The sequence below is a fragment of the Heloderma suspectum genome, chromosome 2 (genome assembly GCF_057233095.1).
Source record: "Heloderma suspectum isolate Gila_16-S chromosome 2, 16-S_ref, whole genome shotgun sequence".
Lineage (NCBI taxonomy): Eukaryota > Metazoa > Chordata > Lepidosauria > Squamata > Helodermatidae > Heloderma > Heloderma suspectum.
In genome coordinates, this window is record NC_139459.1 from 248,588,398 (window position 1) to 248,660,486 (window position 72,089).

Sequence of the window (72,089 nt, forward strand, 5' to 3'; positions counted from 1 at the left end):
TCATAATGGGACTTAAACAGGTTCAGCACCCACCGGTACTGGCACCTGTCTCGGGCCCTCCATGTTAGGCACCAGAGTCTGCATGCCTCCATTTAAATTCCTGATGCGCTCACCACACCAAATACCTGATGTCACTGCATAGTGCTGGCACAAGATATTTTGCTACCTGCAGCAGAACTCAGATGCTTCTCCCTCCTACTAGGACCTGTTTCATTAGCATTAAGCACTTGCAGGTTTCAGATTATTGGAAAGGTCTCTATTCAATTGTAGGTGTGCTCAACCCATCTGCTCTTGGCAAGCTACAGTAAGTGAGGGGCCCCCTCAGACATCCTGTCTCAGTACTTCCTGTTCCCTTACTAGACCCTGAGTCTCTCCACTTAGCTCCATTACTTATGATACAGGGCCAAACACTTTAAAAAGTCTTGCTGCACCAGACATCAGTTTCTGCCTTCACCTATCCCAGCCCCATGACACTGCCTAAAGCAAGTCAATCAGGGCTGGCCCTGACCCTGCAGAGTGTGGGATGAACTGGGGGCTTTAACCAATTGGTGCCCTTGAGTCCCTCTCTGTCTCCCAGCCTAAATTATCTCACAGGATTGCTGTGAGGATAAAGTGGGCCAGCCCCACGTATGCCACTCTGAGCTCCTTGGGGAAGGCCGTAGATTAACACCAAGTATGCAGTTCCCACCAAGAGAACTATAAATGGACCACAAGAGGGTGCTGTGGCTTTTCAGTTGATCAATGGGGAACGAGGGAAGGAAGGAAGGAAGAGGACGTAGGCTTGCTCTGTCGTTGGGAAGGGGTTGAAAAAAATATTTAAATGCACCTACTTACGTTATCTTGCATCCTTAATCTCATGTAAGCAGCGAGTAGGGGCACTTTTCAGGGTGGTTTTTTTTTTTTGCGGAGGGGGGGGGATGTAGCTAGCAACACACAGCCAATTTGCTTCTGGCAGCCTTTGGGGCAATTTGCATGTATAATAATGTGCAAATTATCACAGGGGAAACCCAAATGATCACGAGTCATGTGAGTGTACACTTGTTGCATGGCAACTAATCTTTGCATGAGAAGAAATCCTCCAAATCTGTCACAGGAACATGATGAGCAAAATGGAAACAGGCTGCCAGCAGCACAACGCAGCAGCAGCCCATTGGTCTCTGACTTCCCTTGACACTGAGGAATGCTTCCAACCGGGATCTGGTAATTACATAGTTGATCAAAAGCCTGCGGGGGGGGGGGGGCGCAAGTGGAAGGCTACCCCACTAACACCATTCTGAAGCTGGCTTCCAGGGTGCTTCCTGACATGGCTTTTATGTGCAATTGCACTGCCTCTCATTCACCGAATTTTACAGGTGCTCCAGATGACATCATCTTCCATTTGTAGCCCTTGGGTGTTTCCCCACCATTTTTGAGGGAGAAACCAGTTAAAGAAGAAAAAACATGGAATAGCTGCACAATGCCTTTTGAATGTTACTCTCCATCTGGAAGCACCCCCAGTTTAACACCGAAGGACACAATACTGACTGACAGTCCAGCAAAATGATAACTGGAAAGTGGGTTGGGGGGTTTCTTGCCAATGAAGACACCCTTGAAATGTTATGCCTCGGTTAGAGGTTGCAATGTACAAAACCAACACGTCCATACTGTAAAACCTATTGAAGCTAAGTTTTCTTCCAAAGTACAAACCTGACACCTCTCAGCCCTCATACAAACCTGACACCAAAGCACAAACCTGACACCTCAGATTGGGCACCACCAATCCCTAATTCCTGCTGAAATGAGTCAAGAGTGGATAGTGGAAGAACAGGGCCAAGGGTGCTTCCAGACAAGGCACTTATTGTGAAGTTGCCCTGCCTCATCCACAGAATTTTAGAGGAGGTCCGGACAACACCATCTTCCATTAGTAACTCTCCTGTGTTTCTCCAGCACTTCTTCCATCTTTCTTTCTTACCACAGAAAATCCATTGAAACAGAAAGGTGGAATAGCTGTGCAAGATATTTTGATTGGTAACGCTAGAGGAGCCACCTGTCTGGAAGCACACTAAAACTATGTCACCGTACGAAAGGGCATTTTGCCAATATTTATATCACCACACACACCATAACCAGCACCTCCCTTGCTTGCCAAGTTTGTCTTGTGCTTTTTTTTAAGCATAGTATTCACAGAGTTTCATCAAGAATTCGTGAAGGCCAAACCCGCACACACATTTAAGGAATAGTCCCATGTAAAACATACCTCAGTTTGGCTGTTGATTCCATGAGCATAGCCACAGGAGGAATTGGACAGGGGTAGGAAAGCGGTCCTGTCCTTAATTGGGAAGGGGTTGAATTAGTCAGATCCAGTCTTGACATCCTAGCCTTCAGCTCTTCTTCCATTGCAACTTCTGTGTGGGATTTTTTGTGGACTCAACTGAAATTCATTGCCATGTGCTCTTTATGGTACATGAAGCCAGCTCTGGCCACTGCTTCTTTTTTTATTATTATTACATAATAAATAAATTATCCATGGAGCTCAGGCTATGTACCTCCACCCCCTTCCCAGTTTATCCTCGCAATAGCCCTGGGAGAGAGGGAGGGAGCAGCGGCACCTGAAAGGTGAATGCAGCCAGTTCCAGAGGTTGCTATTTAAGCCCAAAAGTGCTTCCATATGAAAACGTTTCCAAATATTATGTTCACTGTACCTGGTGCTTGCAAGCAACATGGGAGCTGGGACAATTCCTATGTGGATCCCATTCTCTGCTAGGCCAATCAGGAGACTAAGGAACTGGACCAGCAGTTTCAGATTTCTGTGGTAGCTCTTTTTTTATATCTCTAATTTGCTACAGGACAACAATCATAGGGTACACTGCCCTGTAGTCATGGCTGCTGTCTCTGCTACTGCTATGCCTGACGTTCGCAAGACATCCTTGTTGTCACAGAGGGTAAATCTAGAAGAATGGTTGGCTTGTTTGACTCATGTCACCTCTATTTGGGGCCAGCTCAGATGTTCAAAGCAGTTTCCTGAATGATACACTCCACCTGAGGCTCATTCATGTGGATAATGCTGCAGAGTCTGTCCACAGGCACAGATGCAGCTTCCCGAGGGCCATTTCTGCTATCACGCCAGCACATTTGTCCTGCTATAATGGGAGGAGGAACTTCGGAGTATATATTGGCTCATGGTGCTTGCAGCTGATATGAACCGTTACCTCAAATGTGTACATTTACGTATAGGAGCAGCATCTCTTCTGAGGATTGAAGCAGGTGGCAAGAGGCACAATTCTGCATGCAAGCACTGTCCTCTGTGCCTGATTAAAATTCAGCTGCCCTTAGAAGCAGCGCAAGCTACCCAATACCATCTGGCAGCGATGAGGGGGAAAGTAATATACCCACATTTAAAGGCATAATCAGCATATGCACTGAAAAAGGCAGATGAATCTGAATGCAAGGTTTGATCTGTGCGACAAGGAATGAGTACACTTCATATTACTTCTTTGGAGAAGGCAAATCCCCCTTTGAACGTGGCACGCTACCAAGGGTCTAGTGACTGGGATCTACTGGTAGATCTCTGGGTGATATGCAGTAGATCAGCGGGGGGGTTGGGGGGTTGGCTACCAATTGTCTAAGACGGCCTTCCCCATCCTGGTGGCCTGCAGATGAATGTTGGACTGCAACTCCAGACTGGGAATGATAGGAGTTGCAGTCCAAGGTTGGGAAAGGCGGCTCACAATAGCAAAAACAGCTCCTGCCCACCCCCAACTTATGTTGATGAAAAAGAAGGGGGAAAGCCAGGAGTGGAGATTCTGTGTGCGAAAGCACTTGTGAGTTTGGTTGGTACTGATCACAAATTCCTGGGCTGAGCATGTGTTCAGAGGTTCCTTAATTCTTGGCCTACCTGAGACACTCTTTTTCACCTGGCTCTGGTTGGCAGATCTCAGGGTCTAGTAAAACAGGGGGATAAAGATCTCAAAAGCCTGAAATCTGGGCACTCCTGCTTTAGACATCCACACAGAAGACAGAAGAAATGACGAGTTCAGCACAGAGGGGGCACCGTCCACACAACAGAAAGATCACAAACCCGACCCTGAATTGGGAGTGATATGTGTGTGTGAGAGCTGCTGTGCTGACCTGCCTTAGGCTGTGGCCAAAACCTGATGCGCCACTGACCACAGGTATCACCATCAAACCCAGCCACCCCATGCCAGGTTCGCCTTTTCTTATTCAGACAGTGGTGTGATGGGAAAACCTGGGAACAGCTTCAGAGGTGGAGAAGTGAGAGTGGCAGGGATGGATGTTCATACTACATAGGTCAGCCTTCCTCAATCTGATGCCTCCTAGATATTTTCGACTACAACTCCCAGCATTCCTGACCATTGGCCATGCTGGTTTGGGCTGATGGGAGTTGAAGTCCAAAACGCCTGGAGGGCACCAGGTTGGGGAAGGCTGACAAGTTCTAGGAATGGGAGTCACTCTACAACCCACCACCAATCATTTCAGCAACAATTCTCCCAGCAATGGAAAGAGGGATTATGACTTTCCTGGTGGTGTTAGCCTGTGTGGCTGAGGGGGAATGACACTTTGGGGATCATCCTCCTGTAATCATTTCCCACGGGCAGGATCAGTGTCTACTAGCTCATCAACTATGCTATTACTCCAGGGTATGGTAATGTGTTTGTTCTTTTTACCGGGATTCTAGGAAATAAAAGGGCTTGACGATTGGAACTGCATGGAAGAAACTTTCTTGTTAAATATGTGATTTATTTATTTATTTGAGGAAGAAGAAGTGGGGGGACCTTTTTGAACTACTGCTCCTCATGGTGCTGGTAAAATTCCTTGCCCGGAAGAAATAATTGGCAGGTTTTCCTAAACTGTCTTGACAACCTCTGGCCATGAAATTGAAAAGTCAGTTACTGACTTTCAAAAGGCTTTGTCCTTGCCAGTGATTAGACAGAGAAATCCGGAGTAGGTGGCTTGAGGATCAGCTGAAATGCAAGCTGCATGTCAATAGGAAATCGTTGCGGAAGAGGGAGGTTGTGTCTGCATCTCTGCCCATAATGCACCCACACAAACACACTCAGTCACATACAATTATCGGACTCCAGTCATTTCAATCGACACATTCCTCTGGTGCTGTAGCAGGGAGGATGATTGCGCTGACAGGTGAGGCTGTGAAGCTTTCAAGACAAGCTGCAATCTTAACATGTCCTCGTTGGGCTATTGGCATCATTTATTTACTATTTATTATTTTTATTTATTTCATTTCTATACCGCCCAACAGCCGAAGCTCTCTGGGCGGTTCACAAAAATTAAAACCAAACAACACACAATAAAACAATTTAAAATATATAGAACATTAAAACCACAATATAACAATACAACCACAATAAAACCTAGCAGCAGTGCAGGAGTTTAAAATACAGATTTAAAACAACAAAGATAAAAATTTAGAAAGCTAAAATGCCTGGGAAAATAAAAAGGTCTTCACCTGGTGCCAAAAGGAATACAATGTACACGCCAGGCGAACCTCACTAGGGAGCTCATTCCAGAGCCGGGGTGCCATAACAGAAAAAGCCCTCCTCCTAGTAGCCACCCGCCTCACTTCCTTTGGCAGGGGCTCACGGAGAAGGGCCGCTGATGATGATCTTAAGGTCCGGGCAGGCACATATGGGAGGAGGCGATCCTTCAGGTAACCTGGCCCCAAGCCGTTAAGGGCTTTGAATGTTAACACCAGCACTTTGAATCGGGCCCGGAAATGGACTGGCAGCCAGTGCAGCTGGAAAAGTACTGGCGTAATATGAGCTCGCAGGCCAGTCCCTGTTAACAATCTTGCTGCCCTATTTTGGACCAGCTGAAGTTTCTGGACCGTTTTCAAAGGCAGCCCCACGTATAACGCATTGCAGTAATCCAGACGAGAAGTTATCAGAGCATGGATAACTGTAGCTAGGCGATCTCTGTCCAGATAAGGGCATAGTTGGTATACCAGCCTAAGCTGATAAAAAATGCTCCGTGCCACTGAGTTCACCTGTGCCTCAAATGACAGTTCTGGATCCAAGAGCACCCCCAAACTACGAACCTGATCCTTTAGGGGGAGTGCAACCCCCTCCAGAACAGGTTGAATATCACCTAGCCGGGCAGACGAACCACCCGCTAACAGTACCTCCGTCTTGTCTGGATTGAGTTTCAGTTTATTGGCCCTCATCCAGTCCATTACCGTGCCCAGGCACTGATTCAGAACAGCCACTGCCTCACCTGGTTTTGATGAGAAAGAGAAGTAGAGCTGGGTGTCATCTGCATATTGATGGCACCTCAGCCCACACCTCCGGATAACCTCCCCCAGCGGTTTCATGTAGATGTTAAACAGCATGGGGGATAAAATAGAGCCCTGTGGAACCCCATGGCACAATTGCCATGGCACAGAGCAATAATCCCCCAGCACCACCTTCTGGAATCGGCCATCCAAGTAGGAGCGGAACCACTGTAGCGCAGTGCCTCCAACTCCTAACCCAGACAACCTATCCAGAAGGATACCATGGTCGATGGTATCGAAAGCCGCTGAGAGGTCCAGGGGAATCAACAGGGTCGCACTCCCCCTGTCCCTCTCCTGGCAGAGGTCATCCCACAGGGCGACCAAGGCAGTTTCCATTCCAAAACCAGGCCTGAAGCCCGATTGAAATGGATCTAGATAATCCGTTTCATTCAACAGTGCCTGGAGCTGTCCTACAACCACCCGCTCAAGCACCTTGCCCAGGAAGGGGACGTTGGCCACTGGCCTATAATTGTTAACATCCTCTGGGTCCAGGTTAGGCTTTTTTAGGAGTGGTCTAATTACCGCCTCCTTTAAAGCGGCAGGCACCACTCCCTCTCTCAAGGAGGAATTTACAACCTCCTGGACCCAGCCGGACATCCCCTCCTTGTTTGATTTAATAAGCCATGAAGGGCAAGGGTCAAGCACACAAGTGGTCTATCGGACTTGGCCAAGCACCTTGTCCGCATCCTCAGGCCTCAGTAACTGAAACTCATCCAATAAAACTGGACCAGACGGTGCTCTGGACGCCTCTACCAATGGAACTGCATGAATGGTGGTGTCCAATTCATGACGAATCTGAGCGACTTTATCCTCAAAGTGCCTTGCAAACTTGTCACAGCATGCCGCCGAGGGTTCCACCGTCTCTCTCCCTAGCCCAGAATGTAACAGGCCGCGAACCACTCGGAAAAGCTCCGCTGGACGACACTGAGAAGATGCAATGCTGGTGGAAAAGAACTGTCTCTTTGCCACCCTCATCGCCACAGAATAGGTTCGATAATGGGCTCTTACCTGTGTTTGGTCAGACTCAGCACGAGTTTTCCTCCACCTGTGTTCTACCCGCCTCCCCTCTTGCTTCATTGCCCTCAGCTCAGGTGTATACCAAGGAGCTGGCCGGGCTCTGCTCAGAGGGAGAGGGCGCTTGGGCGCAATCGTGTCAACCGCCCGAGTCATCTCTGCATTCCACAGAGCGACCTGGGCTTCGACAGGAGCACCAGCCATACCAGCAGGAAAATCCCCCAGAGCTCTCTGGAATCCATTAATCTCCGGGGGCGGACCATTTTAATAGGTCCCCCACCCTTGCAGAGAGGAAAGGCACCCAGGAGTCTAACCCTCAGCAGGAAGTGATCTGACCATGACAAAGAGACAGAAGTTAAGTCCTCCACTTTCAGATCACCATCCTCCTGCCCAGTCGAGAAAACCAGATCAAGCATGTGTCCTTTTATATGCATTGGGCTGATGACATGTTGGGACAGCCCCATGGTTGTCATGGCGGCCATGAAGTCCTGAGCCACCCCGGATACAGCGGCCTCGGCATGGAAGTTGAGATCCCACAGGACCATCATCCTGGGGGTCCTCAACACCAAGTCCGAGACCACCTCCGTCAGCTCAGGCAGGGAGTCTGATGGGCAGCGGGGTGGGCGGTACACTAACAGAATCCCTAATCTGTCCCAGGTACCCAACACAAGGTACAAACACTCAAGATCTGCACTCGAATGAGCAGGAAGCCTGGGGAGGGAGATTGAATTCCTATAGACCACGGCAACCCCTCCTCCCCGACCCTCAAGTCGGTGTTGGTGCTGCACCAAGTACCCAGGAGGGCACAACTGGGAGAGAGTGACCCCTCCCAGTTCCCCCACCCAGGTCTCAGTAATACATGCCAGGTCAGCCCCCTCATCCACAATCAAATCATGGATGAGGGAGGTCTTATTTTGGGCCGACCTGGCATTCAGCAGCAGCACCACCAGACCCGAGGGCAGACTGGTAAGGCTGCCAGGAACCATCAGGTTGGGGGAAGAACCAGAAGAGGGGACAGCTATAAGGTATCTAGCCCCTCTTCTCCTCAGCTGGCCTGTTAATCCCCCAACGCCATACCTCCCCCTGCCCGTGACCACAGTTATGGTGGCACCTCCCCCACCCCCTGAGTTGCCCAATAGTCCTCCCAGGCACATATTAAAATGTTAGGATATAAAATGTACAACAGTTTAAAAGAATATAAAAGATAAAAGAGATAAAAGAGAACAGCAGCTAAGAAGGAGCAGATAGTCCACGTTTGCCCCTTTCCCCTTGTCTTTAAAGCTGCTGCCCTCCGCTGCTGCTATTTGCTGCTGGTATTGTGGCTGCTGGTGTCTCTGGAGAGGCAGGTGGGTAGGTCTTCAGATCTTACGCGACTCCAAGTGTGACGCTAAGTGCACACTTAGCGTCACACTTGGCGCGACGCCGAGGCGCACACTGAGGCGCTGCCTCTGGCAGCCCCGCCTTAAGTACCTGTGGGCAGGGGCAGAAGCAGGCTCAGGCTCAGGATCCACCTGGTGCAGCTGCTGGCTGGTCCTCCTTCCCCAGGCTCCTTCCCGAGCAGCCTCTGGCAGCCCCGCCTTAAGTACCTGTGGGCGGGGGCAGAAGCAGGCTCAGATAAAAATTTATAAATAAATAAAAATTTATTTGTTTTGCGGATCTCACATTTGCCTTCTCTAGCAAACAAGACTGGAAGAGACATAAAAACAGAACATCAAAGGCAGGGTTTTTGGAGAAAAGATGTTACGTTATGCAACTGGGGGTGGTGGTGCTGAAGCGGGTGTGGGGGACGGTCAGCAAATCCTAAACTTGACCAGAGATTTGTGAGGTGTTCTTCCTGATCTGCCACTGCTTGGAGCAGTTCTGGAATTATGCCTGGGTTCACTCAATATGGATTGGGGGTGGGGGGAGAGGAAACAGCAACAGAGGAAAGTGCATTAGCAGCATTAGGCCAGGTGCCTGCCACTGGTGTGCTGGCACTGTGTCCCATATAATACGAACATGATAGCGCTCTTCAAGTATTTGAAAGGTTGCCACAGAGAGGAAGGCCAGGATCTCTTCTCGATCATCCCAGAATGCAGGACACGGAATAATGGGCTCAAGTGACAGGAAGCCAGATTGAACATCAGGAAAAACCTCCTTCCTGTTAGAGCAATATGACAATGGAACCAATGACCTAGGGAGGTGGTGGGCTCTCCCACACTGGGGGCATTCAAGACGAGGCTGGACAGCCATCTGTCAAGGATGCTCTGACCTGGATTCCTGCATTGAGCAGGGGGTTGGACTCGATGGCCTTGTAGGCCCCTTCCAACCCCACTATTATATGATTCTATGAACATAGCAAGTTGCTGCATACTGAGTCAGATGATTGGTCCATCCAGCCTAGTATTGTCGGCCCTGACTGGCACCAGGGTTTCAGGCAGGAATCTTTCCTGGAGGTGCTGGCGATTGAACCTGGGACGTTCTGCATGCCATGTACTCCACCACTAAGCTGCAGCTCAACCGTCGCACTGTGTTCACTACTGCCCTGAATAGCTGAGAGGCAAAGATCAGCCCCACGTGGTCCCAGGCAGCCATTGCAGGCTCTATCCATTGACTGTCATGCCCAGGACAGTTCCAAATACACCCATCATCCATCTGTCCATACCTGCCAAGTGTCTGGAGACACTGTGACGCCTCCCTCCCCCCAGTGGTGTACATTTTGTAAATGAAATTGGCCTAAATTACCCTATCAAGACCACATTTCCCCAGAATACTTTGCATCACAACAGGGATAGCTGACAACAATGTATTGCTACTGGGGAAATCTAGCTACTGGGAGGATTGCGGCTAAGCTCAGAGGGAACAGGGAAGTCTGACGGGGTGGCAGACGATGCCATAGTCCCTGCTAATGAAAAAGTCCCCGGGGCTTCAGCCCAGTGAGCCCTTGCTCCACTACACCACTGAGCATCCAGTGCGGTTTCCCACCTTGCCCTAAACTGCCTCAGTGTCTGGCTACCTCTATCAATGAAGAAGGACCGTAGAGGTAGCGGAGATGCTTTCCACACAGAAGGCCTTGAGTTCGTAACATCTACGTGTTTTGTTATGCATGTTTTTATGTTGCTAAATTTAACCAGTAAGATAGGGGGAATGGTATGCCAGAGAGTGAGTGAATGGTGGGGGGGAGGGGGGGCTGAGTGTGTGTGAGGATCCTGAGGTTGTCTAAGGAATGAGCTGACAGTCAGCCAGCGCCTTAGGGATCATGAAAGCAACATCTAGTTAGTGGGGTTTGTGTATAGGATTTTAGAAGGGGCAGAGTAGGTAGAAAAGTTAGGACCAAGTCTTAATGAATAACAACAACATTTAACTCTTTGTGTTTTAAATACATCTTCATTTGATTTTAAAAATCCAAATTCCCATGTGTTGATTGATTTTTATGCTACCTTTATTATATCTGTTTCCTGGTTACTTCTCCTGTAGTGGGTAGAGAACCAATTGAGCATATCGAGTTTCTCTGGAACCCAGAGAGAGTAAAAGGGCTGAAGCTTGTGGGACAGCGGGTACAGCTGTCCCCAAGTGAAAGCAGCTGTTTCCTGAGCGGTTTGGTTCTCAGTTTCTGAGGAGGAGGCTGGAGAAAGGGGGAACCTGCGGCGGGATCGTCACAGGGTTCAACCCCCAGCATTTCCAGATAGGGCTGGGAAAGGCTCCCATTGGAAATCCTGGAGAGCCACAGCCTGTCAGTGGACAACACTGCACCAGGATGGACCAGCGGTCACACTCGGTCCCACCCCTGCTGTCGCTTTGAGGGCTTCGTGAAGCAGGCACCTTCTTCTCTGTCCTTTGCTAACGCTCTCCCAACTTTGGGTGAGCTCACGCCTTCATTTCATACCAAGAAATTTCACTGCAAGATGAGAAATCTGTGTAATTCTTCTGATGATTTGCTCATTTACATGCCAGTGGCAAAGGCAGAGACAACCACCAAGTTCTGTCATTGAAAATGGGATATTTTCAAATACCACTTAATGCAGATGGGTTTTAATTAGTCATAGGATCACACTTCTGTTCATACAATCAGAGTGGATAAGTAGTTGTGTGTCGGTGTTTTGAATGGCTAGAGAGTTTTCACTGTTCCTGATGTGGAGTGGCAATTCTAATCTGTATTCATGATTGCAAGCACACTCCAGGTTAATTAAACCTGAATAAAAGACACTGGATTACCAAAATGCTACTGCAAGCATGCATTAAAAGAGGCAAGGAATTTCATCTTTTATTCACACAGATTGATTGAATAAAAGGTTGCTCCAGAAAATGTGTCTACTACATTGTGTTAAATGATTGCTGAAAATCTACCATCAAATGCAGTGTAGTAGCTCTAAACCAGCGATGGGGAAGATGAGGCCCTCCAGAAGTTGTTCGACGTCAACTCCCATCATCCCTCACCTTTGGCTATGCTGGCTAGGGCTGATGGGAGTTGTAGTCCAAAGACATCTGGAGGGCCACACATTCCTCACTCCTGCTCTACATCCTATTAGTGATTGGGAAACAGTGCCTGGGACCAATTAATCTAGAACAGGGATGCATAACATTTCGTGGACCGCATGTGATACTGGATCAGGGGCTGCTGCGCACACCCACACCAGCAGTCCTAATACAGATTGCTCTTCCCACATGGGAGCCAGTTCTGCAGACAGCCCTGACAGGCTGGAGAACACATGGGAGTTAGGCTTCTGGTCTCTAGCATACGGAGAACTCACACTAGATACCAGGGAGAGGGAATGATGTACTCATGTATGATTAATAGGTATATACAAGTGAGGCCTGCAAGAAAATGTTGCAGCCTGGAGTGCTTCTGTTCAGTGTTTCAGCCACCCAGTCAAACCTTCTTTCAGGATACTCCATTCCTGGTTTTCCATCCCCCCAGAACAGATACTCAGCATTCTGTGGCCACTGAGCATGCCCAGTCCCTATTGGGCTATTTTTGTGGGGTTGCCCCGAGTTTCTTTCCCCCCAACACTTTTTCCTACATCTGTGAACCTTGGGGTTCCCCTGAGCATGCTGATACTTCCCTCTTATTTCTCAGTAGCCCTGTTTTGGCTATATAGTCATCATAACTCAGCACTTAAGTTTGTCATTAGTGTGTACCAGTGGTGTAGTGGAGGCAGGGCTTGCAGGGATGCAGCCCCAGCACTTTTTCATTAGCAGGGACTCTGATGTCATCTGCCACCCCCCTCAGAATTCCCTGTTCCCTCTGAGCTTAGCTGCGATCCTCTCTGTAGCTGTGGGGGGAATGAATCTTCCAAGCAACAATATATTGTTCCATGTTGGAATGCAAAGTATTCGGGATGACTTGGTCTGGAATGGGGAATTAAGACCTATGCGCTTTACCAAAGACATGCTCCTGGTGGAGGTGAAAACTCCTAGAACTGGTTTGTTGATATGGATCGACACAGCTGCCTGAAATTTTTGGACTGCCCTTGAGGACTGTCACAATGAGCTCCTGCATTTCCAAATTTACCACTACACCAGTGTGTGTGTGTGTTTCAATCCAGCTGGGTGTGTGGACGTTTCTGTTGGAGTGGGAGGGGGGAGATATAATGAAGGACCTTAGGGAAGGCTAATGGGTAATGTTGGGACACTAAGAGAGTGTGCAGGGGGCTGTTTAAATGAGAAGGGATCTGTCCATGAGGGCTGAGTTGAGAGGGTGAAGCTTCGATAGAGTATCATAGTTTGAAAACCTAAAATGTTTGTGTTTGAGTGAGTGAAAAAGATTTTAACACCCCTGCATTTTTCTCAGATGTCCAACTGAAATATCACTGCCTTACTCTCAGCTGCACTGTTTTTGGATCCCAGTTGAAGGCTGTATATCTTACAAGGTTGTATAATCTCAGAAGGGGGCGTGGCTGTGAGGGGGTGTGGCTGTGACTGTCATGAAGGGACCCTGCGCTTCTGAATTTCCCACTACACTACTGGTATGTACTAGTGGGACCTGCAACATTTTGTTGCAGTGTGGAATGCTCTGGTTCATGTTTCTAGCTAGCCATGCCCTTTTCCAGGGGACTCCATTCCACCCTCATCCCCTATTTTTTTTCTCTTGACAATCAGCCAGCATTCTCTGTACACTGAGTATGCTCAGTACTCATTGGGCTGTTTTGATTTCCCCCCCATTGGGTACTTTTCCCAAATATATATATATATATATATATGTATGTGTGTGTGTGTGTGTGTGTGTGTGTGTGTGTGTAGTTCTGAAAGCCTCTGGGCTCCCCCAAGCCCATGCTGATACTTCCCTCTGCTGCATGGATTGTGATATTTTTGCTACATAAAGATCTGTACTCAGAGAAAGAGCTCGTATTAGTATATAGGATGATTGTAGGATATGATAATGCCATACTGCCATGTCTGGCTAATCAGGCAGACAGAACCATAAGGAGCTTAAACAAAGGGAACTCAATTAACCTGTGTGGTGTAGTGATTAGTGTATCCGATTAGGATCAGGGAGACCAGATTAATCCCCACTCAACCACAGAGCTCACTCGGTGACTTCGCACCAGCCACAATCGTACAGCTTCACCTACTTCACAGGATTGTTGAGAGGATAATAAGGTTGTGGTTGTGGGGAGAACCGCATACACTGTCCTGAGGTCTTGGAGGAAGGGTGAGATATAAACGTAATAAATAGTTAAAGAAGCCAATAGGACATCAATCAGTCTTTCTGTTTTGCAAAACATAAAAGAGATTGTTGTGGAGGGAGGACCTAGGGAAATGATGGTTGGCATCAGCCCTGCCCCATGGAGGAAATTCTTAGGAGTTTCTGCAGAGCTGCTGCAACAACATATGAAACAGCCCTTAAACAACTATGGTGTGTATGCATTAGCAGCTCTTAAGGAAAACACATCCATGTAGTACTCCCAGGCTGACTCCGTTTTGTAAATGAACCCCCCCCAACACACACACACACACACACACACACACCACTGCTATCTTCACAACCACATTAAATTCTTCTATTGAAAACAAGCTGTGCCTTTCCTGCTGTGCAACTTCAGTTCCAGCACGAGGGGTGCATTTATAAGAATGAATAATGAAAATTAATTATAAATCGATCTGGAAAGTTTACCTCAAATTGCTCACAAATTTAGATTTTTTAAGGCCAATATCATATGTACTTGTGGATGACTTATTGATTACTCAAAACAGTGAATGCCAGTTTTGAAAGAAAAAGCATGCAATGTTCAAAAGCAACAAAAATCATTTAAAAAACAAAGGAATCGCCCCCACCCCCAACAAAAACTGTTTGGGAATTTATATTTAGGGCTTGTTCACATGGAGCTTTTATCTTGCTATTGAGATGGGTTACTCGCAGAAGTTTGCAAACCCGTTAGATGACGTTGTCAACCTCCAGGGCGTCTCCCACACTAAATGACTTTTATCCCGTTTTTTAAAAGTTCAGAAATAATGAGCTATCAAATTACCACACTTGATTTCTGCTCGAGTTCCCTCTCTGAAAAGATGAAAAGCTGTAATAAGAGGAGCTAGACCACAGTGCCATCTAGTGGCTGTATAATGAAAGCTATGGAAGACTCAGATAAGGGGGGAAAGGAGGGAGGAAAGGGAGTCCTTCATGATCCAGCATTTAAAATGGAAGCAGAAAGCCCCGTTTTAAATGTGGAATTTGAGACTGGTGTAGAGGTGCTCTTAGTGTTATAATGGGGGCAGCAGCTTCTATATGGCACACAGCTCCAGAGTTTTTGACTGTGATGGAGAACTGCTACACCAATGATGCGGAAAGCCAAATCTTCTGAAATTCTCCCTGCTACACATTAAAGGCAGAGAGCCCTGTGCCATAGCAAATCTGGTAATCCTACAGAAGAATTACAGATGAGATAAAGGGCATTCCTTCAGTAAGGGAAACCCCTTAAAGAAACTTCTTGCAGTTGCAACTTCTTAGTTGTATTTCAGAGGAAGAGGAGAAGAAGGAGGGAGAGACGATGACCGGGGTGTTTGTATTCCTTGGATGTAATACATCCCTGCACAGCTTCACAGAAGCTAGGAAAGGAGGGGTGCAAATGAGGTCATCCCAGAGAGCTCTTTGTTGCTGACAAATGAACAGTGTTTGCAAGCCAAGCATTGCCTTGGGCTGCTGCATGGGAACTTGAAATTGCAATTTTGTAAAAGCTGACTCCTAACAAAGGTGAATTGAGTCACAGTGTGGATGAGACCAAGCCATGCTATGAACCATACTGTATCCTTTGACTTTGGTTTCCCAGTTATGGGATGCAACAGTTACCTTCTTTGGCTTAAGGCTACTATAGCATGACAAATCAGGTTTGGCATGGTTAGGTGATTTCACATATCTGTAGTGTAACAAAGCATGCCCTCCAACTGCACCTATTTCCAACCTGTCCTCCTTATTTAACAGATACATCCCTTATTTTCTCCCTTTCCGTGTCTGGGGTTGTTGGTGGACACCTAAATTGTACCTGTTTTTGGAATGTACTGTTCCAGCTGTTCGGCTACTGGATTTTTGTTTTGCTTTTCCATTATGCTCTGAGGATTAAAGTTCTAAAAGGTATAATATTTGAAAGCTAAATTTCTGTGCCAGTCTCTATCCCCTTCAGCTTTATGTCAAGAAATGCACATCTACAAGTTATAATGGTGTCTGCCAAACAATCTTCACTTGAAATTCATCACCCAGCCAACGTAGACTCTGTAGAATTCTGCAACCTCAAGAAATTAGCAGACCATGAATTGTTGCACAACTTATTCTGCATTTCTTATTATTTTGCATAATTTATTCTGGTCTTGCTAGCCCTGAAGAAAGGCGAGGTGCTATGTGGGACAATGAGGCCCCCAGCCAGTGGGAATCTTATTTAGCCACCCTTCTGCCTTTTGACATGTGAGCAGTTATTGCCCACAAACTTTCAAACACAGCTTATGCAACCATAAAGGCTAGAAACATGTGTGGTTGTTTTTAAATGAAGTCTGAGATTCTCAGGAAGCTGAATTCCATGCCTACTATTTCCCGCCCTGCCTTTCTTCTCCTGACAATAGGTTGTATCCAACAGGCTTCCATGAGTGGGTTGACCTTCTCTTCCCCCTTGCAGCCTATTGCAGCCCTTCCCTGAAATCTGCTTGGGGGGGGTCAGGGACTCTCTGGAGCAGACTTGGGCAGCAGGGACAGGGGGTGGGCTATAGTGAAGAGGTGAGGAAGGGAAAGTTCCACTGCAGACTTTCATTGGAGAACCTCTTGGTGGATTGTGATCTAAACTGACTGCAGTTTTTTTGGCTTTAATTATAAGCAGAAAAAGTCAAGTGAATGGCTGCTTTAAAGCCAGGGATTGCTGCCACCAACATGCTTCAACCTAGTAAGGCCCCTAAACTGATCAGAGAAACACCCTCCTGGCCTGTTCCTAGCCTTTAAGACCAGCTTGATATGCAAAACTTAGCAGGTAAAGCTTTCCATAGGAAAATATAACATCTACTGATGGGCAGAGAGTAACAAAAAGTTGGCAGCCATAGAACATTGGTGCCCAGTTAACTACTACAGCAGACAAGAAGGCTTTTGCCCATAAATTAGAAATCATGTTGTCCATGGTGTGTGAACACATTTTAATCTTCAACCCATCTCTTTCTCTCTCTGCTTAAAGTAACATGTGCTTCATGTTCTGAGAGGCTGGGGTCAAAGCCCAACTCGGCTTTTCTTTGGCAGCCAGAGAAAGCAACAGAGCTTGTAAGAACTGGGAGAGATTTACAGAGTGGGACAGCCTGGTGATAAAGAGGTGGCAAATCTCTATATTTGAGAAGCCTAAGGAATGTTAGCCCACCCAGCTCAGCACTCGCTCCCAAAGAATGTAGAGCTTCAGTTGACCCTGCTTGGCCTTTATAGAGAACCAGAGCTGAAGGAGACAAACAGTGCTATGCTCTCCCCCTGGTGCATTGTCATTCATGTTGTAGAACATGCTCTCTGCACACCTTATGCAGTATATACAATACCAGGCACTTCCACAGCATTCAAAATTCTTCCTCAAAGCTTAGGCATGTGTTTAGCTTTCCTGATTTGAGTCCTTCCATCTGCTGGAGTAGTAGATGAATTAAAATCTCTCTCTCCCCATGAATAAAGAACTTAAATAAGCGTTTACTTGCTCCAGTGTTTGTAGGGTGAGGCCTGCTGTGTTATTTGAAAGGCTATGGATGGTCAATAAGGACCCTAATTTTCCTCTTTTCAGCAATAAAACTCAAGCAATATATTAAGGCAGCCTTTCCCACCTTGGCACCCTCCAGATGTGTTGAACTATAACTCTCAGCATGCCCCCACTAGCCATGCTGGGAATTGTCCAACACATCTGGAGGGTGGCAAGTTGGGAATGGTTCTACTAAGGGTTAATTCACATGCCCAGGCTGGTTGCTTGAGAATGGGAGGTTCAGTGGATACAAATCTGCAGTGACTACAATGCACACTTACTAGGAAGTAAGGCCCATTTAACTTGGTGGGACTTACTTTTGGATATATATGTGAGGGATTTGGCTGTACAGGTGTCATTCCAGTTCAAGAAAATGAATGGGAGGTTTGCTGTTTAGTTCCATCTGGGTGGGATTACATCCTCACAAGCTTGATCCTAACCTGCTTGTTTTCCTCTTCCCTGTTTCCTTTTCTGTCATGTCTTTTAGACTGTAAACTTGGGGGCAGAGATGGTCTTGTCGTTTCTGATCTTACATAAGTTGCTCTGGGAACTTCTTTGGCTGAAGGGTGGGATAAAAATGCTTTAAATAAATGAATAGCCATGTTTACTCAGAAGTAAATCTAATTGATTTCAGTAAGTGGATTGACTTCCAAGTCAGGTGACCAAACACAAAGAAATTCAGAGCTTCTGGACCATACATAGTTGTGTAGAAGATTATCAGCTTTGGCACCATGCCTTACAACTTGCCAGGTTGGGGGTGGGTGGGGAGTGAGGAACCAGCAGCTGCCAAATTTCTCTCTTCTAAAAAAAGTATCAGGGGGCAGGAGCTCTACCCTCTTCTCCATCTAGTCAGCCTCCTGCTTAGTGAGTGTGCATACAGTTGTAGTCTTCGGACACAAGCTGGGAGCGGTTGTACAATGGCTTCACGAGGCCCCCATCTCATGACTCAGTCCAGAGTTACTGTCCCACTGCTCCACCATTTTTCTGGTGTTTCAGTAAATATCGGTTGAAGTGCATGCTGGGCACATGAGGGCTGTGAAGTCCCCCTTACTTAACCAGTGATAATTTCCCCGATATTTGTTGGGAGACAAATTCTGCAAAACATGGCCCCTCCAGGAAATTCCTGACTTATGTGGTGGATATCTTCCTCCTACAGAAAGTAGAGGAAGGAACTGGAGGATCGGCTATCCTTGACTTGATTCTAACCAACAGAGATGACTTAGTGGGTAAAGTAGCAGTTACGGGAACTCTGGGGGAAAGCGACCATGCTATACTTGAGTTCTTGGTTCTGAAGGAACCATAAGCCGAGTGTAGCCAAACGCATACCCTGGATTTTAGGAAAGCCAATTTTAATAAACTCAGAACAATGATCACTAAGGTCCCATGGCAAGCGACTCTAACAAGAAAAGGAGTCCAAGATGGGTGGGAGTTTTTAAAAAAGGAAATTCTAAAGGCACAATTACAAACAATTCCAACAAGAAAAAAAGGCAGAAGACAACAGAAGAAGCCAATGTGGCTTCACAAAAAGCTTAGAGATGACCTGAAAACAAAAAAGGACACATATAGGAAGTGGAAAGAAGGCCAAGCAACAAAGGAAGAGTACAGGCAGGTAGCACAGAATTGCAGGGCTGGTGTCAGGAAGGCTAAAGCTGAGAACGAGCTGAGGTTAGTGAGGGATGCTAAAAGCAACAAAAACACTTTCTTCAGCTATGTGCATAGTAAAAGACAGAGGAAAGAAATGGTGGTTGAGCTATTAAATAAGGATGGCAAAATGATAACAGATGACAAAGAAAAGGCCGAAGTGCTCAATTCCTACTTTGGCTCAGTCTTCTCCCAAAAGAGGGTCTATGACCCCCCTGGCAAAGGCGAAGTACAGGCTGAAGGGGCAGGATTGCAGCTTGAGATCGATAGGCATATGGTCAAGGAACACCTCACTACTTTGAATGAGTTCAAATCTCCAGGGCCAGATGAACTGCATCCTAGAGTAATAAAGGAACTGGCAGAAGAACTCTCAGAACCACTGTCTATTCTTTTTGAGAAATCATGGAGGATGGGTGAAGCGCCAGGTGACTGGAGGAGGGCTAATGTTGTCCCTATCTTCAGAAAGGGTAAAAAGGAGGAACCTGGGAACTACAGACCAGTCAGTCTGACATCAATCCCTGGAAAATTCTGGAGCAGATTATAAAGTGATCAATCTGTAAGCACCTTGAAAACAATGCAGTGATTACTCGAAGCCAACATGGATTTGTCAAGAACAAATCCTGCCAGACGAATCTGATCTCATTTTTTGATCAAGTAACCTCCCTTGTGGACTGTGGGAATGCTGTGGACATAATATATCTCGACTTCAGCAAAGCTTTCAACAAAGTGCCCCATGACATCCTGATGAGCAAACTAGTTCAAAGTGGGCTAGATGAAACAACTATCAAGTGGATCCACAGTTGGCTACAAAATTGGACTCAAGGAGTGCTTATCAATGGGATCTTCTCAAACTGGGGAGAGGTAACGAGCGGGGTACTGCAGGGCTCAGTCCTGGGCCCAGTGCTCTTCAACATTTGTATTAATGACTTGGATGAGGAGGTGCAGGGAATGCTGATCAAATTTGCAGATGACACAAAATTGGGCGGGATAGCTAATACCTTGGAAGACAGAAACAAAATTCAGAGTGATCTTGATAGACTGGAGCGCTGGGCAGAAAACAACAGAATGACATTTAATAGGGATAAATGCCAAGTTCTGCACCTAGGAAAAAGAAACCAAATGCACAGTTACAAGATGGGGATGCGTGGCTCAACAACACTACAAGCGAGAAGGATCTTGGAATTGTTGTAGATCACAAGCTGAATATGAGCCAACAATGTGATGTGGCTGCAAAAAAGGCCAATGCTATTTTGGGCTGCATTAATAGAAGCATAGCTTCCAAATCCTGGGAAGTACTAGTTCCCCTCTAGTCAGCACTGGTTATGGCTCATCTGAAGTACTGTATCCGGTTCTGGGCACTGCACTTGAAGAAGGATGCAGACAAGCTGGAGAGGGTTCAGAGGAGGGCAACAAAGTTGATCAGGGGACTGGAAACAAAGCCCTATGAAGAGGGACTGAAAGAACTGGGAATGTTTAGCCTTGAGAAGAGAAGACTGAGGGGAGATAGGATAGCGCTCTTCAAGTACTTGAAAGGCTGTCACAGAGAGGAAGGCCACGATCTCTTCTCGATCATCCCAGAGTGCAGGACACAGAATAATGGGCTCAAGTTACAGGAAGCCAGATTCCGGCTGAACATCAGGAAAAACTTCCTGACTGTTAGAGCAATATGGCAATGGAACCAATTACCCAGGGAGGTGGTGCGCTCTCCCACACTGGAGGCATTCAATATGAGTCTGGACAGCCATCTGTCAGGGATGCTCTGACTTGGATTCCTGCACTGAGCAGGAGGTTCGACTTGATGGTCTTGTAGGCCCCTTCCAACCCTACTATTCTATGATTCTAAGTAATGCCCAGAAAATAAGGGTATATGTTGTTTTATTTTGCTTGGCAGAGCCCCTGAACTCAGCTGTGTGAGAACTAGAAATTCGGGATTTCTGCATGCTGGCAAAATGTCACCTGCTTGTCACACAGTTGTTAAAGGCACTAGGGTCCTGGCGGGGTGGGGACAGTGGTACTTTGTTATTCATATTCATTTACATCATGTTCTAAATAGCAATGTTCTAAACGCAATGAATAAGAGGCTTCAGAGTGGGGTTGTCAACTGACCAGAAGAATCCTGGCCTGGCCAGCTGTTATGCTTTTAGCAACAGCCTGATAGACAGGAAACAGTGAAGCTTTTCATAGCATACAAATATGAACACAATTGCCTGCTGCTGCTTGCACAAGAAGCTGCTTGTAAGGGCAAAGCTGCAGTGTCCATTTGAAAAAGTTGGCAACTCTACTCTGGAACTCTCCCAAGTTCACCTTCCAATACCTTAGCTAACATTAGGACATGAGGTTTAGCAAAGGTTTATCTTAATTTCGGAAGCAGCTGGATCCTGGCAATCAGTATTGCTTTGTATTAGCAACTCAGCTTTTTAAGGGATTCTCTTCATTTAATATGAAGGCTAGTAAACTATATTCGTTTTGATCCAACCACCTAAAAAGCATACTTTCTTGGTTAAACTAAAGCCAAAGCTTATTGGAAGGTGAAGTGGACTAGAACAAAGAAGAGGAGGAAGATCAAATTAGCCTTAACATTAGATAGTCTTTGCAAGTAATGTCTACTATATCTTGAAGAATGACACTTCCATCACTTGCACCTTCTCCCTTTACTGCTGTATTGTGATGTGAAAAGCCTCATTCGGTGGCTTTTACTCTTGATGCAACTCATGCATAAAATTGCAGCCTTGAGGCACATTCCCTTTGTGCACTTACCTGGGAGTAAGTGCCACTGAACTGTGGGACACACTTTACAGTAAACATGCATAGGATCGGGCTGCACACAGTACAGTGGCAATCTTGACCCAGCAACCCTGTGAGTTGCCCAAGAGTCCGCAGAACTAATTCTCAGTTTTTCCCTTATTTATAGCTCCCAATTTTCCTCTGTTCCTGCAGGTTTGCAGTTCTTAACCTTTTAGGAACATAAATTATTTACACCTCAAGCTCTGAACATGGAAGATGAATTGTGGGAAGAAGCTATTGGTTATGCTGCCTTGCCTTCCTCAGTGTGGCTTTTAATTTGAGGCTAATATCTATGCTGGGGTGCTTCCAGATGAAGATTTTATGGTGCGATTGCCCTGCCTCAAACAAGGAATTTTACAAGGTATCCAGATGACATTGTCTTCTGTTTATAACCCTCTTGTGTTTTCCCACCACTTCTTCTGGGTTTTTTGTTTTTGTTTTTCTTACAACAAAAAAACTGTTAAGGAGGGAAAGATGGAGGAGTTGCACAATGCCTTTTGATTGCTATTCTGCCTGGGACATCTTTCACCTCCTCTCCCTTGTCTCTATCAAGCAGAACAGTTCCTTATGGTTATAGGGCTCCTTCACACTGAGCTTTTATCCTGAGATTGAGATTGCTCCTTCACGGACGTTTGTGGGCATTTTACGTGACGCCGTGATCTTTCAAGGCGTCTTCTGCTCTAAATGCCCTTTGTTCTGTTTTTAAACTGATCGCAGATAATGAGTATCAAATTACCCTATTGTGTTCCACTTCAGTTTCCTCCATGAAAAGAGTAAAAATGGCAAGTAGAGGAGCGAGATCAATGAAAGAAAATGGAAGACTCAGATACAAAGAAGGGAGAAGGGGGGTGGGAAGGAAGCACGTGAAAAAGGGAGTCGTCGTGATCCTGCATTTAAAATGGAAGCAGAAAGCCCCGTTTTAAATGCAGGATTGTAGGCTGGTGTGGAGATGCCCATAGTGATGTGTTTTCCTTAATCCACATTTCTAATTTTGCTTAACTTCCTAACAAGAGCCCCACACACACCACATCACCACCACCTTGTTTTAAATTTCAGGGAGAACAAAAAAGAAAGGAGGAAAGAAAAGGAGGCAAATTACGGAACTGTTACACCAGAATTGGAGGATCTAACGAAGGATGATTGTAGCACATAAACACACAACAGTGATTATGGCCTAACTTAGACAGACAAGGCAGGAGGGGATGGTTATGAGCTGAACAACTGAATAGCAGAGATCAGTAGGAGAGTCATGCACTAGTGGAGAAGGAGGGCTTGGCAAGTCTTGGCTGAAGAAGTGGATCTTGAGACAGCACCAAGAACTAATTCAGGTGACCCGTTGGATCGCCTGGTGCACTCCTCACAAGCCACTGCAGCACTGCAAAATGCATGGGGGCAGGGAGAACTGAAAGCCTAATGTCAGGGGGGAAGCATGCAGGTCACTTTTGAGAAAAGACTGCATCAGCATGTTTGAACTGGTGTTTAAGGGCACAATCCTATGCATGTTTAGACAGAGAGACAGTTGTAGGTCTTTTCGCCGTCTAAACATACATAGGATTGCGCCTGAAAGGAGACAGAAGCAATTTGATACGTAGAGGGAAGAAGGGTGTAAATAACAGTTACATACTAGTAGAAAGGGGGAGCTCCTGTTATGTGGCTTGCCCTCCCCGCACTGCAGTGAGGTTTGTTCAGCAGAGGTAATCAGGTAAAGCTTTTCATGGCACAGGGATAAACATGGCCATCTTATCATTGCAGGGCTGGCCCGAGGCATTTTGCTGCCTGAGGCAACGTACAAGGTGATACCTCCTCCCCATCCCAGATGGAGAAGGTGGCTAGACTGACAGAGGAAATTTACGTCAACACTTGTGAGGTAGCAGCCTGATTTAGGGGACCCACGACAGGTTCTGTGGCAAATACAGCTCTGTCCTTCAACAGAAAGAAACAGCTGGGGGGTTCAGGGAGAACAGCCAGGAGGCTGCCACCACTACATGTGCACATACATGCGCAGACACACCCAGCATCTGCTGCCTGAAGCAATCACCTCACTCTGCCTAATTGTGGGGCTGGACGCCATTCATTGCTGCAGATCAAACTATTCTTAAAGGGGCTAGTTCAAAGATTAGCAGCTGATGTCAAACCTGCTTTAGAAGCAAGATAACTTCCTTCTGGGCCCTATTTTTGTTCCTCCAACAACCACAAAAATTCAGCAGCAGCAACTTCTCCTGTCCTGGAGATGCAAAGTGATTGCCTGGTCCCCACCACCCAGATATGGTACCTATGCCTTTAAATTAGGCTTGCCAGCTTTTTAATAGGCTCTGCTCCTGGGCAGGCAAAACTTTCCCCAAGCCTTTGACTGTCTGTTAAGGAATGCCTTCACCTGCTAAATATCTACATGCCAGGCTACTCTCAAGGGCATGGGAGCCCTGCCAAGGGGCCATTTTAAAAGGTCTAAAAGACTTGCAGCTGCTTTACTTCCTGACATGTTTTGCCATTGTTCTTCTTGCCCATACTCCTTCCATAGTTGTTGGCACAAAATGGGAGTCCTGTCTGCCGCAGTGGGAGAAGGAGATTGTTAAGACTGATATCCAGCAAGACCTGGGACCTGTTTCCAGAAGCAATTTACTCCGAACTGGCTGTGTTTAGAGGTCATTAGGGATACATGACATCCTGGCCATCCAGTTTATCAGGGAAAAACCAGGGCCGTGGTTCCACGACAATGGAAAGGTGAAGCCAACAGAGGAATACCAGATTTTTCATGGCACTGGCATGGCTCCACATAGGACTCCACTAGTGAGTTCCCCACACCATTATAAGTCACTGACGGAAACATACTTCCGGATGGGGTGGGGGGATTGGAAGTGAACGTCATCAGACTGGCAGGGGCTGCTCAACCAATTAGAGATGTTTCCCCCCACAGGCTCCCCCCCTTTCTCTTGCTCCCTCAAGCTCCAGTTAGATGATGATGCAAAGGATTGAAACTGGCATTAATTACTCCCGAAAAGCCTTGAACCAAATATCAGAGACATGCAGTTTTCAAAATAGTGCTTCACAGCCATTAGAGGAGCTAGTTTGCCTTTTGCCCAATGAATACTTGATCTACCCTGGGTCTACTTAGTGCTCTACTTCCTCAACCTATCCCCAGTTCCACCCTTTTTTTTTCTTTTCCTCTACACCCACACCAATGCATTAGCAGGAACCTCAGAATAAATGTGCTATCACGCGATAGCGTAAATACGTGTTAGTGCAATTTTGAGAACAAGCTTCATTGAGCACAACAGGAGTTAGTGGGAACCCCTGAACTAATGTGCTATCCCACGACAGTGCAAATGCGTGTTTGCACTATTTCGCAATAGGGTGATAGAGTGCTAGCGAAATACTGAGATAGGAGGAATGAGTATTGATGGCAAAAATGCACAATACTGCTGTAATGAGATAGCGGAAGTGGGAGAAGACATACTGCTGGAGAATGGGGGCTTTTTCACTGTGAAGTGATAGTGATGTCTTCTAAATGTGCAACTGAGGATTCAGCAGTAACTACTTCTAGCTGTAGAACTGCGATCTGGCCAGGAACTTCGATATGTACACCTCACCCCATGGCTCTTTTAGTAGGGTAAGCCTTAGCCTCTGATAGAGTAATGACTTTCAATGTCCAACATGGATACAGTTGTTGGCTGGTGAATGGGGAGTGCTCCTTTTGGTTCAGTTAAATCCTTTACTGATTAAAGAAAGAACTCTGGTGGCCAGCAGGGAAATGGCAGAAACATCAGGGAAATGTGGGGTGCAGGGGAACACTGGGGAAACACCCCTTGACTGGGGTTACGGTGAAAGGCACACCCCTGGGAGGGTTAGCATACCCAAGGTCAATGCAGGGGGTGGGGTGCACAACAACTATACTGGGGAGAACCCGATTTGAGGAAAAGAATCAGACTTTAAGCAGTCTTAGGAAATCTGGTTTTTCTGCAATAAACTCTGGGGTGGCTGCTGGATGGGGGGGAGGGGGGGCTTCTCTTATTGGTTGAGCAGTCCCTGCCACTTAGATGACGTTCACTCCAACCCCCCACCCTACCCAAAATTAAGTTATGTGAAGCCACTTAGAATGGTGCGATGTACACCCTCGTGGAGCCCTGCTCGGACCAAAAGAGGCTCCTACAAAAATGCGGGTGAGCCACTCCTCCCTTCTCCTCCCATTGTCGTAGAAACAGGGCCCTGGAGCCACTGGTAGCAACCCTAATAATAGGGGTAGAAGAAAATAAAAGCTTGTCCAGGAGGAATGGCGTATGTGGAGGATTCCCTGCATTTTAAAAGAGTTGTTTTTACTTTCCCGATATGCTTCTAAATGGCATTGCATTGCTCATGAAGTTTACATTGGTAGCTTCAAAATCAGGTTTGATCATTAAGTACTCAGGGTGCAAAATATCCACTCCCCCCATCCTTTCCCTCAAGACCGCTGAAAGCTGCTGCCTTTTAAGCTTTGTATGTTGCTCATCGGTTATATTTAGCTAAAACAAAGTAGCCAAACATGGTACAGTGGGTTGTTGTTGAAGATCCTCTCATCCAGCCTTCTCTTTCCTTAGGCAACCTGGAGCCCCGGGAGAATGGCAATTTCTTTGATTATGTAGCGTATCCATAACACCCGAGATAAAAGTTGAACACATTCTTATTGTCTCAGCATTTCTAAGTATTCTCTTGTGCTGAGCAGTGCAGGTTTGCCCACGAAGCCACGAGAATGTGGTGGTTTAAGATTAATGGACAGTGATATCAGGACTTTTAGCTCTGCTGTGGCTTGGCGCTGCTGCTGCTGCTGGGGTAGCATCTACATTCTAGGTAGACATAGCTGTAAAAGCAGCTGACAGATGGGAAGAGCAGAGGCCAGGTACAAAGCAACGCAAAGCAGCCATCTATTCCGCTGTGGTGACAGCAATCTGTGGGAAGCCACCATAACAGAAGATAAGAAGGGAACTGAAGTTCCACCCATGGATATTTGTTCAGGGGAGAACTGCTGGGCCAGCACATACTAGGCTCAGATGGAGGATGTCTGAGGATGGAATTAGTTGTTACACAGGGGCTGCCAACCCCCTGCCCCCCAGCAGCACTGTGTTTTGTTCTACTTATCTCCTGCATAACATCTAGGGATACCCAGTGCATGATGTGATATCATCCTGAGAATTTCCCCAACCCCACATGCATCAGCTGATGAAGGACAGAGAAGTCTTACAAAGTGAGGACATCTTGTCAAGGCCGGCCCTGCCATTAGGCAGACTGATCCAGTTGCTTCAGGCAGCAGGTGCTGGGTGGTGTGGAGGGGGCAGCAGTGGCAGCCCCCTAGCAGTCCTCCTGTGTTGGAGGATAAAGCTGTGTGTTCTAGGCAACCTGCCCTGCACCTGCTAAGCTAGCCTGCTGCCCTCCAGTGCTGTGGAGGATGCTGTCCCATGACCAGCATTGAAGTAAGACTCAACTGCCAATCCAGTCAGCTTCTGTAAGTGGAATGGGCATGGTCTCTTGCACTTTGCCTCAGGCAGCAAAATGTCTTGGGCAGGCCTTGCCTCTCATCACACGCTATCCCTAGACATTACAGGGAAGAGAAAAGGAGAAAGAGACACAAGGCCACCCTTTTTGGTATCAGCTCCATGTCCACCATGACTAGGTCCACTAGAAAGGGTTGGGCAACCTTGAGCTAATTTTATGTGGCCTTTGGCCTATTTTCGAAAGCCCTCCGCAGGCAATCAGCTCAGACTTCTGGCTAGAGAGATTTGTCCCCTCCCTGGCAGCCTACTTGCATGGGAAGGAAGAGGGAGGAAGAAAAGGGGTGGCCCACTCTTGACTCTGGCTCTGCCCACCACTGGCTTCAACCCGACTCAGCAGCCCACAACAAATTGCCTACAAGGGAATGTGGCCCTCAGCAGAAAAAAGGCCGCCCACCCCTGCACTATGATGACAAAATGTTTAACGGCTGAAGTTATTCCTAGGCCTTAGCAATATGCCTGGAAAAACTTGAATTGTGTAATGTCTTCATTTGGTGCTGCTTTGGTCTTTATACATTAAAAGCAAGGCTCTGTTTTTTAATCCCCATAAACACTTCACAGGGTCATATCCAATGTTAGTCCTACTTAGACTAGACCCATTTAAATTAATGGGATTTAAGTTATAGACTAATCAAAGCTATGGTTTCCCCAGTGCCAACGTATGGCTGTGAGAGCTGGACTAAGGAAGGCTGAGCGCCGAAGAACAGATGCTTTCAAACTGTGGTGCTGGAGAAGACTCTTACGAGTCCCCTGGACTGCAAGGAGGTCAAATCAGTCCATCCTAAAGGAAATCAACCCTGACTGCTCATTGGAAGAACAGATACTGAAGCTGAAGCTCAAATACTTTGGCCACCTAACGTGAAGAGAAAACTCCCTGGAAAAGACCCTGATGCTGGGAAAGATCGAAGGCAAAAGGAGAAGGGGATGGCAGAGGATGAGATGGCTAGATAGCATCACTGATGCAATGAATATGAATTTGAGCACACTCCAGGAAAAAGCGGAGGACAGGAAGGCTTGGCGTGCTATGTTCCATGGGGTCACGAAGAGTTGGACACGACTGAACGACTGAACAACAACATTGGCTATAACCCCATAGATTCCCAAGGCTATTGCCTTTAGATAGAGGATTCAGGACTGGCTGTTGGGGGTAGTCTCGCTATCATTAATCACTTGCTAAACACTCATTACTTTCAGTGGATGAGAGCAGTGTGTGTTCTGCCATATACTACAGTTGCACAAATGTCTCTCCCCCACCCACCTTGTTAATATCTTGTGTGGGTTTGTTTAGCAGGTCTCAGTGGCTGTTCATTGCATTGCCTGGCACTTTGGCCCTGACTCAGTACTTGTTACTATGGAATTAGGCTCCTTATCCAACATGCAAGTAATCCAATTCTGCTGGATTTTTAATTCATTGGATTCCAGTGATATTAAAGCTGGGAAGCTGATACATTCAGAGAAATCCTAATGAAAATTGAAATGCTAATTAATTAATGACCAGAAGGGAGAGGGAATAAACCTAACAGCTTCTGGTTCTTCAGCACAACTTGTAGAGATGCACAAAGAAGTCTCTCTTCAGATCTTACGGTAATAGATGGATAAAATGTTAAATATCCCAGAAGCTGTTCTTTACCTTGCTTGGTGATACCACAGTATGCTTTCCCTTGCAGCTTCAGCAGGGTGGGATTTAGATCAGGAAAATGACACGGGGTAGAGCAATTTAAAAAACCCTCTCTCTGTGCTGTGGCCCCAGTCTGAATGGCCTTCGTTTTTATAGTCGGCTGCATATATATATATATATATATATATATATATATATATTTCAAGAGATCCTGTTGATACATCACCCACATCACATCAATTGGCCTTGAAAGGAGCAGGAGTTCACCTGTTGGAATGAATGGTTTATGTTTCCAGGACAGCCTCCACAATGCTATTTCTCTTATTCTCTTCCCAAATGAATGATGTGACCATGCAGATACAGGAACTATAAACTTTATTAACCCTTGTTACAGCACAGGATCATTCAAGTCAGTAGCTGCATGATCAGACTCACTTCTTGGAAACTGTAGGAAGTAGTTGCAGGGTAATGCAGAACATCCCTGGAACAATACTGGCAAGTGACTGAAAGACCCAGGATGAAAGATCACAGATTGAGGTAAGTAGCTGCAGGCCCAAGATGGATGCTCATAGGATGATACGGGTAAGTATCTGGGAGATCAGGATAAACGTCTTGCAGGATCAGACTGGGTCTGCCTTTACACAGCGACCATGTGATTGCTGAGAGAAGTGTTTAATTTTCAAGGTTCCATAGAACACAATGAAACATCACATAGCACTCAGAGTTTTAAAAATGGTTCATTAGTTCTGGCTCTTTTTGTGATCTTTGTGTGACGAAAGAAGCAGGAAATACCTCTGGATGTGCCCTGGAGGTTAATGACATCATGAAGAGGACCAGCAAACTTCTGTGAGTGAGCAATCTCAATAGCAAGATAAAAGCTCCATGTGAAGGAGCCCTGGATGCCTATAGCATAATGCAGGTAAGTATTGGCAGGTTCAGAAAAAGGTCCACAGTGTGGGGAAATAGCCACAGGATTAGGGTAAATGTCCATAGAGTGATAAGTAGCTGCAGGATCAGAGAGACTGCCTAGGTAATGATGCTAGATGTAGATAAGCAGTTGTAGAGTCAGGCTGATCTGTTACCAAGCGGAACTGAGCGAATCTTTTCTTGTCTTCTTCTTCTGTGTTCCCGACTGCTGTTGACTTCACTGAAAGGCCTCTCCTGTGTTTCCTTGCAGCCACATCTCTGCTTCAGCTTTTTGGTCTTCGAAGGTGCCAGCTGCTCTTTTCTCCTTCCTACTGCTCACTTTTTTTACCTTCTGTTTTTGTTCCGTTTCAGTTACATTTTTCCCAGCTGCTCCAACAATACCTTTCTTAGCTCTCCCCTGAGCTTCTAGCATTCATGCTTTTATCCCATGCTCCTGCCTCACCGGCTCCTCCCTCAGAGTCCTTGAGCCTCCGAAAGAGCCCCTGCCCTGATTCCCTTTCCTTCTATTTAACCAGTCCTAACTGAGGCTGGCTACTGCCACTGTGCAACCAGGAACATTTGGGTGACTGTGCAGCCACCCCCTGTGGCCCCTCACAGCATCATACACTTCCAATTGTTGCCTTTGGTGCTTAAAATCTTGCCCATATACCATGTTAGAAACCAAAAAGAGACTTCTTTGAACCTCTACAGATTGTGCTAAAAGAGCCAGTTTTCTTAGACCAGGGTTACACAGTCTGGAGCCCCATGGGTTGTATGTAACGTCAGTCCTTAGAGTAGATCCATTGAAATGAATGGGACGCAAGTTAGACTAACATTGGGATACACCCCATCCCTGGTGATGCCTACTAATATGAGATATGTGATGTGATATCATTGGCAAGGTTTCCCAACCTTGTAGCCAGTGAAACTGACTGGGTTAGGGAAAACGTGCTACAGGAATGATGTCACATCCTTTTGTCAAAGTAGATGTTACTAAGGAGGAGACACAGAGCTGCTGCTTTTAGTGGCAACTAATGCCCAGTTCCAGTAAACAGCTTAAAGAGGTTAGATAGGTAAGATTTATTGATTTATTAAATCATTTATACCAGCCTTCCCCAACCTGGAGTCCTCCAGATATATTGGACTGCAACTCCCATAATTCCTGGCTGGGAATTATGGGAGTTGTAGTCTAACGCATCTGGAGGGTACTTGGCTGGGGAAAGTTTATACCCTGTCCTCTGGCCCTTACAAAGCCTCCCCACCCCCACTCCTGGAGGCTTACAGTTAAAATTATAATCAATACAACTTATACAATAACATCTAAATTAATACAGTCTGAGAACATGGAATAGAAACATTAAGCACAGGGCAGCACATTGAAACCAAGAACCCTACAGCAGGAGAGAAATTCAACACAGGCAAAAAGCATTTGGTGAAACAAAAGAATCTTGATGTTATGCCAAAAAGCCGTAAGAGAGGAGACCATCTGAGCATCTCTGGATAAAGAGGAGAATGCATGGCTCAAACACAGCCTAGGGTTGCTATCAGAATGGCCAGCACTGAACTTTCAAAAAGTCAAACATTCAAAATATGAGATCCATTTTTATGTTCCTAATAAGATCTTTTTAATGTGTGTGTGGGGGAGAAATTGGGGAGGCACTGGGCCAATGCAATATACACATCTTGCCAGGTGATCTGTCTTTTCTGTCATAAGGCCTAGAAAACTTGTTTTTAAAACCCCCTAACTGTTGGACCCACAATTGTGCCATTTATATGCATGCAGTTTGTAGAACTGTATGTGTGCAAGATATGCAGGGCAATTCTCTGCAATGTTTGCTCAGAAGGAAGTCCCACTGTGCTCAATGGGACTTACTGCAGCCATAGGAGCCTTGGGTACTGGCTGTAACTGAGAACTCCTTGTATAACTCTGGGGTGGCTAGATGTCCTGCTTCAGAGAGAACAGTCCTCTCTTTGAAGCATTGTCCAGTCCACTTCCAGTTTCAGGATCAAGGACCATAAGAAGGGAGAGATGGGGCCTTGAAGTTGCCCCATCAACACTTAGCACCTGGGCAGAAGACTGTGTGAGCAGAAAGTCACAGACTTCCCTGCTATGGTGAGGTGTATTGCATTTCTGTTTAAATTACAGTCATTATTTCTAAATTTGCATCTATGCATATAAATCTATGCCCTCTTTTTTTTGGGGGGGGTAATGTGTAAATAGCCACCATAAACTGCACTAGAGTATTACTGGCATTTTAAAATTTAGACTTGTTCCTGTACCTTTAACAACAGCCCCGTATGCAGAAAGCCACTCCATGCTAGGAAAAGCTCCATCTTATAAATTTCTGCATGTCAATCTGAAAAACAGGAGTGGGCAACTTGTGGCCCTCCAGATGTTTTGGCCTACAACTCCCATCATGCCTCACCATTGGCTATGGTGTCTAGGACTGATGGGAGTTGGAGGCCAAAATATTTGGAGAGCCACAAGTTGTCCAGCCCTGCTGTGAAAGATACAGGAGCAAAAGGTATAGGAATAGAGATCCATTAGAAATGACATTCGCTCTGAGATTTAAACTGGCGCTAGTGAAGTTGTATCCAGGCTGGATCCTTTTGTGCCTGTTTCTAATCATAGCTGCAACCAAACAAGGAGGGTCCACTTTCACTGAAAAGAATATGGCAGAAGGGAAGAATGTATATAGTGCGCAGCTAAAATATGAGGTGGTTGGATTATCTGTGTGGCAGAAAAAGCGTAAGCGACTCAGTCCTTTTGGCTTAGGAAAGAAACAACAAATGGCTTAAAGGGAAGTTTATACAATCATGATGAATGGCACAGGGGGAAACTACACACTTTCAAAATGCTAGGATATTGGGTTGACCAAAGATATTGTCAGCTGGTTCAAGATGGAACAAAAAAAGAAAGAACTAATTCACATCTCTGTACAAATGAAGTGCTTGACACAGGGTTTTGTGATGCTCACTGGCATGGATGGATTAAAAAAAAAGAGGTACATTTGTGAAGGGTATCAGTAGCTACTAGAGGAACATCCATGCTAAAATTACCAGAAGGTGGGCACAACCTTCACTGGCCCTGTTTGTGAGCTTCCCTGGGGCGTCTGGCTGGGTGAAGTGGATCTTTGGTCTGGCCTAGCAAGCAATGTTGCATTGTTTGTGGTGAGCCAACCAGCTCACTAAAGTAGCTTGGTGCTAGAATAGATGCTTTGCCCCAGTTCAACAACCTGCAGGTCCCATTAAAGGATCTCTGTAACATAGCTGGGAAAGGCGCCCAAGGCCTTGGAAAGAGGGTGACCACTTATGCATCACCCCCCCCAGAGGACACATGATTACCTAAAATTTGCATAAAATTTATATATGCTAATTTCTATAGATAGATGCATATTTAGGAATAATTACTGTCATTTAAAGAGAAATATAATATATCTCCCCATTGTGAGAAAGACTGTGACCAGGCGGATGGTGTGCCTGCTCAGGGTGCTAACTGCTGATGGGCAACTGCAAGGCTCCTGCACTCCTTTCTTATGGTTCTTCAACTTTAAATCAGACTTGGACCCGACAGCCCATCACACAGAGGGCACCTTCAAATAGAGGACTGTTCCCTGATATAACTTCAAATAAAGAACTGCCCTCTGTAAAGGAGGACACATGGCTACACTACACGGAGAGCCGATCAGAGTAGACAGCGCTGGGCAAGACTGATCAGTTGTCTGAGTCAATATAAGGCAGCTTCGTATGGTCGTATGTCCTCTTTCAGCATGTCTTCTCTGCCTCGCCTCAGCAGGGTTGGCCTTTGCTCCTCTAGCTAGCAGCACAGTGAAAGTCAGCTTCTAACAGCCATTTGAGGAATTGCCTTTCACAAGGCCTCTCCCTTTGCCTGTTGACCTTTGGAATGTGACACTGTCATGGCACCGGTGTTATTCAAAGGCAACACCTCGATGTGATTTTGGGGGGAGTAATTAATTATCTGTCAGAGTCACAGAGCTCCTTAATTAAACAGTCACCAATATACCATCGTTCAGAGAGACAATATCAAGATTGTCAGTGGCTAATTGCTAAAAAAGAAACAGGTGTCAGTGCTCAGGCCTAGTAAACAAGTGACCTTTAGTGCTTTTGACATGCAGACTCTGTGGCTGTGGGACCACTTTAGAGATGAAAAGGAAGCAGTCAGAATTTATTCAAGGTGAAGTGGCGCTCTGTAGCCCTATTGGCAGGACATCAAGAAGCCCCCAAGCCTGAGAAAATATCATCGCACCCTGCTGCAGAATTACAACATAGGAACACAGGAAGCTGCCTTCGACTGAGTCAGCCCACTGGTCCATCCAGCCCAGTATTGTCAATACTGATCTGCAGTGGCTCTTTAGGGTTTCAAGGAGGACTTATTCTAGCCCCACATGGAGATGCCAGGGATTGAACCTGGGACCTTCGACATGCAAAGCAGGGACTCTACCACTGAGGTATGGCCCCTACCCTACCATTACACCATTATGTTTAGAGTTATACCATGATGAGACTTCTCATTCCCCCATGACAATGACAACCCAATGATGATTCACTTGGTATTGACAGCAGTGTCATGTGGCTACATAAATATTGTGGAGTTGTAAGGCATGATTTACCTCAGCAAGTGGCCCTTTCAGCCCACACAAAGCCTAATAAATGCTGCAAGGAATGTAACGCTGCAGATACCCAGTGCTTGAACGTTCTGCTGCAGTGTCCTTGAGTGCCCTCCTTTTACCCCAAGCCCTTCTTTCTAAAGCTTTCTGCTTTTCTAGCTTAATCCATTTTATAAAATATTCCTTCTCTGTATCTCTCTGCCTCATCAACTCTCCATCTCTGTTCAAGCTTATATCTTTCTCCCTTACCCCTGCCGCATTATTTCTACCTCTGCTTTGTCTCTACACAGAGAAGCTTCAGTTTATTTACCATAACATCACCCAGTGTCATTCCTTTCTCTCATGCCCTTATGCCGTAATCCTACGCATGTCTACTCAGAGCTAAGTCCCACTGAGTTCAATAGGACTTACTCCCAGGTAAATATGCATAGGGTTACAGCCCTCACAGCATTGTTGCCTTTAACCTAGCAAACTGAGGGCAGTCCAGCCATTTGCTGTGCCAGCTAGGCAAATGAATAGGGCATCAAGGGACTGGCTGCATCCACAGTTTAATCATGGCGATCTAGTAACACTGGTTTGTTTGAATTATCCCACACAGCAATTTCAGTTTCTGTGGGTATGACAAACAAAATAATGACACTGTGCATTATATTTCTCAAAACAACTTACTCTGAACAAAAAGGCACATTTCCCACTGTTGCTCATTTCTTTCTCCAGGAACCGTTTTTATTCCACAAACATATTTCTGAAACTGAAGGCAGCACTAATTTAAGTTTGTTCAGACACATAATTCTGTCTTCACAAAAAAATGGATAAACTCCATCTATAACATAGTTATAGAACAATCTATAAACATTATAAATGGGTGGTAACCTTAGCTCTGTGCTCTACTTTGGGGGCACAATTGCTTGGAAAGTTGATATAAAGTGAAATAATTAAATCCTGCCAAGGTTGCTGAGAATCCTTAGCCCATTCATGTCAGGATGATTGAAGGGTATGAGCAGTCAATGTAACTGGATTCTAGTTCCTGGATTCTTTTATCTTCCATGAGGATTACAACAACTTGGGGGCGGGGAGTTAGATCAGGAAAACAGTGCAGTGGGAAGGGGTTAAACACTCTCTCCCCAAGCACTGCTCCTCTGATCAAATTTGGAGCCTCCTGTACCAGTTCTAAACTTTTTTTAAAAAGTCATAGGAATGAACATAGGAATCTCCCTTATACCAAGTTAGATCATTGGTCCATCTAGCTCAGTACTGTCTGTGCCAGGGATGGGCAGAAAGTAGCTCTCCAGAAGGTTTGGACTTCAACTCCCAGCATTCTTGACCATTGGCCATGCTGGCAGGGGCTTCTGGGAGTCGAAGTCCAAAATATCTGGAGATCTACCTTCTGCCCATGGTCTACACTGGCTCTCCAGAGTTTCTGGCAGGGGTCTTTCCCAGTCCTAACCGGAGATTGAACCTGGGACCTTCTGCATGCAGAGTTCGTGCTCTTCCACTGAGCTACAGCCCTTTCCCAAGTTTTCAGACATGGCTTCCCCATAGCACATGCTATTTGGCCCTCAGTATGTTGTTGATACTCATTTTAATACATTTGTATCTGTTAAAGCGGTTTGTGGACTACAGTGGTTTTCAAGCTCTCGGCCTTCAGAGTAACCTTTCTGCATCAACGCGTGTATTACAGAACCTATACATCTGCCCCGGGAAGATCACATGCATTGCAGGGGATTTTGGAGCATGTTCAGGCTAGGGCACATGCACACCCACTCAGTCCATTGAAGACGCTGGCCAGAACTGTAAAGTCTTGCCATTGCCCCATGTGAATATACCCTCAAAACTCTTATGCATTGCAGGGGAATGTCATAGCAGCAGCAGCAGCGGGCAGAATTTCTTTCATAGAGGTTTACCCACCATGAATGATCATATCGTTAAGTAATCTCTCTGATAAGATTCCCAGGAAATTTTCCAGTGCTTTTCTGAACATTGTTTGGAAACTACTGACCTACTATAACACATATAATGAAAGGGAGGCAGATTTCTTGACTGGCTCTTGATTAGATCCCATAATCTGGGGGCTGTACAAAGAATTAAGCCACCTTGCTTGAAATGGAGAACATATTTAGCAACATAAGAAGCTGTCTTATACTGGGCTGGACTATTCATCTATCTAGCACAGTATTTTCTGACACTTCTGCATGCCAAGACTCCAGGAGACCTTTTAATCCCCTGGCCATTGTTCCTGCTAAACTCAAGCTGCAATTCTACACACACTTACCTGGGAGTAAGTACCACTGAAGAAACTGAGAGTAGAATTGTGTAGGAGTGCTATATATAATATTACTTTGGGTAAATTAAGTTGCAGTTCTAAGTAGGGATGTTGGAGAAATCCGCAATGGACTCAAATGAGTCTGGATTTCTATGAATCCAACCTGTGGGTTCCATAGCAGACCGACTTCTTCCGAGTCACACAGATTTTGCAGACTTGTGAACCGGTTTCTCACTGGGAGGGGCATTTGCGCAAGTGCACATTAGCATTATTGCACACTTGCACTAATGTGAATTAGTGCTAATGCAAATTAGCACAACTAGAATGAAATAATGGGGGGAAAAACTGATTCCACGAATGACTGGATGACAGAATGCCTGACAATCCACAAAACAGATAGAATGGACTGAACAAAATCCATTCATCCCTAGTTCTAAGCGCACCTAACTATTAAGTATGTCCCATTGAACTCAGTGGGATTTATTTCTGAAGGTTGAGAAGTATTCCTAAGCTGACCAAATGGAGCTAAATGTAATGTTGCATTACTCAGAACAGATTAAATCATAGGAAGGGTGCTTTGTACATTTGAAGAAAAATATATTGGAAGGATATACAAAAAAGCAGGAAAGATGATAAGCAAGAAAGGCCTATGAGGAAAGACTGAATAAACCAAGCACATTTAATTTAAAATAGAAAAGACCTATGTTGGATTCCAAAAGTATAAAATATTGTTATAAGAGGCCAAGATCAGTGTCTCGCCATAAACGCTAAAGTGGGGGCAAACATTGCAATGGGATTAGTTGCAGGAAGGAAGATTTTTGAAACTTAGTTGTCTGAATGTGCTCTGTGTGCTCCAACTGGACTTGAATACTTTCCAGAAGAGCTGCAAAACTTTCCCGTTTGAGCTGGTGTTCAACAGCCAGTGTTAAGCAGGCTGGAACTAATTTGAACTGGGTCTTGGGTATTTTGTTTTTACGCTGTGTGTTTTGCTTTGTTATTGACTGTTCTTGTTACACATCCTGAGCCCCAGGGAAGGGGTGGGATAGGCATAGCATTAAAGAAATAAATTTGGCCCAATGGCATTGTAATCCTATGTGTAGCACTCCCTTTAATACAAGTGCCTGGCTAACTCAACATCTGAATTACGAAGCCCTTTTTGATTTAGAGAGTGGCTGGGCAGTGGAACAAGTTAGCAGAAGAGGTTGGGAGACCTACGTCAGTGGAAGCCTTTCAAAACAAACTAGTCACACATGACGTCATGAATGTTTCCAGTTCATTTAATCCTCCTTGGTATAGAGAGCTGGACCTTGACCTGCAGTGCAGCCTCAGAATTCGATGGCTTTTGAATCCCAGCCATTTCAAGCCACTCCAGCTGTATAAAATAAAGGGCCTCCAAGCATTTACCACAGTGACATCTGCAAAAGACAATGGGCCAGGGGGACTCGCATCGCCGCTGGTACTGCCAAATTGTCACCACGTCACAGTGCCGTCAGAAGCACAGCCAGTTCAATCCAGCTTGGACTGGTGCCTTCCTAGCCTTGCTAATGAGATGCAAGCCCTTTGATTTATATGCCAGCAGCAGATACCAGTTTCCCAGTGGAATGGCCATATGTGCAGACCTTCAGGTGTCCTAAGCAGTGACTGCATATACACCAGTGTAATCTACTTGGCTGGGCGTGTGTGGGGTGGGTCGATGGGGGAGCGGCTGTTTTCTTTTTATTGCCAGGCAATGCAGTATCTTTCTAACTTATCCCTTGGCAACCTGGATTCCATTTGAATGAAGTTTATCTCCTTACTCTCTAAAATGGGATGTCAGTGGATAGCTCCTTTGTTTCATTAAAAGCTAATGGAACAGACAACATGCGCGCGCGCGCGCGCGCGCACACACACACACACACACACCCTCTGTACCTTCCCCCACCCTGTTTGCATAAGGCCTGGCAGTATAGCCTTTTGTGTTTTTTGGCATGATGCTTTGCATGCAGCTCTTTGTCAAAGAACTGCTGGTGAAAAGAGTCAAATGAGACAATCTCCACCTGAAATCCAGATCATTCCCAGCATGGAAGGGATGTAGAAGTGGGGCCAGACCTTTTGCAGAATCGCTTGCAGTTCATGCTAGCTCTTCCGTTGTGGCCCCACCATTTTCTGTGGCTATAGAGTTTGCATTTGAATGAAGCAGCAACACAATTTCTGACCGTTATACCTTGTGGAGGCTTGAGGTCTGCCTCCACAAGCTAATTGAAATACCATCCCCAAAGACAGCCATTTGTGCAATAACAAGGCTGTTTGGGTTCCACTGAACTGGCCTGGTAAAGGGACTATTTAGGATCAAGGTTGCAGGATCAGGATGAGGTCAATAAAACAGGCCTAAATCATTTATACAAGGAGTGCATGGCAAGCTCCCAGTTTATAGTGAATCTCAGGGCCAAAACAAAGATGACTTTAAATCTTATCTAGCAGCTACGTCCTTTCCCCCACTTCATTTTTACTCTAGAGTAGGTGCAGGAGCCCCAAACCAGATTGGGCCATAGAGGGGGGAAAGAGTTAAATTCCTCTACCCTTCACACGAGGGTTCCAATCTGAACCAAGGCCCCTCTACCTACTCTAGAGTAAAAAAGGAAAATTACATAGTTACTAGATACAGATTTGAAGTAATGTCTGTTTTGGCCCTCAGCCTAAGATTGCATATAAAGAATCTATGCACCTATTCCACACCTGGATGGTGCTCATAAATTCGTGCTCTTCTTTTCCAGATACCCTAAAATAGAAGCATTCTTTTTTCATAAAGATGTGGTTCTCTTACGATCTTTGTGGGCAGCAATTTTCTGATATGCTTAGATGTACCTCGACTTCCCATGGATATGTTGTAAGATGTCCAAAAGACCTGGCTTTATCAAAGAGAGAGAAAAGAATCCATGTGTTGGGTAAAATGGGTCTTTGTAATTCTAAGTATCTTGTCCTGTTAGGCTCCAGCTGCTAATCCAGGAAAATGCATGAGTGAGAAGGCATTATTCATTTTAATTATTTTCCACTATGCTTGAGTTTTTATCATTTTTCTTGAATATTCTTTGTTGAATAAGAATATGCCTGGCTTTTGCCTACAGGATTCAAAGAATCTGGCCCAGGCCCACAACCTGCTTCAGTCTAAATTACTCAGGTATATTATTTAGGATGATAGACAGTGAGATTGGAACAAAGAAGCAAGGGGTACATAGACTTAATCATCCTAGCTGTTAATTATTATCATGTTTTATTATTTTTATTATTATATTTATATCCCAACTTTTTGCCTCTTGCAAGGAACCCAAGGCAGCTTACATGGTCCTCTTCCTCCTATACATTTTATCCTCACAACAACCCTGTGATGTAGGTTAGGCTAAATCAGTGACTGGCCCAAAGTCACCCAGAGGGTGTCTCCACAGTTGATTTGCTGTGAGCTGGCCCCGTTTGGAGGTCATTCAGGGCACATGATGTCATGGCCATCCCTCAACCACCCTGGAACTATATTTGGAAAAACCGGATTTTCTGAGACTACTTTAAGTCCGATCTTTTCCTTAAGTCAGGTTCTCCATGCTATAGTTGTTGTGTGCCCCAACCCCCGCAGTTACCTTGGGTATGATAGCCCTGCCTAGGGGTGTACCTTTCACCATGATCCTGGTCAAGGGGTGTTTCCTGTCCCTGCATTTCCCAGCACAAACCTATTTGTATCTACTCAGAAGTAACTTCCCATTGTGGCCAATGAGCCTTGTTCCCTAAAAGCGCACTCCTGAAGTCACTGAGATTCTCATCAATCAAAATAATGCATTTAGGTGCCTTAAAACCCTAAGTAATTCCCCTAAAGGCTGTGAAGCACAATCTTGAAGCTGTGTTTCTTTTATGTTTGGTTAATTTCATTTAGGAAGTAACTAATCTGCTGCTTGGAGCCTTTGCAGCATCACACAGCAGGAGCTTAATGGAGAAGGAAGAAGTGGAGGAGAGCCTGGACAGGGGTGGGGGGGGAGAGAGGCTCTTTCATTGGTTGAGCAGCCCCTGCCTGTCTGATGACGTTCAGTTCAAATCCCCTCATCCACCCGAAAGTGTGTGCCTGTGAAGCGACTTATAAAGGTGTGGAGCACTCGTTCGTGGAGCCCTGCATGGATGAAAGTCAATTCCTTGAAAAATCTGGGTAAGCCACCATTCGCTTCTCCTTCCATTGTCATGGAGATTCCCCTCCCCGCCCATGACCTTCATGGCTGAGTGGGGACTTGAACCTTGATCTCTCAAGTCCCAGTCCAACACTCTAACCACTATGTCACACTGGCTCTCAAGGTATCTTTACTTACCTCATTATATATATATATACAAATATAGAATGATAGCACCTATCCTGAGTGAGGTGCCAGTGTGAAACCTGGCTAGTCTACTCCTGTTCTTATTGGCTGAGTCTGAGTGTGAGAAGAGGAGGTCTTAGATCTGTGCCAGTGTTCAAGATTGCTTCTTGTAAATGAGTCACAAAAACATGGTGGATAGGACTGGCAGAAATGGCACCTCCAAAATAAGCTTCTAACAGTGATGCGGGATATACTCAGGGCAGTATCCTATGCTGCCCGCATGCCAGCAGAACCCACTGGTAGTACAACAGAGAGTTAGTGCTTTGTAAACAAACCCTGGAAATAAGCGGAAACATTCATTTCTGGAACAGGGCAGGTCAGTGGAGCCTGCAGAAGGGAGCTCTGCAGACCTGTCCTGATCCAGAAATGAGCGCTTTCACACTTTTCTGGGGTTTGTTTACGAAGCGCTAACTCCTCGTTGCACTAGCAGTGGGTCCCACTGGCAGAATGGAATGAGCAGAAGCGCAGTGGACCCATTTGATACTGCCTTCAGAATCCAACCAAGGAATTAACACATAATGCGAAGTCTGTAATATTGATGGACAGCTTCATGTTGTCTTTCATGTTCTGTTCTTAATATTGTAGTTTTATTTTTAAAAAACATAGGGCGCAATCCTATGGGGATAGTCAGCTGCCTCCAAACTCGGAGGTGACTGACTATCCAATGCAGGGTGGGTGGAGCGTGGAGGGGGTCTTCTCCTCTGTGCTCCAGCTGCCTTGCATTTGCGGCTAGATGGCTGATTTCAGCTGTCTAGCCAGGGCACCTCGGAGTGGGGGGCGGGGGGAGGATGGATGGCACATAGGAAGTGTCATAAAGGTGCTTCTACCCTCCCCCCCAGGAATGCCGCCTTTTCAGCCACTCCATGCTGAGTCCAAAGTCAGTTCCCAGAAAATGAAAAATCCTATGGCCATCTAGATGCTGTCTAGCGGCCATAGGATTGCGCTGTTATTGAATTAAAAAAGGAGGAGGGGAAATGGCACCTCTACAAAGTCACGGTCAAAGAGGAGAAATTATTTATTTATATGTAGTACATTTGTATCCCATCTTTCTTCCATCATGGAAGACAAGCAAGGCAGCATACATGGGGTTCTAATCAGCCTTCAATTCCAGACCTGCTGAGCTTCAGCAAGGAGGCTGCAGCATAGGTCCTCAGACCATGCCCTGAGGACCCATGATGAGCATACGGGATTATGCAGAAGTTTTTCCAGGGTTGCATAAAAACACCTTCCACAGATGCTATTCTTACTCTCTTAATCCAGTAGTTAACATTCTGGTGGCTTAGTTGAGTAGAACTAAACAAGTTTGTGAAAATTCAGCTGAATATTAAATCACCCTTCCCTCCCAGACATCCTGCTGCCTCCTGAAACTATAGACAGTAATCCCCTGTGGAGTTAGGAGTGCTGTTTCTTCTCTATCCACAGTAGCTGCTGTTGACAGCAGTAATATACACAAAGCAGAAAGCAGCATACAGTTTGATTTTCTCAGAAATTGGGTTATTATGGCTGGCAAACTTGAGCACAGAGGCAATCTGACAAACAGACACATCTGACAGGCCAATCATACAGCTAGATATCTATTTGCTTCATATAATACAGTTGCTTTGGAAAAAGTACCACACAGAATCTGTTTCCCTGGAGTTCTGGGGCATCCCCTTTGGGTTTCGCACACTTGCCTTCAAGACGAATACCGATCACAGAGTATCACCAGGAAATTAAATTGTTACACACGCACACACACATGCACACACAAATACTTGAGCTTCAGTATCAAATTTTTGGCTGTCAGCATATAAATCTCAATTATTTATAGAATTAAGAATGAGTAAATCTGAAGCTTTCAGCTGGTGGTGAGCCTGCGTGTGTGTGTTTTAATGCGATCTAATCTCTATTGTTTGTTTCCTAATTTCCCATTTAGTTCTCACTCAGTGCTAAAAATAGACAGTCCCCCTCCCTGCGAAAAAAATTATTGCCTCCAATGTATTCATCTAAGCTGCGTTTCCAGTCTCCACCCATTTTCCCCCCTCCTGCTTCCACAAGCTGGAGTCATTGCTGCAGTCAGGCAATTATGTTTCAAAGCCAGAGAATGCCATTGAACTTTGCCAAAAACTGCTGAAGCAAGCAGGGGAGGAAAAAAAGCACTGATTTGAATGCACAGCACAGAAACAAGGGTGTCTCGTGATCAGGTGCATTCAGGGCAGGAGCAGGGCAGTGACAGAAGAGATGATATAGCTGGAATAGGCAGCTGATGCAACTTTTCCTGGAAAGTGATCTAAGCCACCCTGTGCATGCCCTGCTGCTTACAGAGAAGATTTCAAATTCAGGCCTCTCCAGTTGGTGAAAATCCCATCTACAGAGGTTGAAGAAACAAATATTTCAATGTAAAATCTCCCCATCACTGAAATCCTTTGACATATCCGAATGTGCAGCTGTCTTAATTAGGGCTTAGTCTAGCCTTTGGCTAGAACCTACACCTATGATTCACATCCCATTTCATCCTGTATTATAAGGATTTACATTGCTTCTGCGGTCTTCTCCCTGAGAACCATTCAGCCTCCCCTTTCTGGTATACCTCTCCCTTCTTCACATAGGAACAGTGGTAGGTGCCTTATACTGAGTCAGATTATTAGTCTACCTAATTACTGAGTTACAACCCTCCCCTGAAATCTCAATGTACAGCCAGGCTCTCTCTCTGGGCAGGGGTTCTTTGGGATTAGAACCTGGGCCCTCTTGCATCCAAAGCCAGGATCATACCCCTAAATTAACAAGCCAGACTTTCCTAGTTCCCAGGGCCAAGCTAAACAAAATGCTACGAGATGCATGATCCATCTCATAACTGCTTTGTTTTTTTTACAAAGTGAAATGCAGCCACAAAGAGCTGCAATCAGAGCAGCAGTGCAGAAAGGGGAGGGAATGCGAAGCCCCTTTCCTCTTAGGCCATTTTTCTGATCAAAATTCCCATCTGCTTGACCACCTGCCGTGGGAAAGATATGGTCCCACAAAGTAAAAGCAGCTTGGGGTGGGAGTGGGGGTGGGACGTGACATGCTATTAAGTAGAAAATGGACCAAAGGGGAAAAGTTAAGCACCCTCTCCCTCCTGCCTCAATCTGATTTGTAGACATCCCCCACCCCAACAGCTGCATTTCAGTTAAAAAAAAAAAAAAGATGCCAGGAAACTGACAGAGACAGACCCAGACCTAGAAGACTGTGGGAGATGTGATGCTCTGTCTCTTGCTGTCTCATTTAGGCTGAATCTACTGTACATGTAGCAGTTTTACCATTAGCATACTGCAATGGTAACTGCTGGTTGTCATCACAGTATGATAACGGTAAAACTGCTACGTGTACATTCAGTTCTAGTTTGGTCCAAAGTTCCTGTATGTTTCCCCACAAGAGAAAAAGAACAGTTTCAAAGGGACAATTTAGACTGGGAGACTATCTCACTAGAGGGGAAAGTTATCCCCCACCCCAAGTGTTGATCTGATTGGGAAGCTCCACCGCTGCTTTTAACCGCAGGAGATCCAGATACAAATCTCCTGCCATCTCATCTCATTTCACCCTTTGCCCCTGTATGTAGAAAGCTACACGTCAAGGAGCAGGCTGCATTTACAGTGCAATCCTGTACATGTCTAGTTAAACAAACATTTCATTGTATTCAAACGCAAGTTGCATTGTACACATTGGCACTTACTCCCGAATAAGTGCATATAGGATTGCAGCCTTGGTTTTCTATGTGGAGAGCATTTTTTGTATAGAGGAGTCTTCCATCATGTGAACCTGTTCCTGGGATACAATCCAGGCACAGTTTTATCACCTCACTGGGAACTGGACCATTTTGCCAATGAAAACACACACACATTTGTTTCCTGCTTTGCCTTCATTACATGCTCTGTTCTGCTCCTCTGAATCCATGAAATTATTTTTGCACACGTCTAGGAGTACTGGCTGCTGTAACTATGCTTTTTTTTTTTTTGTCATCAGCACTGCAGCCTCCATTATGAATGCAGTATCAAGAAGCGTATTGATTTCACAACTGGGTGATGACTATGATAGAAACAAGCCCCTATCCACGGGCAACACTACCAGTTTGCTCAAGTTAACAACATCATTATTTTTTTGATCCTGTTTGGAGATGCAAATCAGGAAGTAAAATGGTTCAGCTGCATATTCTCTGGGGGAATAAAACGGAAAACAGTCTGGCATGCTCAATTATAGCACAGACACCGTGGCTCAAACTACATGTGACTGTGGCAGGCCTGTTCAAACCTGGGTCTGCCCAAGTAATGTATAAAGTGGAGGCTGATTGTGTGTGTGTGGGGGGGGGAGGGGTACAATATAGGAAAGGCTAGTTGAGCTACTGTGTATTGTAGTATAGAAAAGATTGACTGATATTTTAATTAGGCTTGTAACTAGGGTGGCCGCTTCTGCCTCACCAGAAAAGAGGAAATGTATTGCCAAAAAGAACAAACAAACAAAAGAAAACTCCAGGACAAAAGAGGGCAGAGATTTGCATAAAATTTGCATAAGCTAAATTATATAGATTGATGCAAATTTAGAAATAATTACCATCATTTAAATAGAAATACAATACATCCCGCTTGTACTGGGGAAGACTGACAAGATGACCCATGTGCCTGTTCAATCTGCTGTCCAGGTGCTGACTTCAAGGTCCCTGCTCTCCCTTTTAATTGTTTTTTTTTATCTTGGAACTGGGCAGGGAGTGGACAGCCCTTCAAACCGAGGACAACTTTAAATAGAGGACCTTCCTCTGTCCTGATGGCCTCTAGCCCTACCTCCAGTAACAGAAACAGTATGTCTGTGTACGCCAGTTGCTGGGGAACATGGGCGGGAGGGTGCTGTTGCACTCATGTCCTGCTTGTGGATTTCCTGTGGGCAGCTGGGTGGCCACTGTATGAACAGAATTCTGGACTAGATGGTCCCTTGTCTGATCCAGAATGGCTCTTCTTATGTTCTTATGTAATGACAGTGAAATTTCCAGGATTTCATACAGGATTCTTTCCCAGTCTTACCTGGAGATGCTGGGGATTGAACTTGGGACCTCCTGCATGCAAACCAGGGGCTCTGTCACAGAACTATAGCCACTCCCTGAAATAGTTATGCCATTGCCTTTAATTAATTAATTAATTAAAACTATTTTTATAACCTGTCCTTCCACAAAGCTTTCAGGGGTGGTTTACAAAAGCAAGATAAAACACAAAAATAAATTATCAATGGCTACTAGTCCTGATGATCAATAGCCCTACCTCCAGTAACAGAGACAGTATGCCTATGTACACCAGCTCTGGGGAACAAAAACATTAAAATGATTTAAAAGCCTTAGAAAATGAAAAAAAAAAAAGTATTTTTGCCTTGCACCAAAATGATAACAACGATGATGCCAGGCAGGCCTCCCTGAGGAGGAAATTCCACAAATGGGGCTATTACAGGAAATTTATCTGCTCACCATCTACCTGACCTTAGATCCAAAGATGACCTCAATACATGGGCAGGTTGGTACGAGAGCTGGCATTTAGCAACGTTTACAAGCTGTCAAGCTCAAGGGTCCAGTGTAAAGACTCTACCTGCTGGCACAATTGGCACTACATTGGCAGTGACACCTAGCTTCAGTAATCAGCAATTGGCATGCCTTTGCTGGGGAAGACCCCTTGCTCCAGTGTAGCGTAATGGCCTCTTTTTTGTATCCTCCGACATGAAGGAGTTTTTCTGCTTCATGCCTCATATGCATGGCTGTTTTCTGGATTACCTACCACTGACAATAACAACTCTTTAGGACTGAATACATGACTACACATTACAGTAATGTTAGCAGTAAGAGGTATAATTTGTGGTTCATGAGACCCTGCTATGCTAATGACCCTCCTTTATGTGTTATATGCATGAAGACGTCCTCAGGTGATGATTGGGAAGTAAGGCTGTGCCACTGGCCTCACCCTCTGGAAGTCCGTCCATTTTTGTGTTTGTTTACCGGGAGGGAGCTTCGACACCATTGCCCTCTCCCTATGTGATTGGCAGCCCTGATTCCATGGAAATCTACATGTGAGCAGAGGTTCATGCACAGTTTTTTTTTTCCCCCTGCACCCTCGATGTGAGGGTACTGGGGCCGTGATGTGTCTGGTGCTGTGGGCCAGTCCAGTGGCCAAGCACCACTCTCTGGACATCGCGTGAGCACCCTTACCACATATGTTGCATGAAGGGGGTTCTAAAGCAGGTGTGCCCAACCTTCTAGGTCCCGTGGGCTGCACTGTGTGTCTGCTGGGGTGGCAGGAGCCACATGTGTGCATGTGCATGCGCACACACACATACATGCGTGCACATTCACAAACAAGATACAACTCACTCACACACCACTCACTCACTCACTCAAATCCAACTCTTGCCCAAGAGTGTTTCAGAGGCCTGGTACCTGCTTTGATGCGATAAAGCCAACAGTCCTCCCATCACCACCACCATCATCATCTTTAATTTATATGCCATTTTTCCACACAATGTGTCCAAAGTGGCTTACAACACAAAAACCGCAGTATAAAAGCAAGAATGCATATCAATACATCAATTAAGAAACCTCCCCAAAGCCTCAGTTCTCAAACCATCCAGCTACCCAGGAATCCTGGCTCCTACCTCTTCTTCCTTATCTAATCCACTCTCTTCCTGAATGATCCTGGCATCCCACACTGTGTTACCTGGAACACACACACACACACACACACACATATATATATATATATACCACACACAGAAAAAAAGAAGGAAAAATGTGCTACGAACAGGCTCTATGTTAGGGATGGCCATCGCAGGGAAATCTGGCCCTTTTTTGCCTTGCTGGATTTCCCTGAGCCCTGTGGCTCAGCTTGCATTCACGAGCCAAACTGAGGGAGTGCTCCTGAAATCCGGGAACTTTCACATCTTTTCTCTCTCTCTCGTAAAAACATCACTTACACAAGTTGCGGCCATAATTTCCATAGGTTACGCAAATTTTGGCTGTAATTTGTGCAAATTGTGGGTATAAATATGCCGTTGTGTAGCTCGCGGCTGCAATTTGTGCAGGTTAGGCATATTTCCAGCCGCAATTTGTGCAAATTATTTAAATTACAGCCAAAATTTGTGTGACTTACCCAAATTATGCCCGCAACTTGCATAAATGATGTTTTTATGGGGACTCCCCCCCACACACACAAATATCTGCGAGCTGGCTCAGCTCAACACAGATCAAGTTGGGCCACCTCATGGACAAGCACGCCAGAGTCCAGGGGGCTGAGCTGCTGAAAGTTCGGTGAATTTGATCTCCGGACAGATTCCTCCAACATCCCTACTCTATGTTTCCTGCCATAAAAACTCCATTCCTAGAGCATCCCTGGAAGCAGGCAAGAGCTTTTGAGCACTTGCTTCCTAAGATGTTCTGGGGATGCTCTAAGAACAAGACTTCTGTGACAAGAACCATAGAACCTGTTCCTGGAGCATCTTCCCTTTATTTGGGGTGGGGGTACCAGACAAGGCTTGTGGGGGGGAGGGGGTTTCCTACAGCCTGTGGTCTGCATGTTTTGCACCCTTGCTCTAGGGGAAAGGAAATACCATATACATAGCCAAGTGTGTCTGGCACTCTGCACCTCTAAGAAAGAGCATTCAAAAATCAAAGGGTTTGTGATAGTCACAGGCAATATACTTCTTGCAGTAATCCTGCCACCATGCATTTGGAGGAGTTGGTCAAATATATTATTCTATGGTATCATATACATGATCATAGAATCATAGAATAGTAGGGTTGGAAGGGGCCTATAAGACCATTGAGTCCAACCCCCTGCTCAATGCAGGAATCTAAGGCAAAGCATCCCTGATAGAATCAATGGAGGAGGAGGAGGTGGTACCCAGGGGGTAGTGGCAACTCAGAGAGCCTACTTTGGCTGTTAATAGTACCAACTCAGTGGAAGGGGTAGCTGTTGCAACTCCCACCCATCTTCCCTATTCACTATGGGACAGAACCACGAGGTGGAAGATAGAGAGACAGTAACCTCTCCCACTGCATCAGTATGGTGAAAGATAATGGTAGGATGTTTGGGTTGCAACCTGGCAACCCTAGCAATTTCTCTACTGCTGGTGCATACAGAGTCTTTGAGTGGAAATTTTTTTATGTATGTTTGAAAACTGACCACCTTTTCATTAGGCAAAGTATTAATGTTGCTTCATCTTCCATGCTGAAGAAGGTCTGGAGGAAGAGAAAAACCAATGTACCTTTTACTGCCTTGACACCAATCCAAGAGGACTCTTTAATCACAGTGAGCTGACATTGGCCTTCTCAGAGTTGCTTGGTCATTTATGTGCCATCATGTTTCAGATTCAGGAGCAAAGTGTATATTCAGCCTGACGTGAGCTGTTCCCATTCATTAGTATTTCCCTGACATTTGACTGACATCACCATTTCATCATGGTAAACAAGTCACCTTCAGGATGAAGGGATAGTGACCTCTCTGGCGCCCACATTAGGACCCAGTCAGAAAATTTCATCTGAGTTTTTCACAGAGAGATGTAGTTTCCTGGACAGATGTGGAATTTCCCCTATCCTTTTGGATTTATGCCAATGAAAACAATAATCAAGATTCCCTATAAAGTTGACCAGATAACTCTGGGCTGCTATATATAGGGTTGAAGACTCTCAGAAGGGGAGGTTCAGAACTGTTGACATTTCAAATCTATTCCAGACTAAAGCATCCGTCTTGCCTTAGGTCTTGGGGAAGGACCCTCTCATTAAGCAAGCAGTCTGAATATAGCCTCTGTAAGTTTCAGCAACTGGATGGAGTAGGCTGTGTGCATTACCAATGAAGAGGGGTGTTTTGCGTGCTGAGCAGCAGAGTGTAATAAAGGGATATATTTCTTTGTGAATGGTGACAGACATTACATGTGCAGATTCATATACGGCCATAAAGCCACTAATGTATTCTGCAGTAATGGTTCAGATCATGTTTCTGTAGTCCTCAGGGGGCCATTACTGTGGAATTCTGGAATAATTATTGAAGAATATAGTATATCTGTGCCAGTATGCACATGTCATTAGGATGGGGTATATGTAGGAATATGCAAACATGTTTACATACGAATGATGGTATAAGAGAACCAGGATTTTTATTGTTGTTTTTAGTGTTTTAATGACGGGTCTTATTGCTGTTTTAATGCTGCTGCTGTTGTTGTTGTTCTTATTATTATTATTATTATTATTATTATTATTATTATTTTGGTATGTTGTACACTGCCTTGGTGGGGGGTTTTATTATCAGAAAGGCAGCATGAAAATGATTCAATTAATAAATAAATAATATTTTTTGGAAAGGTAGAAGTTGCTTTAAGACCAGTGAGCTGGAAAGAGACGTCTTCCACCTAAACAGCTTAGTCTTCAGAAAGTGTCGTTGTTAATCATTTCAGCAACATTCTTCAGCATACAGAGTACTTTATCATTCTAACTCAGCCTTCCCCAACCTGGGGGATGCTGTCTGGGGATGCTGGGAGTTGTGATCTAACACATCTGGAGGGTACCAGGTTGAAGAAGGCTGTTCTAACTTATTTATCCATACTTATAACAATTCTGTGAGGTAGGAGAGGTGAAGCAGGTGAGGCACTGGGCTAAGAGGTAAACATGCTCTGACAGTAGCTAGGTCTTTTCTCTAAAGACGAGTTGCTCAGATTGAGAAGTGAGGCCAGAATCTGAGGAATTATAGGACAAGGTGAAACCACACCGGCCCTTTGTGTCACTTGGCGACAACTGACTCAACAAGCTGCATTACCTCCTTCTGGCCAGTTGCATTAATGGTACACTAACGCAAGCACAGCAAATAGCAGGCCATCCACTCCCTCTTCTGGCGAGCTGCTGTGGTGGAAAGGGTAAGGCACTAGGATCTGGCTGCCAGAGTCCCTGGTGCCTTAGAGCTGGTGTGGGGAAGGTGTGGCCCTCCAGATGTTGTTGGACTGCAACGCCCATCATTTCTCACCATTGGCTATGCTGGCTAGGTCTGATGGGATTTGCATTCCAACAACATTTGGAGGGCCACTTGTTCACCGTCCTTGCCTTAGAGTGAGCTTCATGGCTGAGCAGGGACTTGACTGACTCTCCTTCATCCAAATCAAGCACATGGTCCTAGGCTTATGGCTTTATGCACTTTGGAGGCTATGTTTGAAGCACTGATGTAAAAAGTCCCGTGAAATCTCATTGCTTGAAATCAAATGACATTGTTTTTACTATACACTTGGCACAGCCTAAAGTGGGAGTCACATGCCTGGAAGATGGATTACACTGAGTTTAGCTCCCCATTACCTGAAATCTTGGCTGCATGTGTTGCTCCTCATATGTAGCTGTGTAAAGCTTGCCCCCATAGCTCTACTCTCTGTGGAGGAAAGGTTCAAGGGTATCGGTCATGTGACTTTTTATCTGATTCTGTGTACTGCTTCAGAAATTATTTCCACTGTCCATGGGTTAACTCACCAAAGGCCCAGAGCCCTATATATTTTAACCTCAAATCTAAAGGGGGCAGCTCCCTTCCTGACCATAGCAGCATTTTCCATTTATGGATGAATAGTGGCTTCCTTCCTTGGCCCCCACAGTGCCTGGAGAAGTCAAAGCTATCCTTTCCAGGAAAGCAGCACTGCCACTGGTTCTCATGGGGTAGCCTATGTCCAAGATTTAACGACTGGGATTCCCTGCATTGAGGTAAGGGTGCTTGGCATTTTGGCGAGATAAAAGGCATTAAAAGAAAGTCCACCCTTCTGGTTAGTTTGTCAACAGAAGAATGTTGGTAGATGGCCTGTGTTTGTCTGTTGATAGATGTTGTAATTAGGGATGGGGGGAGAAATTCGTTCTGTTCTTCAGGCAAATTTACCTAATTTCGCACTTTCAAACAACTAAGCAAACCGAAATGCAGCTATCCTTTGAAATTCACACTTTTTGTGAATTCACACTTTTACAATGGATTTCTCCAATCAAAACATGTGTTAAAATGTGTATATTAGGGGATATAACATTAAAAGTGCATTATGTTAGGAAACTTGCTTACAAAAGTGTGTATATTAGGCAAAAATACGTACAAAAATCTATGTATTGGGAAAAAAGTGCACAACAATGCTTTCTATTTTCAGGCAGAATTCAAAGTGTTGGTTATGACCCATAAAGGCCTATATGGCTTGGGACCAGGCTACCTAAAAGTCCGCCTTCTCCCATAGGAGCCTGCCTGGGTCTTAAGATCTTCGGAGAGGCCCTTCTTTCGAGACCGTCACCTTCAGAGGCACGTTTGGTGGTGAAGTGTGAGAAGGCTTTCTTTGTGGCCACTCCCAGGCTGTGGAACTCCCTGCCAAGGCAGGCTAGGTCTGCCCCCTCTCTCATCCTTCCTCTGGCAGGAAAGGACCTTTTTATTCAAGCAGACCTTTGGCATGTAAGCAGGTCTGTTGAGTTGAATGCTGTTTTTATTCTGTTGTGGTTGGGGTTTTTAACTGTGTTTGAATGCATTTGTTTTATTATTGTTTTAATCAAGGTTTACTTCAGATCATAAGCTACCTCGAGTGCCATTTTTTCTTGGTAGGGTACAAATCCAATCAATCAATCAAATTAAGAATTTTCATGCAAACTTCAAAAACATTTCTCAAAGTTTGGAATTAACCCAACATAAGACTGGAGAAATTCTCAAAGTTTGAGATGAACTGAATTTAATATTGGAAAAATGAGAAACCGAAACTGACAGATTCGTCCCTCCTTAGTTGTAGTAGAAATACCGACAGTCTCATTCCACGTTTTGTGTTATGTCCTGCTCTGTAGAAAGCCTTCTCTCCCTTGAATCAGTTCAAAGACATTAGGCAGCAGTCCAGAAAGGGATAACTTCTGGTCTAGTACTTTTGATCCAATTATTCCTTGAAGTTATCTGTAGACGTTTGGATCAAGAGTGATCAGTTTGAATTTTTATGCTGAATCCTTATTCCCCTTCGCCTCTCCTTCTGCCAGGTTTATGGCTCATGCCAACATCTGATCTCAGTCAGTAATTTCTTTATACTATTTACAGATGTTTGGATCAAAATCTCTGTTTGAATTTTGGGGCCGATGCTGAGTATGAAGCCTGCCTTCTCTCCAGCTCTCAAACAGTGGAAGATTCATGGCTGATGCCAACATCTAATCCAAAAAGCAGTAAAGCACCCGTGCTGATAACTGAATGTCGTTCATGTTTCATGTGATAAGCAATACAGAGATGAATGCACAACCAAAGCCTCTTATGGTTTTGCCACCTATTCCTCAATTTTTCATTTTACAGTTAATCTCAGTGACTTACCCAGCAAATAAAAATGTCCAGTTCATCACACGTGATATTAAAACATTTCTTCGTCTTCCCTTTGGCTTCAGTCATTGGGATTCTTGGAAGAGATCCCTCCTCTATGTTAGCATGTTTTCCTGGGAGAAAGAGGAGGGTTGTTAGTATTTAGTGTGTGAAATATATTTATGGAGGCCATTCATTATGTACTTGTCAGCTTCCCATGTACCACTATTGGAGAGTTATAGGAACTTCCTGTGATGACATCAGTTTTTCCCATGGCCCTTTGTAGGAGGCAAGAACTTGTTTAAATTTTGTTTGTTGTTGTTTATTCGGTCAGTCGCTTCCGACTCTTCGTGACTTCATGGACCAGCCCACGCGAGAGCTTCCTGTTGCCTGTCGCCACCCTCAGCTCCCCCAAGGTCGAGTCCGTCATCTCCAGAATATCATCCATCCATCTGGCCCTTGGTCGGCCGCTCTTCCTTTTGCCTTCCACTTTCCCTGGCATCAGCATCTTCTCCAGGGTATCCTGTCTTCTCATTATGTGGCCAAAGTACTTCAGTTTTGCCTTTAATATCCTTCCCTCAAGTGAGCAGTCTGGCTTTATTTCCTGGAGTATGGACTGGTGTGATCTTCTTGCAGTCCAAGGCACTCTCAGAATTTTCCTCCAGCACCACAGTTCAAAAGCATCTATCTTCCTTCGCTCAGCCTTCCTTATGGTCCAGCTCTCGCAGCCAGAGGTTACTACGGGGAATACCATTGCTTTAACTATGCGGACCTTTGTTGTCAGTGTGATGTCTCTGCTCTTAACTATTTTGTCAAGATTTGTCATTGCTGTCCTCCCAAGAAGTAAACGTCTTCTGATTTCCTGGCTGCAGTCAGCGTCTGCAGTAATCTTTGCGCCAAAAAGACAAAGTCTGTCACTGCCTCCATGTTTTCTCCCTCTATTTGCCAGTTATCAATCAAGCTGGTTGCCATAATCTTGTTTTTTTGAGGTTTAACTGCAACCCAGCATTTGCACTTTCTTCTTTCACCTTCGTCATAAGGTTCCTCAGCTCTTCCTCGCTTTCAGCCATCAAAGTGGTATCATCTGCATATCTGAGATTGTTAATGTTTCTTCCAGCGATTTTAACTCCAGCCTTGGCTTCATCAAGCCCAGCACGTCGCATGATGTGTTCTGCATACAGGTTGAATAGGTAGGGTGAGAGTATACAACCCTGCTGTACTCCTTTCCCAATCTTAAACCAGTCCATTGTTCCATGGTCTCTTCTTACCGTTGCTACTTGGTTGTTATACAGATTCCTCAGGAGGCAGACAAGATGACTTGGTATCCCCATACCACCAAGAACTTGCCACAATTTGTTATGATGTTTAAATTTTACCTTGTTTATATTTACTTGTTTAATGCTTCACCTCTGGGAGCAGACACAAGATTTCTCACTGGGCATTCTTTAACAAATGAAGTATAAGCTGATCAAAGGACTTACAATGATTTCTTGTGAACATAGTCCTCAAATAGCCATAGAAGTGAGTTGCTGTTGGAGAAAATGAAAGCAAAATATTCAGTCTCAAATAAGGCCAAGAACAAAAAGGCACTCAATGAAGTGAACAACTGATAGGCACAATTCCATGCTTAATAATATACTTAGGGAATTCATTACGACAAGTTGAAGAATAATGGTGTAACTGAATTTCAGAAGGCTTAGTTGAAAGATGGACAATTCAGTTTCAGGAAGATTTTAACAGTTATGATAACACTGAATGTAGGATCTGGAACATAAACAAATTGGTCAAGATTATAAATGCAAGAGATCACAGCCAGAATAATTACCATTCCCAGAGTTCAATGTCACACAGTCTTCTGTGCCATCTGGAGTCCCTCTCCACACACTAACAGGCATTGAAAGGGGAGCCTCTGCACTTTGGCCTGGGTTCCAGGTCAATGGCCCCATACTATTGCACTGTTTTTTGAACAGTTCAAGGCAGCACACTTCTTCACTTGCTTCCTTGCTGTACAGTTGCCCAATAGGTGTCATGTCCATGTCTTTACTCTGCTTTACATCCCAGCGCTGAGAAAACCTGAAATGGAAAGCAGCAGCATACCAGATGTGGAATGGAAGCCCATATCTGGATTTGGACCACTTATTGACCATCCCTGGCTTAGAGACATTCATAGAAGATAAAGCCCATCAACAACCAGAGTAAGACCAAAGAATATAAAGTGATCTGTCTAAGGCTGCAGTGCATAGCTGGCTGGAGAATGCTAGGAACTGTAGGACTTTTTCTGTCTAAACCTGCATAGGATTGCACCCTTAATCTGAAGTTGAACTAAGTGGGGCTCAATTCTACACAATTAGACAATAAAACTCTGATTAATAATGGGTTGGGCTTCCCTTCCAGAGAGCGGAAAATGTCGCTGATCATTTCCAGCTATAAGTATGCGCCAATTTTAAGTCTACTTTATTGCTCAGTTTTGTGGCAAAACTGAATCAAGTTTGCTAATCCTCTCAGGCTAGGTTTAAAATAGGAACACTGTCAGAACCTGGGGATTCATGAGAAGGTCTCGAGAACTCATACCAGAGATTCACTGTTTCTGGACATTGTCCAGTGAGGCATGAGAGTAGCATAGATGGACCTTTGATAGATAGATCTGGTACCTTTGATTTCTGTACAAAGAGGGTTTTTTTATGAGGTGCAGGAATACACATACTCCGCCTAAGGCAGAACAATTCTAGTACCAAAAAGGTTTGAAAGGGGCAGGGAAGAGAGGTTATTTATTTATTACATTTTTATACTGCCCAATAGCCAAAGCTCTCTGGGCAGTTCACAACAATTCAAACCTTAAAATACAGACAATAAAATACAATATAAAAGTTTAAAAGTACAATATAAAAATAAAAGTAATAACCAAACAGAAACTAGCAGCAGTGCAAAAATTTAGAGTACAATACCAGATATAAAGCAAACTGAAAACTAAAATGCCTGGGAGAATAAAAAGGTCTTCACCTGGCGCCGAAATGAGCACAATGTAGGTGCCAGGCAAGTTGATGGGGGAGGAGCAATATTTGCACTGTCTGCCACATGCTTGTGGATTGAGTAGGCTGGGTCTCTGCTAGCAACACCAGCCAGCCACATCTACTTCTGGCAGGCTCTAACCATTCAGTGACATCACATGACCTTTGGGAAAGAGGACTTGGATGCTTAATATGTCCATAAACTCTGGAAGCACTAGACTTTTATTTTCCCCCTCAGGAACTGGCATAACATAGAATAAAACTCCCGGAACATATACCTTGCTTAAAAATTTACATCTTTTTTCCCTTCTTGCAAGAGATGTAGATGGCTTGCTATTTAAAAGATAACACAAAACTGTGGTCTGCTGCAGCTGCTCTGAAAATGCTAGAGGATATACAATAGTGATGTAGACTTCTCACATGTAGGCTGGCCCTCTAAAGAAGCACATGCATCAAAGGACACAAAGGCAGAACACAATACATTCCATCTCCCCTTCCATTTGTCTACATAAGTTTATTTTTCTGGGAAGCCTGCTATAGCTGCTACATCATGATAACGGCATCTGCTGTTTTCAGGCTCATCATAATCAGAGGCCCCCTTGGGTTGCCAGGCAGCAAACCGATGGCTGGAACGCCCATTGGGAACCCATTACTCAAGTCATCCTGCGGACAGGATTATTCACATTCTGCCGCTGATATTTACAGTCACAGCTGCTGAGATGGTATTTGCAAATTTGTGCTGATTTGATTAGCTAGTTTGGTCGTCATCGCTCCTAAGAGCAGGATCTGGCCATAAAATTACATTCTGCTGCGTGTGTGACTCCATTTTATGGTGTGTCGAAGGGATATTATGTTAATATCTTACAGATGAACAAAGAGGATAGGAATATTGCAGGGGCCAGCAAGTGGCCATATGGTGCAATCAAGACCCTTCATTCCCTATAGTCCCAGGCAATTTTATACTCTGTACAACCCTGAAGAAGTTAAAAGATTATCCGTTCTCACTTACCGGTACAACTTTTAAATGAAGCTGACCATGTTAAATTGTTGGGACTTCACTGTTGTCTGCAGTGTTTATGTAACCCTGGCTTGCAGTGTCCTTGACATTCTGAATAATCTCAGTTTATACATTTTGGGCGTAGTCTTGACTTGGAATCAACATGGGGATTTAGAAATAATGGCCAAAGACTCAGCGGTAGCAGGGTGAACAAAGGCAAAAGTGGGGGGGAGAGACAGAGAGAGAGAGAAAGAGAGAGAGAGAGACTAGGCCTGCTGGGTTTTGCTTTTTAGAGAGAATTTTAGCAGGTGCATGTTCTCTAACCCCTCCATGACAAGCTGCACTTGTCAAAATTCCATCTTCTGCACAACTATTAAAGGCATAGGAACTCTTTCCTTCATTGTATCTGGTCATTCGAGAAGTCCCATTGATCTCCTTGAAATAAATGGGACCTTATTCCAAGACTGCCAAGACTGCCTGCTTAGGACTGTAGTCTTAAATTTATATCTTCCATGAGACATCTACTCCTGAGATGTCATAACTCCCATTGACTGGGTATAAAGTTGGCATTTGGCGAGTCTTGGCCCAGTCTTACTATTCTCTCTTCCATTAAAAACAACTCTCATATGGGTTTGGGATTGGTCTGAATGACCTTTCAGGGGTCCGTTACGACCCAGTGCCTCTCAATGCAAAGAGGCTCAGGTTCCCTTTCAACTCTGCAACTCATGACTTTAAGATTTCTATATGTAAAGCTGTCTGTCAGTGGGTGCTGTAAGGCAACACCTCTTAAGACCTGACAAAAGACAGTCAATAGCAGACAACGTTCTGGTGATGAGTTTCAGTGGGAGCTAGGATGGCCCAAGAAGGCATAGGTGATGGGTGGAGATGACTCATTTTTCTTCCACCCACTAGACAAGGGGAGGGGGCAAGTCAGATGATCTGGGTGTGTAGTAGGAAGTTAGTCTGTGCTGGAACTGGGTCTGAAAAGGAGGCAGAGAGCTGACTTTGCACTCTGCAGGAAATCATAACGCACTATGGGTTGCCCTAGATGTCTGATGGGGAGCAGGAATCTGTTGCAGTGTCAGAGTTGTGGACCTTCACCTTATGCTCAGCCTGTATCTCTGTGCAAATAAACCTTACATCACGGAAACACGAGAAGTCTCCAGTGACCTCTTTCGAAGGAAACTGAACCCTCAGTAAACGCTGGAACCACTGAAACTTCTCACCACTCAGAAGAGGGGGGCAGGCACATGCATAACAAGTCATTCTGAATACTTAAACAATGTCACTTTTTAAACTAGCATGCTTTAAGTGAAATTAGATATTTAAATGTGCACTTGCCATTACATCCCTCTAAACGAGGGGTGGGCCACGTGTGGCTCTGACTGCCCCCCCCCCCCCGAATTCAGGGCAACCCAGAATATATATGTATTTATGTGTGTGTGTGTGTGTATGTATGTATGTATGTATATATATATATATATATATATATATATGGGGAAATTGTGTCTGTAACTGCTACGGAGCGCAAAAAGGCTCAAATTTAGCTTGCAAATAAGCTAAATTTGACCCTTTTGGTGCTCCATAGCAGGTATGGATGCCACTTTCCTCATGTGCATGTATGTACACACACACACACACACACACACACACTATATGCACATATATTTTTGGGTCACCCAGCAGACTGTGGCCTATGGGGGGGGGGCAGTTCAGAAGCCAAATTGGCCCCCTGACCTCTCCCAAAGTTATGCACCCCTGCCCTAAACCTGAGAAGATGTGGCAGCCAAACTGAGTGCTCTATTAAACTGCTGTTCTTAATCATGAACATTGCAGCTCTCTTTTTAATAACCAAACCAATGCACATTCATCCTGGAAATCTGGGATAAGGTATTCATTAATCCATAAGCTTAACAGTGGAAATTTATTAACGTTAAGAAGAATATGGAGGAACTGATGTATGTGTATGCCTGTAATAATTTTTCATATTTTTGTAGTCCTGGCTCTATGTAATAATGTATAAACCCACCCTAAGGGCTGATTCAAAATGACATTCCACCCTCAGATTTCAAACAGCCATTTGGCCCCATCCTAACTGCCTGGCCCCCGTTGCTGTTCACCTTTCAGAGGGCAGAGCAATCCTAAGTGAGTGGGGGTGACATGACAGATCGTCTGTCATTTCCAAAGCCCTGCCAACTCGCACTGGGTGGGAATCAGACATACCTTTTCTTTCTCTCTGGTGGTTTATTTTATTTTATTTACTTTAATTTCCCTCCTGGTGGATCCTAACTTCCTCAAGTCAAGCCAGCCTGGGGATGACATAGGCAAGGGACCTGATCCCAAGGCCTCACAAGGAAACAGAGGGGCCTTAGATCTAGTGGATCCATTCCAAGGTTGCCCCTGACCCATTTCAGGGCTTACAACTAGTGGTGGATTTACTTTCCTTGGGTAAACGTTCCACAGGTGTAACTTATGCCCACTGCTGGACCCCTCATCTCGGCAGAGCTTCACTCAGCTGGGAGAGGGGCACTTTTACCCCATCCTACCCCCTCCAGACAGTATTTCTGGGGGTTAGGATTGCATTCTAAAACTTTTTTTTTCCCTTTCAGTGGTGGCATTTCTAGGTGCTGACTTTTAAACAGGAGTTCTGACTGCTGCCGCCGCTTGTGATTTTTACTGTTTTTTATAAATGGATAATTTTGGATTTATTGCCTTTTATTTTATTGTATTTATTTGCCTCAAGTATACTTTTATGGAAAGGCAGGGTAGAGATGCTGAAAAATAAACAAATTTAAATAAAAGTGGGGGTCCCACAAGTCCAAAGCACATGTGATGTGAAAAGTTTCCAAATCAAAGAGGTTATGTCTCTCTAACTGCGGGTGGTGTTATGACTTTGGAATGCTGAAAAAATAAATGAAACTGCCCCCACCTATCACCGAATTTTGGAACAGTACAGCTCTGCTTATGCCATTGATGTAGCACTACTGTCTATAAGCAACCTCTAGTACTACACCAACAGTGTATGCTGGAACAATGGGTTTCCCCATAAAACCCATCACTCCAGAACATACCATTAGCGTTGTGCTAGAGGTCACTTATGTCGATGGCTTAAGTCAGGAATGCTAGGAGTTGAAGTCCAAAACACCTGGAGATCTACTTTCTGCGCATCCCTGCTCTAATCTGTAATTCTCAATACAGAGACTGAGAATTACAATGTGGGTTACATAAGGAAAAAGTCTGAAGCACCAATTTAGGTTAAAAATATTGTACGTTTAGTGCTTAGAAAATGTGATCTCTACACAAAACGAACACAGTCTGGGATTAAAAGATGGGAGCCCAGCACACAACTAATAAATAAATGCATATTTATTGCATAATACACTGACTGTGCAAAAAGATATATATAAATGATAAAACTGCACATGCCCATCAGGGTTGTAAGAAGCTGGAGTGATTACTTCCGCCATTAGTAGCTGCCCTACTTCTGGGTTCTGGCCAGTCAGGCAGGTTGCTATGGCAACCTAGAAGTAGTGTGGCTCCTGGCAGTATGTTTACAGAGCTCTTTGCTTGCTTCCTTTGGTGCTAGGCTTGCAGTGGTGTAGTGATAAATGTCGAAGTGCAGAGCTCATTATGATAGTGTGTGTAGGTACACCCCACCCCCAAAGAGCAGCAGTACATAGCATAATATCCACTTTATTAGCATCTTCATGACTGCAATCCTACGTAGCTACCTAGGTGTAAGCTCCATTGACCTCAGTGATGCTTACTTCTAGCTCCATAGGTTCAACTTGTAAAACACATTGAGTTTCACCAAAAGATCATTAGGCAACTGAAATGCACGCTTTAGTTTTTAATTAGCAATGCAGACAATTTTGCAAAGAAGCATTACCGCTTAAACTGGTAGTGATGGAACTCCATCAAAGAAGAGGAAAGAAGCATCCAGCCTCTTCTTGATTATTTTCCTCATTGTCTGACTTCCTGTATGCTAATCTGCCATAAAAAATAGTTCAATTTGAAAGCCCTGTTATCGCCTTGTCCATGAAGGACCTTTCAATTACGCCGGTTCTCCCACAGGTAATGTCATCACACCTGCTCTGAAACATGTCAGAGAGCTACGCTCATACGAGTTTCTCCTCCACTCCACTACTATGCTAGAGTAACCAGATGCAAGGGAGGGCAGGGTTTCCATACCTTTCAGAGCAGTGTTGAAGTTGGAATTTCATTTTTGGCAAACCCAAAGAACTCCAGCAGAGGGCCACTAGTGGTGGCAATAAAAAAAAAAGGTAAAGGTGTCCCCAACCAGTCGTGTCCGACTCTAGGGTGCGATGCTCATCCCCGTTTCTAAGCCGAAGAGCCAGCACTGTCCGAAGACGCTTCCGTGGTCATGTGGCCGGCATGACTGAACACCGAGGTGCACGAACCCTGTTACCTTTCCCGCCAAGGCGGTACCTATTTATCTACTTGCAATTTCTTGCTTTCAAACTGCTAGGTTGGCAGAAGCTGGGACTGAAGACGGGAGCTCACTCCGTCACGCAGCACTCGGGTCTCGAACTGCTGACCTGCCGACCTTCCAGTCTGCAGTTCAGCATCTTAACCACTAAGCCACCGCGGTCCCAGTGGTGGCAATACACCCCAATATTTCAGAATGGTTGCTGATGTCAAAGCATATGTTGACATCAGTCCCACGTACGGAAGGACTTCCCGTTACTTCTATGAAGAAAAAAAAATGCTTAGCAAACATATGGGAATTCCCCATTGAGCATGTGGGGAATTTCACATGAGGGCCATCCTCCTCCTTGTAGAAGAGCAAAGAGCAAGACCTACAGGGGCACACACTTCTATCTGTGCATCAAAGACTGCATCCATATGCCATAGCGCAGTGGTAGATTTATTTTATTCCATTTTTATACTGTCAAACAGCTGAAGCTCTCTGGGCGGTTCACAAAAATCATATGCTTTGCATGCTAAAGTCCCTGGTTTAATCCCCAGGCTTTCCAGGTAGAAAAAGGATGTTGGGTCACAGTGTAAGGGAAGAACTCTGGAGAATCCTTGGGGAGCTGCTGCCAGTAAGAGTATTATATAGACTAAATGAACCAATGATCCAGCTCAGAATAAGGTAGCATCCTGATCTATTTTCAGCAAATAAGAACCTTTCAGTCCTGCGGTAGCTAAATACAATAATAATTATGAGATGTGGTGAGCTTACCATATAGCCTTTCCAAAATGCAGCAGCAGCAATAGGGTTAACAGCAGCAGGAGATGCTTCTTCCTCAGATATCTTTGCATGAACTGTGTTAGATCAGGGGCCGCGTTTCAATCAACTAGGCCCCCAGTAATCTGTTCGGAAGCACACATGGTTAGGAGGGGAGTCTGAAAGGAGGAAACAGTGCCTTGGGAAAAGGAGCACGCAGCTGATGTACGGAGAAGCTAACAGATAAAAGAGAATGCAATGTTTGTAGTGGAAATTAGTTCATTAGAAGATTACATTTTGTTTTTAAAGTGGCTATTATGGAGGGAGATGAGTTGGTATAATGAGTGCATATTTATTTAAATATTTATTTTTGAAGGACTAACATTTGGGGATGCTAGCTTGGGAAGACGACGATATCTGCAGGTATCCCCATTCTCTACTCTCTGCAGCTGAGGAAGAGGCTTGGCTGCCCAGGCCATGTGAGTCCCTGGGGTGCTCTGCTCATGCTCAGGCCTGGCACAAGCTCTCCCTCTGCCTGAGGCATGAGAGCACGCATGCGATCTCAGGCAGATCCCACCCCCTTCCCTTTTCCTCGTTGGGCCCCATCACTGCTTCCCTGTCACCCCCCACCACCACTTCCTTCATCGTGCATGCCCCCTCCAGCCTTTCCTCCTTACCTCATCACACGCCATTCCAGCCTTACCTCGCTGTGCGCCCCTCTCCTTCCCCTTCCTGCGTGACGCCTCCCCGCCCCTTCCAAGTGACACAGCCAGAAGAAGGAGCCAGCACGGCTCTCGCAAGTGCCCCTCCAGCTGCCCCACCTGCTGTCTGGCTCTCACTGAGAGGATTCTCAGCATGAGCTGGAGGGCAGGAGGCTGAGAGCAGCCGCTTGTCCTCTGTTTCGCTGTGAGGATCCGATCATTCTGAAACAGAGGGCGGGCAGCTGCTCCAGGGAGTCCCACCCCTTTGCCACAGGGGGAGACTGGCACCAGCAGGGCTTCTGGAGCACCCAGAAGTGTCACCGAGTGGACAGCTGCTCTGGAGAGCCCCACCAGCCCTGCTGTCCCACTGCAGCAAACGCCACAGCAAGAAAGTGGTTAGTGGGGTGCTCTGGAGCACCTGCCAGAGACAGTGAGACTGGCAGGGGCCGCATAATTCACCCCTCCCCCTGCTCTGTGGCCTGAGGTGGGGGCTTCACCCCGCCTCGTGGAAGAGCCAGCCGTGCTCACATTGAGCCTAAAAACCTGCAATAAATCCTCGAGCGTTGTGAGATGGTTAGACTGTGAGCAGGTGCTGTGTCCAACTGCTGCCAAGGTCAGCTTGCCCTGCTGCTCTGCCCACTAGCACCCACCACCCAGGGAACCTCTCTTGCCTCTTGGTTACTAGGACAGGAGCATCTAGCAAGATTATGGGGCTTAGTTCTCCACCCCACTGCCCACTCCCAGTTCTGACCCACCTGCCATAGGCCATAGGTCAGCTTTGCTTAGCTCCCTTCACACTCCCACCAGCCTCAGTAATGAGTCAGAATGCACTCCACCAAATTCTATAGGTACAAGTCACATCCAACAGGGGAAAGGTTGACATTGTCCTCCTAAAATAAAATTAGGAAAACTAGTTAGTATGAGCCCGAAGGTAGCTGACCAAGGGTGAGGCCCTGCCAGTTTGGCCATCAGGTGAACCCTATGTTCTCCTGCTTTCCTTTTGTAGGTCTATAGTAGGCACCTGACTGCCATCTCCCAACCTTTTAAATTTCAGCCTCTCTCATGCTGACTGGCATCTGCAGTTGCCATACTGATTTGGAAGGAGTAGGGAGCAAACTTTTCTGGAGGCATTCCTATCATAGCCATCACCCTTCTGAAAACCTGGGTAAACTGATAATAGGTCAAGTGTAGGCTGATTCCATGAAGGACTAATGGGCTGTCCAACCCAGGTAAGATGGCCGAGTAGTCCAATAGGGCCTTGAGCAGGCATTGCTGCAAGACAAGGCCTTTTATAGCCTCATCCCAAATATCACAATAGGGTCGGATCCCAGCCTTCATGAGGTTTTGGCATTTCCCTGCTCCCATTTTGTCTCATGATGGCCTGGATTCCCCAGGCATCATGAGACCGGCCTCACTGAGGCCTCAGAGTTCAGCACCGCCTTGCGAGACTGCCACAGCCCTCCCCTCCCCTCCCCCTCCCTGATGGCAATTGTCATGGTTCGGGACCCTTCTGTGAAATCGAAGTGCCTGTCCCTGCAATCCTTTGATCACTGGAGAAATGAACTTTTTTCTCAGTTTGAAAAAACACAGAGAGCAGGATCTATCCAAAGTTAAGCAATTTTAGGTCCCACTCATTGCGGTATGAGAGGGTTAAGGATGTGCACAACTCTCCCACTTAAATCAATACAAATTAAGAGTGCTGCTTGCTCCTTGGGAGGAAAGCTATGGCAAACCTAGACAGCGTAGTAAGAAGCAGAGACATCACCTTGCCAACAAAGGTCCGTATAATCAAAGCTATGGTTTTCCCAGTAGTAACGTATGGCTGTGAGAGCTGGACTATAAGGAAGACTGAGCGCCAAAGAATTGATGCTTTCGAGCTGTGGTGCTGGAGAAGACTCTTACGAGTCCCTTGGACTGCAAGGAGGTCAAATCAGTCCATCCTAAAGGAAATCAACCCTGAGTGCTCATTGGAAGGACAGATACTGAAGCTGAAGCTCAAATATTTTGCCTGCCAGGGTCTGCAGGAGAGCCAGGGCCTGCAGGAGAAGCCACCACCACCACCACCGGGGAAGAGGCGTGCTTGCCGCCGCTGGGCCTGCTGCTGCCGCCGCCGCTGGGCCTGCTGCTGCCGCCGCCGCCGCCGCTGGGCCTGCTGCTGCCGCCGCCGCCGCCGGGCCTGCTGCTGCCGCCGCCGCCACTGGGCCTGCTGCTGCCGCCGCTGCCACCACCACCAGGCCTTCCTTGTGGACTTCTGCCTGGCAGACCGCCAGTCCCTGCAGGACCAGGCCCCCAGGTACCGAGCCAGCTGTGCTGCTCCACCTGCCCCTCCCTGGAGGGGCTACATAAGCTGGCTGGCTGAGGTGGCCTGGGAGAGCCAGGGCCTGCAGGAGAAGCCACCACCACCACCACCGGGGAAGAGGCGTGCTTGCCGCCGCTGGGCCTGCTGCTGCCGCCGTCGCCGCTACCACCGCCACCAGGCCTTCCCTGTGGACTCCTGCCTGGCATTTTTAAGGGGATTTTAATTGTTTTGTTTGTTTGTTTTATTTTGTTGGGGGGGATTTTGTTGTGTTTTTAGGGGTGGGTAGCCTGCCTGGTAGGCGGGAGCGAGGGGGCATGTGTCCACCTGATGGAGGCAGTGGGGGGAGTGTTGGGGGCCAGAACATACCGAGGCTGGGCGGCAGGCACTGGCGGAGCGCTAGGGGCAGGCCATGCCAGCTAAGGGGAACAAGGGAGAGATGTGTAGTATCTGTCCCCTGCTCCGGGCCTGTCCAGAGCCAAAGGATGGCTGGGGGAGGCGTGACCCCATCTTCTGGCCTTCGTTTGCTGCTCTGCAATGCCAGGTCTGTTACCCAGAAAACCTCCCTCATCCATGACATGATCCTGGATGAGGGTGCAGACCTGGCATGTATTACGGAAACCTGGCTGGCCGAGGCTGCTGCTCCAACCCTTGCAGCCATGTGTCCAGCTGGATTTTCGTATGCACAGCAGCCAAGGGCTGGGGATCGGGGAGGGGGAGTGGCTGTTATCTACCGAGAGTCCTTGGTTTTCACCAGACCCCCTCTCCGGGAGACCAAGGTTGTTGAGTGCATGTACTGGAGGTTGGGCCCGAAGGGCAGTCTGGGGATTCTGCTCGTGTACCGTCCACCCCGCTGCACGACTGACTCCCTGGCCGAGGTGCTTGAGGTGGTCTCTGATGTGCGTGTACAGTCTCCTAAGTTACTGGTGTTGGGGGACTTCAACGTACATTCGGAGGCCATCCTCACAGGAGCACCTCGGGACTTCATGGAGACCATGGCCTCCTGGGAGCTGCACCATATTCTAACTGGGCCCACCCATGTAGCCGGTCATGCACTAGACCTTGTGTTTGTTTCTGGAGAAGCGAGGAGTGATCTGGAAGTCGGGGGTATATCCACCACCCCCTTGTCATGGTCAGATCACTATCTGGTGATGTTGGACTTCTTGGTTCCACAACCCCTCCGCAGGGGTGGAGAACCCATTAAAATGGTCCGCCCCAGGCGTCTTATGGATCCAAATGGATTCCTGAACGCGCTTGGGGATTCTCTGGGGCATGCCAACGGCCACTCGGTCGAGACCCTGGTGGGTGGCTGGAATGCCGAAATTACTGGGGCATTAGATCGGGTGGCTCCGAAACGCCCTCTCCCCCTGAACAGGGCTCGGACTGCACCATGGTTCAATCCGCGGTTACGAGCTCTGAAACAGGAGGTGAGACGGCTAGAGCGCCGGTGGCGGAAGTCTCGCTCCAAAGACGATCAGACACGGGCTAGAGCTATATCTTCAGCCTATCACATGGCGGTGAAGGCAGCAAAAAAGGAATATTATGCTGCCTCCATCGCGTCTGCAGAGTGCTGCCCCAGGAGGCTGTTCCAAGTGGTCCGGAGCCTGGTCGGTCCTGTGGCTCCGGAACCACTGGAGCATTCTAAGGCCTCCTGTGAGGCTTTGGCAAGGCACTTTGCAGATAAAATTGATCAGATTAGGTGTGTTACTCTGCACACTGTGGATACAGTTAGTGAGCAAGAGGCGGCCTGTGGCAAACCGGTTTTGTGGGATCGGTTCCAGCTTCTTCCTCCTGATGAAGTGGACAAGGTGCTTTCATCTGTAAGGCCGACCACCTGCTTACTTGATCCTTGCCCATCTTGGCTCATTATGAGCTGCAGAGAGAGACTGGGTGAGGGGATCAAGGCGGTGGTGAACGCCTCCCTTGAGGAGGGAGTGATGCCATCAGCCCTCAAGGAGGCAGTGATAAGACCGCTCTTAAAGAAGCCCTCCTTGGATCCTCAAGTTCTGAACAACTTTTGCCCAGTCTCAAATCTGCCATTTTTGGGCAAGGTGATTGAGCGGGTGGTGGTGGTGCAGTTGAAGGCACACTTGGAAGAAACTGATTATCTAGACCCATTTCAGTCGGGCTTCAGGCCTGGGCATGGGACAGAAACGGCCTTGGTCGCCTTGGTGGATGATATGAGGAGGGCTCTGGATAGGGGTGAATGCTCCTTCCTTGTTCTCCTCGACCTCTCAGCAGCTTTTGATACCGTTGACCACGGTATCCTCCTGGACCGCCTGGAGGGGTTGGGCATTGGAGACACTGTATTGCGGTGGTTCCGGTCCTTCCTCTCCGGCAGGTACCAGAGGGTAGCACTGGGAGAGGAGGTTTCGGACCCGTGGCCACTTACTTGTGGGGTGCCACAGGGTTCCATCCTCTCCCCGATGCTATTTAACATCTATGTGAAGCCACAGGGGCTATCATCAGGAGGTTTGGGGTGCAGTGTCATCAATATGCGGATGACACGCAGCTCTACCTCTCATCCAAATCTTCACCAAGGTTGGCCGTAGAATCCCTGCCCAAATGTCTGGAGACGGTGAGTGGCTGGATGGGGAGGAATAAGCTGAAGCTGAACCCTGACAAGACCGAGGTACTTTTGGTGGGAGACAAGAGGAGGCTGGGGGATGTTGACCTGGTGTTGAATGGGGTACGGCTACCCTTGAAAGACCAGGTCCGCAGCCTGGGGGTCATTTTCGACTCCCAGCTGTCCATGGAAGCTCAGGTGTCAGCTGTGAGCCGGACAGCGCTGTATCAACTCCATCTGATACGGCGGCTGCGCCCCTTCCTTCCTGACCATCTGCTCCCATCGGTAGTACATGCCCTGGTCTCCTCTCGTTTGGACTATTGTAATGCGCTCTACGTGGGGTTACCCTTGAAGACGGTTCGGAAACTGCAGCTGGTACAGAACGCGGCAGCTCGCCTGATTAAAGGCAGCCGCTGGCGAGATCACATCACTCCAGTGCTGAAGGAGTTGCACTGGTTACCAGTTGTTTTCCGGGCCAAATTCAAGGTGTTGGTTTTGACCTTTGAAACCCTATATGGTTCCGGCCCAGCCTATCTTAAGGAGCGCCTCCAGCAACACCAGACAGGCCACTTAACAAGATCAGCCTCGGATGGCCTTCTCTCTGTCCCATCAGCCAGGACAGCTAGACTGGTGGGGACGAGGGAGAGGGCCTTCTCTGTGGTGGCCCCCACTCTGTGGAACTCCCTCCCTAGGGAACTCTGTCATGCCCCCTCTTTAATAAGCTTCCGTCGTGCATTAAAAACGTGGTTGTTCAGGCAGGCATTTGGGGTGGGCTAGGGTATTTAAAAAAAAAAAATTATGGTAAAATTTTATTGTTTTAAATTGTTTTATGGTGGGTTGTACATCACCCAGAGTGGCTGGGTGACCAATCAGATGGGCGATTAATAAATTTAATAAATAAATAAAAATAAATAATTTTGGCCACCTAATGCGAAGAGAAAACTCTCTGGAAAAGACCCTGATGCTGGGAAAGACTGAAGGCAAAAGGAGAAGGGGACGGCAGAGGATGAGATGGCTAGATAGCATCACCGATGCAATGAATATGGACTTGAGCACACTCCAGGAGAGAATGGAGGACAGGGAGGCCTGGCGTGCTATGGTCCATGGGGTCACGAAGAGTCGGACACGACATAACGACTGAACAACAAACCTTTAGACAGATTGTGTACAGTTTTACCAGCGCAATCAAGTCACAAATTCTGGTTGCTGGTGAAATCTATTACATGCACACATATATAATAACCTTCCAAGTGCCCATGCGTTATTTGAGGGTTGTTTCCCCCTCCAACAACCCCCGACAGCCAGATTCAGACAACAGGGCAAACCATGGCAATCTCCCAGTCGGGGGTTGAATGTTCAAAATGGCCACCAGGATGTGCTACAACCCATCGTGGCTTAAATAAGCCACAGTGGGCTGCGGTGATTGTGCAAACCCAATCAGAGAGAGAAAGAGAGAGCTATCAACATTCCTAGGGATGGAACACATGATTGTCATTACACTGCTTGTATCATTACTGACAACATCATGGGTGCCTGTGATATCACATATCCCTCCTATGGCATATACATGCACAATTTTGGTATTGCTCTCAAGAATGTATTTGTTTAGTTTAATTTTTAAGAGTGTGTTTGTTTGTTTAGAATCCATTTTAATGATCGTAAAGGTGCCCTTTACGATGGAAGATGAGGAAGAAGGTGAGTGGAGTTACAGAGATTATGGAGATCAAAACTCTCTCCCCCTGTTATCAAAGTCCCACAACTCAAACACATTTTTCTCAGAGTTTGTAATTAAAGTTTTCCTTTAGCAGTTCACTATAACTGCTACACTTATAAGCATTCACACATTTTTGCTGACAAGCAGGCAGGTGAAAACAAGAACTTTGATAAGTTGTAAGTGATAGAGTGTGCTGTAACTCAGCAGTAGAAGGAAGTTACTACATGCTCCTCAAAGACATTGCACATTAAAGGGATACCAGTGGACAGAATGAAATGCTTTTGGAATGGTTGTACTATACTTGAAGGTTGAAGGCAGATTCAGCAGAAAAAGAGCTCACAGCGTGTCCACGCCTGCTGCAGAATGAGCCTGGCTTTGCAAGTGAAGTGACAGATGTGCAAACCACAGAATCAAATACTGGCTTAGCAAACCCCTGCCCATGCACATCCTTTAGGAGGGCACTTTATTTAAAAAATGTGGGTTGGATCCAGGATCTGCCTTCAGCTGATGGAAAGGCTTCGCTCACAGAAGGGGGCTCCACCTGATTCTCGGGGATCCCCCCTCCATACTGCAGCTCACCCCATTCAGCAGGGTCCCCAATTCTCTGTAGCGTTTTCAGGGGGGCATGAGGGACTGCTGTGGGGAGGTGGGGCCAGAGAAGACCACTTCCACCAGCCCAGTTGCAAGCGAATAAGGGCTCCTTCACACAGGGCTTTTATCCTGCTATGGAGATTGCTTACTCGCAGACATTTGCAGGTCCTGTGCATGACACAGCCCTCCTCCATGGAACCTCCCACTCTATTGTGTTGTCTTCCATGACAACGAAAATCCAGCATTTTCCCTCCTCCCACCGTTGAGTTGATATAAATGAGGGTATACTGTTCAAAGTCACTTTTATTGCAAATAAAACAACAGTGCCACCTAGTGGCTTTGTAATGAAACACATAGAAGGTTAGTTTTTTTAAAAAGGCACGTAGAAAGGACCTGATCTAATCACACAAAGATTCCGGAAGCAGAAGCCCCGGTAAATTGCAGGATTTTTAGCCTTGTGTGATGAAGCCCTAAATCTGGGCCCAACCCCATATGTTTAAGCACTACATGAACATTCATAAATGTGTCCATTTATTAACTTGTTCATTAAAACAAAGAAAACGTTTTGAAAGAAGTGCAAACCATTCCAGGGCTTGGTGAGAGGGGTTCTTAGAACATCACAGTGGCTGGAGGGGGGAGCCAATCACCATCCTACACAGACAGCTTCTGTGGTAAACTTGCAGAACTGTTTGGTTCACCTTGGAGAGGAAAAGGCATGCCTGGATTGAACACAGTGAAGGTGTTTCCAAATTGGCCCCCCTATGACTCTATACATGTTGCATCTGCTTCGCCCACCCCTGCCCCCACACACACACGTTGTTGCATGTGAACTAGGCTTCACTGCAATGCCATGAGATTGCTTTAGTGCCTGTGTGTGTAAAAAATCTATCAGGAGCTCCGCCACCATGGCCGTAGTTGGCCTTTAAGAAACTGGCTCCCAGGTTGGAAGACTGTTTTGCATAGGATTGCTTTTTGTTCTCTGCTTTTTAGTGCCAGGGTCAGACACTTTTATTTCCTTCTCATGCTTTCCAGCATTATCCATCAGGCTGAAGGGTGGGAAGAGGGGAGATCTCTGGGGGGGAAAAGCCTGCCCAGCCTTCAAACCAAGTTCCTCTTCTGCGTATCTGCTTTGCACAGCTTGTTTGCCCATATGAAGCAATTCCCACATCTTCAGCCACATCAACATTTCCTGATGAGCCAGTGTGTTAATTTTGTGCTCCAGTGTTCTCTGCTCATGGGCATCCGCTGGCAAAGTGGCTGCCTTCCCTTCTGTTAAACAAGACCAAGATTTTGGGCTACCATCAATTCTAATTCATTTAGGACTTTATTTAGTCATCAGATCTCCCTTCTTTCCTGAAGAGGACAGCATACTTCCCAACCCCAAAGTTATCAGAAAGGGGAATATCTGAATATGCCTCAATTATTATTTTTTTAAAATTCAAAATATGCATTTAATGCCTATTCCAAACATAACACACTGTATAAAGCACCTCTCTGGCATTCTGTCTAGCTATGCTGACTGACAAACTGAAGGCAAAGCTAC